General features: G+C 32.2%; 3 protein-coding genes across 5 annotated transcripts; all 3 read right to left on the reverse strand.

Moving 5' to 3' along the window:
- Nucleotides 1-12,488: 12,488 nt before the first annotated feature.
- LOC107918063 (50S ribosomal protein L35, chloroplastic) lies at nucleotides 12,489-15,154 on the reverse strand. Its single transcript, XM_016847568.2, has 3 exons — nucleotides 14,712-15,154; nucleotides 14,416-14,532; nucleotides 12,489-12,720 (listed from the first exon to the last, which is right to left on the reverse strand). Exons 1-3 carry the CDS (start codon nucleotides 14,997-14,999, stop codon nucleotides 12,643-12,645), a joined length of 483 nt encoding a protein of 160 aa, XP_016703057.1. The 5' UTR covers nucleotides 15,000-15,154; the 3' UTR covers nucleotides 12,489-12,642.
- Nucleotides 15,155-17,068: 1,914 nt separating this feature from the next.
- Nucleotides 17,069-26,552, reverse strand: LOC107918071 (heptahelical transmembrane protein 2). The gene is made up of 4 exons (XM_016847578.2): nucleotides 26,059-26,552; nucleotides 25,890-25,982; nucleotides 25,720-25,795; nucleotides 17,069-17,949 (listed from the first exon to the last, which is right to left on the reverse strand). The coding sequence occupies exons 1-4, from the start codon at nucleotides 26,310-26,312 to the stop codon at nucleotides 17,284-17,286; spliced, it is 1,089 nt and encodes a 362-aa protein (XP_016703067.1). The 5' UTR covers nucleotides 26,313-26,552; the 3' UTR covers nucleotides 17,069-17,283.
- A 23,620-nt stretch (nucleotides 26,553-50,172) lies between these two features.
- On the reverse strand, nucleotides 50,173-51,671 carry LOC121204599 (gamma-glutamyl peptidase 5). 3 transcript variants are annotated; one of them, XM_041074735.1, is made up of 3 exons: nucleotides 50,943-51,671; nucleotides 50,527-50,859; nucleotides 50,173-50,391 (listed from the first exon to the last, which is right to left on the reverse strand). In XM_041074735.1, the coding sequence occupies exons 1-3, from the start codon at nucleotides 51,249-51,251 to the stop codon at nucleotides 50,254-50,256; spliced, it is 780 nt and encodes a 259-aa protein (XP_040930669.1). In that variant the 5' UTR covers nucleotides 51,252-51,671; the 3' UTR covers nucleotides 50,173-50,253. The 3 variants fall into 3 exon arrangements, with proteins under 3 accessions (XP_040930669.1, XP_040930671.1, XP_040930672.1); XM_041074737.1 differs by having other exon boundaries at nucleotides 50,173-50,453; XM_041074738.1 differs by having other exon boundaries at nucleotides 50,173-50,444; nucleotides 50,943-51,661.
- Nucleotides 51,672-72,089: the final 20,418 nt, after the last annotated feature.

The raw sequence follows: 72,089 nt of genomic DNA on the forward strand, positions 1-72,089 counted from the left end.
AAGTAGCCATTTTCGCATACGAGGTAAGTTCATGCGTAAATAATGTAGCATAATTGTTATTTTAAGTTATTGATGTTAATTATATGATATGCTGATTTTTTTATCGTGAAATATTATGCTTTGTGGTTAATGTTGAGTAATATGCAAATTATGTTTACTACTTGATAAATATCAATTGCTACCGAGTATCAGTTCCGTTATTCCGTGGAAGACGGCAAAGATGTGAGATCGAGGAAAAAATCCCGTTTGAACCTTAGGAATAGATTAGGATACAAGTGACATGTCACTAGGATGGTTGAGCATCCGAACTCGTTGAGTTGAGTCCGAGTTCACTTATGGATGCGAATGTCCGAACTCGTTGAGTTGAGTCCGAGTTCGAGAGATGAACTAGGCATCCGAGCTCGTTGAGTTGAGTCCAAGTTCACTTATGGATGCGAATGCCCGAGCTCGTTGAGTTGAGTCCGAGTTCACTTATGGGCGGGTTACATGGTAGCTTGGCTACATATGTGGCACTTATGTGCAAACTTTCCATGTATCCGAATTATATTCCGATGTGTTCAACGGGTAAAGTTCTACTGAAATGGAGGAATACTCAAGATGAAAGGGACGTATTGGTAAGTGTTGTGAAATGGATACTTTGAACAGGTATGTACTTAACCCTCGGGTTGAAAAATCGATATAACAACAATATGGTAAGATGATAAATGAAAATGTGATATGAATGTCTTGGTGATGATTATGCAAATGATGTTTTATGTTTGCTTATATGGTTATGTTAATTGCTATTTGCATGTGAACTTATTAAGCATTTATGCTTACTCCCTCCTTTTCATTCCTTGTAGTTTTGACAAGCCAGCTCGGAAATCGGGAACGGTCGGAGGCTCGCTCACACTATCCGTATACCATCTTGGCATAATGGCTTGTATATTTTGAGTATGGCATGTATAGCATTATAATCATTTGTATATATGGTCTTATGATATGGTTATTGAGTGGTATGGAAATGCTTGGTAATGATTAGCCATTGGAATGGCTAATCATGATCATATTTGGTGTTATGTATGTCAAATTGCTAGCTAATCCATGGAAACCATGAAATAGGTAAAATTTACCATAAAATAGATTCAGACAGCAGTAGTGACGTGAATTTGAAAAATCACTAAAAATAGTAGAAATGGAATTAAATAATGAATAAGTTATGGAATCGAATCTTGATGAGTCTATTTTCATATGGAAGAAGAAAAACAGGTATATGAGCTATATTTTATGAGATGTTTAATTTTTTGTGAAACAGGGCCAGAGCGATTTCTGGATCCCCTGTTCTGACTTTTGAAATTCACCATAAATTTTACAAAGATAATTAGAAGTCATGATTTATATGTACAGATTCCTTATTGAGTCTATTTTTATTAGAGACAAACGGCATAGTCATTGAAGCTCTGTACAGGGAGATATCTGATTCGTAATACACAGAGGTCAGAGTAGTCGAACCCTGAAACAGGGGAGACTTTAACTACTAAACTGTACTAATTGGCCTGACCAAAAATTCCATAAAAAAAATAGTAGATAGATATATGAGTCTAGTTTCAGTAAAAAATTACGGAATTGGATTTCGAGTTTCTGAACTTTAGATATGATTTTTAAAGCAACTGTGATGCAGTTAGCCAGCTTGTCTGGAAATTTTAAAATGAATTGTATGAGCTGTTTAAGTAATGAATTAAGTCCGTTAACACCTCGTGTTCGACTCCGGCAACGGTCTCGGGTATGGGGCGTTACATTATCCGTGCACTAACATTGCATGTTAGCATCTTTTGCAAAAACACTCACTATCATATAACATATATATACCATGTATACATTTGCACTTTTCACAACAGTAACCATATCCACATGTCACATATTTGAGCTTCTCATCACTATGCACAATTTCATAATCATATAAGCACAAAACCGTAAAATGAATATAGATACAAGAAAAATTGCACTCAAAATTTAGAGTAGGGGTTTAGGCTACTACTAAATTCTCGAATAACACATGACTCGTGTTTACAAGTAGCGATCCCAAACACTTACCATTTTATGCTTTCGCCAAAAAGCCGAAAGCTCAACTAACTTTTCCTTAACTCGTAGCAGACTCTAATGAATCTGATGCTTCACACACAACAATCATACAATAAATACAGTCAAATAGCAACCAATGACTCACTTTAACCAACCAAAACACAAACCTAAGCTAAGTTCTCATGTAACCAAAACATTTAACATGACAAATTTTGAATTCAAATATCTCAGCCTATACATAGTCTTTTCACCGAAAACCAATTCCATTCATCTTATATTTCACCTATAGCTAATTTTCAACCTTTAAACTACACAAAACTACGTAATTCATGGTAGCGAATTCTTCAACATGTTTTAAAGCTATTTTCCAAAAATTCATTAAAATGTGAGAAATCATTAATGAAACTTCAAAGTAAGTTTAAAAACCTTCTAATCATGATAAAACGAGTTGAAAAACACTTTGAAACCATGTTTTTACTCAAAATCCGATATCCACCATTATGTCCTAATTTTTGGCTTTTATTTAAAACTTGCGATTCAATGGCTAATAATTCAGTTTTAAGGACTATATATCATGAAGAACTCATAAGGAATCAAAACATTACCTTTGATTGAAGAAAATTGAACTTTTGACACAAACCCGAAAAAACCTAATAACCTGATAATTGTGAAATTAATAGAGTTTTCGGGTGTTTTAAAGAGATTCTATGAATATTTAAGGCTTGGGTGTTGAGAGAAATCAAAAGCTTATAGTTTGGAAATCAAAACCAGGTGGTTTAATGTTGGGAGAACAAGCGACGGCAACAAGAGAGAGGAGAAGAAGAAACTAATGTGAATTTGCTATTGGGGGAAGAAATATGTTCAATTTTAAAAATTAGAAAAATTCCAACATAAATGCTCACAATTTTGACTCTGTTACAAATCAGCCATTTTCCTAAAATTAAAGGTTTCCAAAGCACATTTCCAAAAATTGATTTTATTTTCTAAAAATTATAATTAAGAACATTATCGATATACCATGTCGTGAATTTCTGAACACTCTAAGGCTAAAATTCCTAAAATACCCTTAAAACTCCTAGGCCCTATTTTGGGGTGTTACAAACTAATTTACTTATTATATTTTCGATTAGTATAATTGTTATTTGTTGCTATTTCATTTTATTTACTTCCCAAACATTTTCACTTCCCCCTTATTTACTTTATTTTAGCAAGCTCGTCACTAGTCATGGGCCGACTGTTACCACGACAATAAATATGCTCACGAGAAAAGGAAAAATTAGACAACCAATCCCTGTGGAATCGACCCTATTGCTCTATACTGCTAACTCATATTATTTTATCGTAGAAATTTTTATTTGGTGGTTTCGACGCCTATCAAATTTTGGTTTTGTTTGGTGGTTTTGACACCCATCACAGACGGCCTGACCACACAGCCATGTAACCTCCATTTCCAAAATTTTAAGGTTTTTCCATATTTTTCTGTTTCATTTCAAATTAGTCCCTGATTGTCCCCAAACTATTTTTAAGGCCACGTAAGCTCCTTTTATGGTATGTAAATGTAATTATGCTATGAATGAAAGTATAGATTTGAATGTTGTTATTTAAATTAATAAAAGAATGGTTTAATGATGTTAATTGTTTTGATATGTATTGTAACGCTCTGTAACCCTAATCAGGCAATAGAGATAGGTTAGAGGGTTACAAAAATAAAGTTTTTAACATAGTTTTTCGTTATTTTCGTATTTTCAATTAATAAATGAAAATATCTTATTTTTGTCTATTTTTTTACCTAAATTGGCCAATTGTGCCATTGGGGACCCTAGCAATTGATTAAGTGTTGTAAGGAGCCATCAAAGGCCCAAACATGAGTGAAAACATCTCCTAGAAGGGGGTATCATGACATCGAAGCATGAAAGTCGCAACACCTTTGACATGCCATATTTGAAGAAGAAAAGAGGCATTTTACAGTGATATCGCGATATCTAACCCTGGATATCGCGACATCCATCTGAAGCACCCCATTTTGGAGACTGTCAATGATATCGCAATACCCTACCTTAGGTATCGCAATATCCCTATCGTGTAGGGACAAAAAATTACATCAAGAGCAAAGTTTGTCCAAAACACCAATTAAAAGCTAACATTTAAGGGCACTTTAATCAATATTTTTGGGTCAGAAATAAGCTATTTAAAGTCACTCTTGGCTGAGCAAAAAGGAGGTTGTAGTTTTAGGTTAAAGAGCTCTTTAGTTGTAGGGTTTCTTTCATCTTTTAGTTTCTCTATAGTTTTAGGGTTTTAGTTTATGTTTCTTTATGGTTTTATTTAGTTTCATAGTTGTTAGTTAAGTTAATTTTTGTTGTAGCTTAGTTTTATTTACAAGTTAAAGACTTTAAAATTTATTGTAATCACTCTTTAATCTTTGTTTAATGTTATATAAGTTTTCTTTAGTTTTAGTTATTAAAAGCCTTTACCTTTAATGTTTCTTGCTTCTTGCCTTACTGCTAATTGTTCATCTTTATTTTGCTTTTAGTTTTCTCCAGTAAAAATTTAATCTTTTGTTTTTATTTTCTTGTATTTGATGCTTATGGACATCTTAGTTGTTTCTTTCATATTTGTTATCTTTAATATGGTAATGGGTAACTAAACCCAAGGGGGTTGGCTGATGGAGATGTAGATAAACTGATTTTTGGACAAATGACTAAATCATAACAAATTGGACTAATTTGAATAGATCTTGGTGTTGGAGAATCGAGTTTGGAAAACAGAAGGAAAAATAAATTGAAGGAAAAACCAAAGTTTTAATTTTTTTTCCAAAATAAAAACTTCATTGTGATATCTAAAGTAATAAACACTTAATCAAAACTGTACCTTTTTTATTCGTTTAGGATGAACGCTTCAACCGAGTAGTCTTCTCCGCTATCCTCAAGCTCACGTCTACCTAGTGTGGGCTCGCTTCGAATAAAAAAAATCACAAAAATTACCAATATGATAATTTCGTAATTTTTATAAACTTTTGGGTCAAGTTGTAAATAAGAAAAATATCTCTACACATTTTCTGATATAATTTCTTCAGAGAATTTTCTCTCTATAGCTTTCTATTGAATTCAAGTGTATAAAATAATGACCCAAGGCTCTCTTTAGATAAGGAGAGTTTAGAGAGTTCAACTATAATTTAATCTTAATCGCTTTAATATTAAATTAATATAATACTTATCAAGATAAATATTAGATTAAATTTAATATTAAAATAATCACTTTAATATTAAATTAATAACATACTATTAAAATAAGTATTAAATTTAATTTAATATTAAATTTATTAAAATAATATTATTTTTGGAGTAGTTAATTTGAAATCAAATCCTCTGGTAGAATCCTAGTAGGAGTATAATTCTTCCATTACTGAACCACCAAAGACCCACTGCCACTGACCATTTGCTGGCCACCGGAATGCCGCTAGCACCTTGAGCTGGTTCAGTTGTTGCCAGTTCGATCCAGGCTAGTGATGGCCCGATCAGTCCAATCAACCACCAGTTGGACCGTCGACCTGAATTTACATACCAAGCTTGGTTTGATCAATTTTTGGGTCTTGGTCTCGATTTTGGGCTCCCTAGCCCAATTTATGATTTCGGGTCCAATTTTCAAGTTCAATTACTCATTGGGCCAATTGTCTGACTTGAAATTTAATTTCTAAAAATACCATATTAATTTTAATTAATTTGATTAATTTAATTTTACTTGATCTAAATGAATTTTCTCAAAAATCACATAGATTTTCCAAATTAGTTTTTCAAGAAAATTCTTTAATCAAATTCCCTAGTTGAACAATTCTTACGATCGCCCATTTAATTCCACTTTGAATAAATCGACTCAATTAAATTATTTTCAAAGTTGTAGAATTTTCTTCTGATTCAAATACAATCCGATCGAGCTTTTTTTGAGCTAGCAAAAGGACTAATCAGACATATACAATTAGGCTCTAGTAATTGCAATTATGTCTAGAAGAATCGTTCCGAAAATTTGCAATTACTTAATCATTAAGTCAGTAACTCTTTACGAAAGCAATTCATCCAACTGCTTCGTCCAATGACCTTGTCATGTATGTGTTACCCTCATATGATATCCTTGATTACTTTGAGTTAAATCCATTTACTCAATACAATCCTATTTTATCTCATTGTCACCATTGTGTCTTCTTAATAATTAATATGATCATTGCCAACAAATGACTATGATAAATTGCACGTTTGAGAGTAAGCAACTCGTGACTACGTTTCATATTTATCAATCCATACAATGCCAATGGAAGGATATCATTAACTCTTTAATTGAGTTATTAATTCCACTGTTGCTAGTAAAGCCATGCCATACACAAGTCATGTACCCAACATATCGGCTATCAGCTCAATCATGTTTAGAGCATAATCCTCCACTTATATCAAAGTACATGGATTACATACACATGGGCAGTGACTAATTCATGATTTAGGTAAATCACACCATGAACATCATAGGTGAATTAATTTACAAATGGATTCAAAATTAATTCATCTTGGGTCTAGTCAAATGTATCATTCTTTCAATGAATACATCTATATCTCTACCCGTGGAGTCAACTGTTCCGATAGCCAAGACTAGCCATCTCCTCAATTGGAATTGTAGACGACATAATAATCCTTCTAAGTATTTAAATCAAGTGCTCATTTTGTTTATTTTACGGGATTACAGACTCGTTTAGATTATCTACTAAAGTAAGTTATCTTTCTCGCAATGTAAACATTCTTATAGTTCCACTTATCATTAGTTTGAACTTAGAAAATTAATGAGTTAATATTTGCTTGTTACAATTTCACTATTCATGCAAAATATGAAAGATAGAAATACAAAAGATATAATAATGAAATGTGAAATTAACTTTATTTATTTATTCATCATTCAAATAAATAAATAATAATAATTACATGTTTACTACAATATGGGCACATTTCCCAACACTTAGGTAATGACACCCTTAAAGGAATATCAAGATAAAGTGAGACCGAAAGGTTATCTTGTCGCACACCCATTTGTTAGTCTATGATTAATCGGCAAGACCGGAAGATAGACCAGACCTAATTCGTCTAAGTTGGTAAAATTGAGATTGGAAGATAAAACAAAGCCACTTAGTAATTTAATCGATTTAAGTCCCTTGTTCGAGGATCGGTGAACCACATCGAAATCAACCAACCACCGTTACTTATTTGTTGGATTGTACTTTAGTTTTACATTCCTTGCAATTTAGTCTCTAAGATAGTTAATTTAGAAATTAGTGTTAAAAATCTCTTTTTATACTTTGCCATACTATAGCTCTTGGTAAGTAGATAGTTAGACTCCTTTCTTGCATGTATTTTTTAATATAAATCATTAAATTGCCAACTCCATTGTGTTCGATCCTTGGAATACTCCGGTGTTTCATTGTAACACTACAAATATTACAATTGACATGTACGCTTCAGTAAAACCCAACTTTAAAAATTATTATATAAATTCAGTGTTTTAATTCACACGTGCGCAGCCAATTAATTATCAAGTAATACATAAGTAAAAAGAGTATCGTCTTCACATGGACTATATTGATAATCAACAATTGTGAAATTAATATTTACCAAGTTGGTTATAAAAAAATAAAATATTTGAAACTGATGGATGTTTTAATTAACTTAAATTAACAGCTAATATGCAAATGAGAATGAAATAAAATACAATGAAATGGTGAAATAGTAATTCGCAAGATTTAACAACAATGACATGAATAAGCTAAAACAATTACAAATCTTGATTTAATTCATTCACAATTATGCTTAACAAATTTTTTGAAAAAATTCCATGACAACTCGACTATTTATTAACTCAGAACCTAAACTTTATAAGCTTCTATCGAAGTCTTATGTTTCTTACTTAGAAAAACTTTTAATTCATCATTCCTTAGAATTTATGCAAAGTAATAGGGATATGTATGTTTGAAACAATTTAATCACATAAATCTAAAGTTATGCAAGGTAACAGGATTCTTTCGAATTATTACAAACCTTTAACCTATTTTTGTCAAATATAGATTGAACATGCATCTTCCAATTATTGTGTCCATTAATCACCATCCAATTCTGATTAAGGAACTAATTCTAATGCATTCAAATATATTTTAATGCATGAACAACATAATTTATTTTAATTGGAAGCATAAATAATTGAGGTACAGAACATTATAAACATAATCTAAACTTATTAAATCAAAAGATCACAATCATTCTAGCAAAAATGAATTAAGTCATCATCATTAAATGAACAACAATCAAATAATTTGCAAGCATGTTTTCAAGCTTAGAACAATTTAAAGAGAAAGGAAGGAATTACTATAAGAAGATTTCAGTGATTCTCTGAAAATTGTCCGTAGTGGTTTCCTCCCAACCCAGTCATTGCTCTGATGCAAAATACTCCTCAAGGTGGTCGACCTTGAGATCTTCAACTCAATAATTGCTTACTAGGTGAACTCTCAAAGAGAGAATGGAGAATATGAGAGAATATGGAAAGCTTAGGCATGGAAGAGAAGGGAGAATGAAGATGTTGAGAGAAAAGTAAATGGTGAGTGAATGAGGGGTGGTATTTATACATGAAGGAAGGCTTGAGAGTTTGCTCAAAATAGCATGAACATCCCTTGAAAGTCTCTCATGCATGGACGGCCATAATTTGTGGAAAGAAAGGTTGATTTTACTTGATTTTAGCTTGATTCTTGCTTGATTGAAGGAAAAGGGTTGGACGACAACCATGGGATTCTGTTCAAACTATTTTGTGATTTTACACATATAAAGACCCTTAATTAATTGTTCCAAAGCCAGTTGGGTTGCTCATTGCCGAATTTGGACTCTTTCCACCCTAATGGACGGTTTGGGCTTTAATGTGAAGAACAGACTTGTTCCTTTCATTAACCCACTTCCAAGCTGGGTTAGAATTAATTCCTTGAGTCCAATACTCAGGCTTTGTCGTCCCATGCTGATTAATATTCAACTCATGTCCATGCGTCGTCCATAATGGCTTCAAATATCCAACACATCAGTGTACCAAGTTGCAGCAAATTTAGCACAGAATTATGTATATCCCAAAATGTAGCAACATAAAGTAAAATTATGTAAGATTAGAATTTAATTACTTAAAATTACAATCTTACTTTAATTATGCCCAATTTCTCAATATGTACTAAAAATGCACAATTTGCTATCAAAATGCTCGAAAATTGCATAAATTCTGCTTAGAAAGTCTATATAATTTAGAGTTATTAGCCACCCTCTTCTTTCACACTTAGAGTGAGATTATGTTTTCTATTTAAATAATATTATTTGTCGAGGGCTTATTCAACTAGGAGTCTTGTACTTTCATCTATCGATTGACCTAAAAATACTTCATACATTGTTCATGCATCATTATTTTTCCATTACCAACTAGTTTCTAAGAATAAATTTTGTTTTCTGAAAATTAAGAGTTTTACCAGTTTACAGAGAGGTTATTTTCTTACTGAAAGTAAGTAAATTGTTTATTTTTTGTGTTTTTTATTCATGTTGCTTGACCCCTCGATGAAATGAAGTTCTTGATTGAAGATTCATGGATGAAAAAAAAATGATAAAGCAAGGAAAAAGTAGAAATTGAAAATTGGAGAGCAGCCACAAGAGTCTCAACTTAGGGTAGAAAGCCACGACACCCCCAGCACTTTGGTTTTTTACGGAGCCCATTTCTATCTACACCATCTTTTACCCCTGAAAACCAATGTAAAATACGACATATAGTTTGAGAGACAGAGAGAGAGTCGTTTATAGATAAGTATTAGAGTAAAAACAATACTCTGTTTTTTTTTTTTTTGAACTTTTCATGAATTTTCCTTCTTCATAACCCAAAAACTATTCTCTTCTATATTTTCTTTGTGATTGCTTGAATTTGCTTATGAATTTCAATCAACTTTTAAATTTGCTATTTAAAAGACTTGTGTTTCATTGGAATATGGTTTGTTTTTCTATTTAAAAAACTACTCATTATTTGAATTTTCATATGAATTAATTCTTTCAAGTGACTAAAATATCATAAGTTAATGATTAGTAATTGAAATAAGATATTAATTAGTTTAAATCTTAATAAGATTATTTATTCAATCATAATACAGTTTACTCTAGCGTTCTAGTTCAATTCCTACCAACCAACGTCCTAACTTTTTTTACCATATTAAACTCTATTTGAATTTTGAAAATATATTTTTGTTTTCATTTTTAAAATATAATATTTATTTTCTATTTTTATCAAATTCATAAAATTTATGAACAGTTAGTCTAAACACTTAAAGTATAAAGTTAGTAAGGTTATACAAAATTTATGTAGTTTTGCTAAAAACAAAATAAAAATAAATGAAGTTTTTCGCTAAATCTTAACATTGATTATAAAAAGATATTGTTTTCTATTTTGTAGTGCATGCAACAACCATTAGATTTCTTATTAGTTTGGTAGGTCATGAAAGATTTGGCATGCGTCTTATAATTGTTGTTACAACCTTTATATGAATCACTATATAGGGGAAGTTTATATTAAAATCCTTGAAGGATTTAAAGTGCAAAAAGCATATAGAAATTTTTGAGAAATTGTTTGATACGTTTGCGTAAATATTTATTGAATTGATTGAACATATCTATTATTATAAAAGAATTATGATCAAAGTTTGTTATGATTATTATTGGAACTTTTAGAGAGATCAAAATATATTTCCCCAAAATTCTTCTTCACTCAAGACTTTCAGAAAAACGATGATATAAATGTTTAGCAAATCCGTTCAAGTGATCATGTAAAAAGCTAGTAATCAATATTGAATATGTAGAATATGAGACATCATTTGATATTGTCATGAAGAGGATTAAATATGCGTTGTACTCTTCTTCTCTTAACTGAGTTTTTGTCCCACTGAATTTTACAAGGTTTTTATGAGAACATGATATGCGTACTATAGATATGCCTATTATTTTTCCTTCACTAATAATTTTGGGGTTCTTATCTTAGTAAAGTTTTAACAATGCACATTATTTATTGATGGATATCCAAGGAAAAGCACTACAAATAAATAAGGGTTAATATATACAGAGATACCTGAAATTGTCAATTTATAATTATTTGATACTTAAACTTTTTTTTGACCTAATTGATACCTGAACTTAAAAACTATAAGCCAAATTGATACTTTTTTTAGGTAATTGACTAACACTGTTAAAATACTCTGACGTGACGCCATTGACGACCAATAACATGATGACAATGGAAAAAAATTTAAAAAAATTATTATTTTTTACCACGTGTTAAAATATGGGACTAGCACGTGTCACCATGTTATTAGTCATCAGAGTCACGTTAGCATATTTTAATAATGTTATTCAAATACCTAAAAAAATACTAAGTTGGCTTATAATTTTTAAATTTAGATATCAATTCAAAAAAAATTTTAATACCAAATAAGTATAAATTGTCTCAATCAGGTACCTCAATATATATCAACTCTTCTTATAAAGTGAATGTTTATTAGAATAAAAATTTATTATTAAGAGAAGAATTTTATTTTATTCCTATAAATATAAACTTTAGAAAAGCTTTTTAAAGACACTCTTTTGTTATATTTTTCTTGTTATTTCTATTTTTTTATTCTTTATTTAATAATAACTTTTAGTCTATTCAATAATTAAATTAAAAAAATATTTGGTCGAAGACAATGGCCGGCATCCATTACGAAACCAAACAGTTCATGGTCCAAGACGTAGACCTGTGATCAATCCAAAGCCGAAGTGGTAGTCTGAAATTTAATACAACCCTTCCCAAAGACCAGGAGAACCAAACAAATGCAAACAGAAAAACAAAACGATGAAAACCAGAAAAATGTTTGCATCAGAAAACTACCATCCATCGCGTTACCCCGTTCAAGCAAAGCGATGATGGTCCTGAGCCACCGCCTCCATGACATCTGACGGGCACCCTTCCACCCAGAAACAATCCGATGCTTCCATCGGACCATGACACAACTTTGCTTTTACATATTTTCATTTTTATTTTTTTAATATTCAACCAAACACAATTTTTTAATACTCTTCTTTAAAAAAATATTATTGAAACCAAAAATTGAGTCTTAGTTTTCTTTTTTTCTTATCAAATCAAATTTGATCCCGTTTGAATTCGGATTACTTTTTTTTCTTCTTTTCTTGACTGAGTCGAATGGTTTACTCTCCTATCTATCTTATTATTTGCAAATGATTGAGAAGTTTAAAAACAGTTTAGTCTAGATGTTCTGAGCCTATTTCAACACCCAAAGCATCCAGCATAGGAGTTCAGATCATGTAATGTTACCTGTGATGTCTAAACTGGAATGAAACGAGTGCCAAAATGATCGAAATAAATAAAACTCAACTAGGAATTTTATCAATGGCCACTAAGTGCACCACAGATTAAAGCAATAAACACAACTTTCTCTAACATAATTGTGAGAAACCACAAGAAAGCAACATAAATAACTCATCACATGGCAACTCTTCACTTGGCATTTCTATTTACTTTGAGATACGGCAAGGCGCCAATCACGTTATCATAGTCACTCCGACTAACATCGTGCTGCAGACGGAAATTGACACAAATACACCATAAGCAACGTTTAAACTTATGCATCAAATAAAAGAATTTCATTTGAGATTATATCAGCAACTTGAACAGTCAGTTTGACCAAATATTGGTAATGGATCAATTTCTATTATATTCCAAGCAGCTTGATTAAAAGAAACACCAAATGGAAAATTCATGACCCTAAACTGGGCATCTGAAGTAAGCCTCTAGGTTTAAGAAATTCTCAATATTAGTCAAATAAATTTTCAATATATTTCACTATGACCTGACTTTGTTCATATGTTGAGGTTTGTTTATGCTCAGAGAAGAAAGAAAGAGAGATTTAATTTACAATATCTTACAAGATCTGCAACCTAGATGTTTTTATCTGAGTTACAGAAGGAAATACAAACAGATCATGCCTGAAGCTATGAACTATTAAACTAAGCATTTAGACAGAACAAAGCTCTCGTCATGATAATGATAGATATTAGCTGTACTCAATTTGCATTTTTTATGAATAGTCTAAGTTTGTTTAACATGAACGCTTTCCAGTTTCTTCCTCTCATCCACCACGCGTACCATACAATGGGTAAGATAACGACACTATGATTTCACCAAGAAATACAGTAACTGAAAATAGAAAAATTCGATTTAAGATATTTGGTTCAACATCTCCAACTCTAATCTTTATATGACTTCCTACGAAGAAAAAACAAATCATGGTATCAACTGATAGCAACTGAGCATTTAAGCAAGCCTTTTCACTTCTGGTGGTGCAGCATGTTACTTTCAAATACCCTTTGATAAATTATATACCACTTTTTCACTCTGCCAACTTATCAGAAAAACAAGTTTAATCTGCATTGAATCCTACCATACTCACCAAACTAAGGTAACAAAAAAAAAATCATGATTCCACCCATCAAAACCTCCTAAAGACCAACCTGACTTTGCTATACCCCAACAAGAACATAGGCTCATTATTTCTAATATAGATTTTCTCTAAGAGACATTTGACTCTTTTCTTGATACGAGATGAAAAATGGACCTAGGATGGCAGACAGCATATAGCCTAAATGGGGTAGCAATTAAAACAATTATTCCTTCAGGAATATTTGCTCTCTCTGGATAACTTAGAAACTAAAAGAAAGTAATTTGAAGCCTGTCTGATTGAAAATCTTGAAATGCCAAGGCAGAGCTCATCTACATATCCAAACCACACTGGTAAACTGTATTAGAGCCAAGAGACAGAATAGCAGGACTAAATTCCTATTCAAGTTGGGGAAACCAGAAGAAGGGGAAGATCCACCAAAACTTGGGAGATTTTTTTTTTTTAGAAAAAAGTGAGCCTCATTCTAAGACTTTCAAAAGTAAAAACAATAATTATTCAGTTTCCTTAACGAATTTTCTCATTGCAATGTCTTATTGGCTTTCTTACATCCCACCAACCACTCCTTGCAGTTTAAGTTTTATTTGTTTGACACAAGATAACAGTCATGATAAGGAGCTTGGAATTAAGAAATTAAAAGTATAAGCTACAAATCCATATCCCACAGTTGCTTATCCCTTCTATGCAAGAACCAAAACGCAGCATTAATTTGGAGGAATTAGCAGTCAGGCTATCTAAAAGATAAAAGGATTTTAATAATTATTAATAATAATAACAAAGTAGAATCTGAGGCGAAAAGGGGAAAAAAGACTGACCATTTTGGAGAGGCGCAATTTACGCTTGGTGTTCTTCTTAGCCAACAAATGCTGCTTCCCAGCTCTCCTTCTTACTATTTTCCCTCGTCCTGTCACCCGGAATCGCTTTGCTGAAGCCTAATAAACCATATATATGACAACATGGTATCCATTAGAAAAGCAAAGCAAATAACTAAATCTATTCATAAAATTTTTTAAATTTGCTGAATTCTAAAAATGTGGATTCTTTTGGCACAAGTTTTCCTGGATATGGCAACCAAATTCACTGGAAGCAAAGAGAAGAAAGAGAGAAGTACCTTGTGGGTTTTCATTTTGTAGCCTTTAGCCGCAAAGACAGTGGGGGATTGGAGTGTTTGGGGGGCAGGGGCGAAAGCGGGAAGGGCCTGGGAAGCAAAGGAAGGAAAAGCAGAGATGGTTTGAGAGGAACTGAGTTTCAAGGCTTTGCCCACCTTGTTGAATTGGAGGAGTTGGAGCGAGCCACGAGGAAGTCGAGTGGATGAGAAGGGATGGGGATGGGGATGAGGATGAGGATGGGGAATGGGTAAAGTAAGAGAAAGAGTGGTTAAATTGAGAGAAGAAGCCATTGAGGAAGAATGAAATGAATGTGTTGAAGCTAAGGATGTTATTATTGTATGTGGGAAAGTAGTAGATTAGGATAGAACCGCAGAAAACTGCCGTCTCAGACGTTGCGTCCTCATGGATTGCCATGCTGCTGCGGAATATTCGCCATTTGTTTGTGGCCTTAGTTCTTTTGAATTTATTTCCTAATATGTAATAAGAAAATTTGGTTAACAGCTTGGGTACATTTTGATTAACAGCTAATTAAGCATGTTTAGAAAAAAGAAATCATGATAATACAAATAAAATGAATTAATGATATCAACCACCAATCTCAAATAAATCTATTTTCTTACTTCATCACTTCAAACAATCAATACAAACTTTTATATTCCCTCTATACTTTCAATTAAAGTTCTAAATTTGGAAATGGAAACAAAGAAAAGATGTTTTTTTTTTGTTAATATATAATTTATGCTCTAAATTTGCTCAAAAATATTTAATTGGTATCTAAATTTTTTTGAGTTTAGTTGATACTTGAACTTGCATTTTATCACCCATATTAATATCTCTACACTAACACTATTAGTTTATACTAATGTAGTACTGATGTTCAATCCAATGGTGAATGGTGACAGCCTCAGTATACCATGTACTGAAAAAAATAAAAAAAATAAAACTTTAAAAATATATTAATTAATGAAAAGTATATTTTTTTATATCAATGATGAACGTGGATAAATTGTTGTCCTGACACATTTGAATTTGGACAATCATATATTTAAATTCATTTTAGATGTATTTTTAGTAAGTTTATACGTTTTTTATTTATAAAATAACAAGTTATTTATATTATTATAAAATTAAATATATATAATTTTAAAAAAATAAAAATATAAAACAAAGTTTTTACTTCTACAAGGTTGTCTAAATTCAAATGCATTTGATGTTTTCTTATTTATTGTGATGTATTCATTTATGGCGACTTATTTATCCTTCATTTGTAAACTTTTTTTAGTACATTTTATTTGTAAACTTTATAATTATCTTTTTATCTAATATTTATATTATATATAAATGGATAATGTATAAAAATTGTCACTTAACTATTAAGTTTGCTCTATATTTAATTTTTTAATGTTTTTAAATTTTATCAATTTGATTTTAAATTTAAAAAAATCATCAAATTTAGCCTTTAATATTATAAAATTTATCATTTTAGTCATAATTATTAAAAAATATTTTAAAATTTTAAAACTTTGAAAAGTAAATATAAAAATATTTTTAAAATTTTTTGTACTCAAAATGACTTTCAATAATATCTTTCACATTGTTCTTTGGCTCATTCAATTAATGTAGTTGGAATTATTAAATGTCATGGCCTCGATATCAATCTCTCTATAGTGCTTGAACTATAAATGATTAAGGCATGAAAACACTAAAGCCTGAAACTAGTACTATTTTTTCTCAAAAATAATGTTGTCAGAGTTGATATCTTCAATCCCACCATTTTTCTCAATTTATAAATTTGTTAATTTTAAACTTCTGTCTAAGTTTAATTAGGCATTTTAATTAACTGTTCTTGAATTTATAATATTTTAGGGTGAAAAACCTTAAGTTCACTTTGATTTTTTTCATTAACATTTTTTTTAGCCATGTTTCACCTATTTTTTAATATGTCAGACGGCACTCGAAGAGACGACTCTACTGCTTGTGTATGGAATAATAAATTCAAGCCAAAGAGACAACCCTTATATTAATTATTAATGTCTATTTGATTTTAAATTCAATTTTTTTTTTTAGTTTGAGATCGGATCTATCTTGAGCTCAGGATTGGATCAATTTTAAACTTACCTCATTACAGGTTTGAGGTCAAATTTGTATCAGATTTAATTATTTGGGATTGAATTAACTTAGACTCATATATTTTTGGACACAAACTTTTTCAAGTTCAAATTTTCTCAAAATCGAATCATTACCATCTTTGCTTGTTGTACTGTTTTTGGACTAAGTTTTCTCAAAATATAATTTTTGATAAATATAAGTCAGCACAAGGTAAATTTAATTTTAAGGAGTAACATAAGACAACATCATTTCTGTTTTTAGAATTTCCATCTATAAAAGTGTATAACTTAGCCTAAAAGCTATGGATGGAAAATCAATGGGCAATCAAATATAATTTTGGAGGTCACCAATGCCAGTTTGTTAAGGAAAATGTTGTTGGAAGTGATAGAATTTAATAAGCCAAAAACTGGGAGAACTAGGAAATCCCCCTGATCATCAAAACATTGTTTACCTAACAGTATAATGCTAATACGCACAGGTTGCAGATTCCCGACGAAAATCCATAATCACAAGGGTAGCAACACAATGAGCAAGTGCCGCGAGAACAACAGACACATGAAAGATCTGGTGGCTGTGCCCTGCAATATCAAATGCACCAGGCTTCCACCGCTCCGGTATTCTGCTGGTATAAACCGCAGCGCCTGCAGCGTATAGGAACGCCATCACGAGCTCATAACCGAGAGATACAAATATATGCGGATGGCCCCAGTGCAAAGAAACTGCATGTGCAGCTGGGATCACCCCTGAGAAGCCCATTGCAAGGAACAAGGAAGCTCGAAAAGATCGGAAACGGGATGCTGAGAGAGTTGGTGATAACAGAGTGATGATGGCAAGCACTCCGAGCACCGATATGGAAGTAAGATAGAAAAAGCATGAATACGGATGGCAGAAGAAAGCGTAGTACACGGGAGCAAAGAAGGAGCAGACTATCATGAGAGAGATGCCTGCATAGTCTAGGCGCCAGAAGAAGAGGCTAAAGCGTCTGGAGTGGCAAGCAAAGAGGTGTGAGACCGAGCTGCAAACCAAGCACCCCATTGCACCAGACAAGAAAACAAACCAGGGCCACTTTGGAATTGCGTTATACCCGTCTTTCTTCAAGTCCAACTGAGGAATGTGCCTCAACTCTGAACCCTGCAAACCAAACATCAAATTCAAAGTCATACTGCATTTCAGTTCCTTCCCATGATTTACTGCTCCTACTAAAATGGAAGTGGGAAATGCACATTGAAGAAAACATTGAAATTTACAGTATTTGATGCAAAATTTCTCTGTTGACAGAGATCACATCATCTGAATTGTTAATTTACATCCAAAGGCGGACAGTTTAAAGGCCCTGTAGGGCCTTGCCCCCTCAAAATTTTGGGAAATCATGATTTTTCTTCTTGAAATTTTTAGAAAATTTTCCGTAAACTTTTGAAAATTCTCATTTTATTTTAAAAATCTTAATTAAGCTCACTTAAAATATTTAAAAGTTCTCATTAATCTCAAAAAAAAATTAAAAATTCTAATTGAACCCCCCAATTTTTTCAAAAAGAAAACTCATTTTTTTTAAATTTTACTGAACCCCTCAAAAATTAGTCCCAATATCTGCCACTGATTACATATCAAAGGACAGCAGATATATATACCGAGGCCTAGGTTATTCGGGATATCAAGCATGTTAATATGCAGTCACAAATGACTGAATCACTTCACCAGTCACCATTACTTTTGATTTTTCAAAAGTTAGTTTGAGTATGAAATTATAAATCTATCGTTGGTTTATAAATTATAAATATGATTTATATATTAAATTTTATAAATAATTTGTATTAATTAATTACTTAAAAATATTTAAGATTTTATATTTTATATATCATAATATTAATAATGAGTTAGTTAAAAAAAAGAGTTACTATAAATTTTTTATTATATTTATTTTATAATTTAAATATTGTTTAATACAAAAAAAATAGCATGACGTCATGATGATAATGATAACAAAGACACGAGAAAGTAAACATTACATTTGAGTCACTTATTTAATTACTTATAAATTTTTATTAATTTACAATAATTTTAGTTTTGTATGGTTTTAATATCTAAAATATGATTTATATATTCATTTTACAAACAATTTACAAGAGTCAATTTATAATTTATATATTATAAATATTACTAAATTTAAATATCATCTAAATTAATTTATATTTACTTTATATAATCATATCTAAAATGAATATTTTAACTTTTAAATATTTTTATTACAACCCCATACACATGATCTTAAACCATATATTTTAACATCTTTGAAAAACAATGATAAAATAATATTTAATCCTCCAGCCAAAATGTTTCAAGCTTTGTGAGTCCTTGGCTTTCCAGCGTATTGATTAGAAGAAGATTATTTGGGATGTCAAATTACACATTTGACTATGATAGGATTTTCTTAATCCAGTTTAACTTTATTCAAATTATTATTTATTAAATAATTTTTTTATTTAATTTTAATTATAAATATATTAATTTAAGATAATATTGGTTACAAATAAATTTTAACAAATATACTTTATTTAATTCTTTTAGTCCACTAATTATCATTTTGTTTTAAAATTTTAGGTTTGAAATATATATATATATATATGATCGAGGCATCATATGAAATATATAATTTAGACATTAGACAACTTAAAAGTGTTATTGATTTAGGTTCTGACGTATGTAATGAGATTTAATTGTAGGAATAATAATTTTTTTAGCCTTCCAACTTTATAAAAAAATTACTTTAGTTCTTATTTTTTTTTAACCTTTGAATTTGTTTTTTTTTATTAAACCATTCCAAAATAGATGGAAAAATTAAAGTTTGTAACTTTGCTCATGTGAATTTCCATGTGGACGACATATCATTTAATTAATTTTAAAATTTAAAAATATTAAAAAATATTTTATTATAATTTTAATTATTTTTTATTTTTTTAAATATTTCTTATAATCTTTTTGAATTTTTAAAATTTTTAAAAAATTAATGTCGACGTGTCATCTACGTGTATATCACCTTAGCAAAGTTAACTTTTCCATCAATTTTGGATGACTTAATAAGAAAAATACAAGTTTAAGAGTTAAAAAATGTAAAAAATTAAATGGAAAGCTAAAATAATTTTTTTTATAAAGTTAAAGAATCAAATAAATCATTATGCCTTAACTGTATACTATTCAAAATATTTTCCAATAGTATTATCTATCTAGAAATTTTAATTGGAATAAATCTAAATTATCACTTCAGAACGGCATCATCAACTTTATAAACCTATTTACTAAAAATTTATTAGTATACCTTTTTGCATTCATTTTAAAATTAAAAAGTTTACACAGCAATTTAATTTTGAACATCTTTTAATGAAATTAACACTAAAGGGCCTTTAAAGTCATTTAACATTTTTAAATAATCAATTAAGTGGTTATACTTTTTTTTATTCAATTGAGTCCTTGAACGTTAAAATTTTAATCAATTAAACTCTTTAACCGTTAAAGAATAATTGAAGCCGTTTTGAAGGGTTATTTTCGCTATAAGGCATGCCAGAATTATGCCACATGATGAAATATGATATTTTATATTTAAAATTATTAAAAAAATCATAAAACAATAAAAATCATAAAAGTTATATAAAATATTTAAAAAGTACAAAATATAGAAAAGTAAAAAAAATTATAAAAAGATATAGAAAATTATAAAAAAAATATATAAATAACTAAAAATTATATTAAATACTAAAAATTTAAAAAATTTAAAATTATTAAAATAAAATTTAAAAATTATATAATTATAAAAAGAAATGAATTAAAAAAGAAATAAAAATTGTAAAAATTATGGAAAAATTTAAAAGTATATAAAATTATTAAAATATTACAAATTAATAAAATTTACAATATATTATGAAAAGCATAACAATTATAAAAAAAATTAAAAATATATGAAACAAAATTGTAAGAACCACTTTTTTTATTTATTTGAAAACTAACTAACATTTTATCCCCGAAGGTAGTTGTTATGCTTGTTTATCGTGGATCTCTCCAAAGTTTGCACTCCCTTTATTTTTCGCCGATGATAATAGAATGTTTTGAGATGCAAACTAAAGTAGGGAATAGGTTGAGAAGGCAAGTCACAACGAAAGAAGCATATAAATTTTTTATAATTTTTATATAATTTTTGTATTTCATATTTTTTTCTATATCCTTACAATATTTTCAATAATTATCTACATTTATAAATATTTTTTATATTTTTATTTTTCATAATTTATTTAATATTTTGTCATTTTAATAAATTTTTAATATTTTTTGCAATTTTAATAATTTTATAATTTATATAATTTTTGTCATTTATATTCATTTTTATATTTTTTTCCACTTTATATATATTTATAATTGTTAGTTTTTAATATAAAATGTTAAATTGTGTCATGTGACACAATCCTAGCGTACAACATGGTAAAAATAACCCATAAAAATGGTTGTCTTTACTCTTTAATGGTCAAAGGGGCTTATTAAATAAAATTTTATCGCTCAATGATTCAATTAAATAGAAAAAAAATGTAAATGTTCAATTGATTTTTTGAAAAAAATCAACTCTTTAGGTTAAAATTTAAAAGTAAAATTGATACTTTAGATTTTTAAAGTAATACTTTAAATTTTTTTTCAATAGGGATATTTAATAATTTAAACACTATTATAAGTGAGGCTTTGTATTCAAGTTTAAGTTCCACTAGATGCATCGATGTTTGTGTAAGTTTTAATCTAAAATTTTTTATTATCAATTTATTCGCTTATGCATGTATTAGTTTAATTTTAGTTGTAATTATAGATATATGTGAATTACAATTATAATTCCGTTTGCTTATAGTGTTACTTAAGTCTAATTATAATTATACTGGTTACTTGTCATTGCGGATTGTATTTTAATCTCAAATAAGTGATTTAAATGTTATTTTCCTTTTAAAAAATGAAATTTTATTTTAATTTTTTATGAAAATTAAATATATCTAAGAGCCAATGAGTAACGGCACTGAAATTCTCGAAGAAGCAAAGTTTAGGAGTATTTCGAGAAGTCATCAACTACAGATTCTTCAATCGCTAACACCCATGCGTTTCATTTCCCCGACCAATGGAATCAATCCGTTTACTTTTTGCAGCAATATAATATTTACAATTTGTTAAAATTAGTTAAAAGTTATATTTTTAAATATATATTATTTAATATTACTCCTAAGATGTAATTTTTTTTGAATTATAAAAAAATCTTACAAATATTAATTTGGATTAAAAGTTAATTTAGTCCTAAAATTTACGTGGTTATCACTTTAATTCTAAATTCCTTTTTATCAAATACCTAAAGTTGCGAAACGTTAAGGAGTTAACAAAGTGTCATGTGAAAAAATTATTACATAAAACAATTTAAAAAAATAAAAATGGAAAATCTTAAAATAGAAAAAAATCTCACAAATTTTTAAAATATTAAAAAAGTTTAAAAATTATAAAAAGATATCCTGAAAACTATAATAGGATATTTTTTAAAATGCATAAAATTCAAAAAATAGAGAAAAAATTCAAAAAGACGTAATTTTTTTCAAAAAAAAAGAAGAAAAAAAATCAGCAAAAAGTTTCAAAAGAATTAACAATCAGTGGAGAAGGTTGGTTGTTAGATTTTTTTTTTTTAGCAAAATGAGGTTCACAAAACGTAAAAAACAAAATCACTGATGATGTCAAGAGAATCTCTAGTCTAGTCAATTTTCAAGGTTAGCACCTCTATACTATTATTAAAATATTATTGAATTTGGAGTAACCAAGTAGTATTTTTAATTTAGTACAAGATCATGAGTCAAAAATTTACCCGTAATGACTTATTTGAATTTTTAATTTTATAAAAAATTATTCTAGTTTTTCATATTATTCTTTTTTCTCATTTAACTTTTTTAACTAGTATCATCTCAAAATAAATAAAAAATTGATGCTTGTTGACATGCACTTAAAAATAATTAAAAATATTTTTTTATATTTTTATACTTATTTAACAATTTTAAATATTTTAAAATTTATTGAATTTTTAAAATTTTTAACATTTTAAAAAAATTAACTTTTTTAAAAAATTAACTAATTGCTAACATGACAATCCATGTGAATGTCACATCAACAAAGTTAACAAACGTTAATTTTTTATTCATTTTAAAATAATTTGACAAATAACGCAAATTTAAGAGTTAAAAAACATAAAAAAATAAACGTTGGGTTAAAATGATTTTTTTAAGTTAGAAAGTCAAATAAATTATTATGCCTAAAAGGCATGTAACAATAAAAATTAAATGTGACTTTAGTTGAAATGACAAAGTTGAGAGAAGGAAGATTTTGAGTTTTTAAGTTGAAATATCATAATATGCACATATTTTGCTACAGTGTAAAAAAATACACTCAAAATTATATTTATTGCTTTATAAAAATATTGAACTTTTAATAATTTTATAAGTGAGTTGGACCTAGTTGAAAGTGGTACCAAATAACTGAAAATTTTGAATAAAATGCATAATAATTTATTTGATCCCTAAACTTTATAAAAAAGTTATTTTAACCCTCCATTTAATTTTTTTGCCTCTTTTAGCCTTGAAACTTACAAAAGTTAATATTTATTAACTTTGCTGACATGGCATCAACCTATATGTGGAAGCATCAACAATTAATAAAATTTTAAAATATATTTAAAAAATAATATTTATATTTTTTAATACTTTTTATAATTTTTTAAAATTTTTAAAATTAATTAATTGCTTAATGGTATCCACGTGTATGTTAACTTTTCAATTTATTTTTGGGTGATTTAACAAACAATGTAAGAGCTAAAAAAGGTGAAAAATTAAATGAGCGGCTAAAATGATTTTTTTTTTGTAAAATTAAAGGGCCAAATAAATTATTATACATAAAAATGTATAGATAATTATTAAAGAAAATACATAAAAATAAATTTAAGTCAAAATAATAAAAAATAAAGATATTTTATTATTTTAATTTCAAAAATAATTACTCACCAAAAGCTATTAATTTTCTCAATACTCCCATTTGAAAAATAACAAAGCATAAAAATCCGTTTGATACTTTAATTTATTATTTTCAGAAAATATGTTATCACCTAATAAATTTAATATATAAATCTAAAAACTATATTGAACTTTTTATCTGATATGTAAAGTTATTAGAGAGACTTTAATTTTTATAATTTTATATGTGAATTTCGTTTCGTTTTGATTTAATTTTTATAAATTATTAACATAATTATTTATATAACACTATTTTAAGTTTACATGTTGTATTTACAAATAATTGTATTTATCAAATATGAAAATAAATTAATATATTTTTAGATCACTATAATTAATGTATTTATTTTTTAAATGTTCACAATTAAATTAAAATTAATGTCTCATGTATGTATTTGAACTGCAACCAAAACTTCATGTATATAATTGCATAAAATTAAAATTAGTGTATTAAATTACACATTGAATCAAAGTTTTGAGATTGATATTTAAATTAATTATTGTAAAGTAAGTATTGCAATATAATATAAATCTATATTTATTTATATTTATTATATATATTGAATAATTATTTGTAGTGGTAGCTATTTGTTAAATTTTTAAAGGATTAAATACTCACATTATTTTTTATTATTCTAAATCTGATTTTTTTAATAATATTTTTAGTTATATTTATAAAATAATAATTAGAATAAAAAAAGGAAATAGTAGAAAAACAGAAGTAACTAAACTAATAGTTTTCTAGAGTTTTTGTTAGAAGAGTGAAACTAAAATGAGCGGTTAATAAGAGATACTTCTTTTTAAGAAATTAAATTACTAATATAACCTTATCAATTTAGGGATAAATTTTAATTTAATGTGTAATTTTATATTTAAAATTTAGTTTTGTATTATTTTATTTATTAAATTTTGATTTGATCTAATTCTCACAAGTTATTAATATAATTATTGATATACCATTATTTTATGTTTATATATTTCATACACAAATAATTACATTTTATTCAATATAAAATAAATTGATGTATTTTTTTTCAAACGTTAATGATTGAAAAAATTTAAAATTTAAAACTTTATATATACATTTGAATTATAATGAAAGTTTCATATATATATATAATTACATAAAATTAAAATTCATATATCAAAATACATATTAAATCAAAATTTATTTATAATTTTAAAAATTATTCTTATAAATATATATTATAAATGAATAACTATTCTGCCCACTTTAAATACAACAAACTCAAGACAAATAAATATTCATTTTTATTAATTTATTAATCTTAAAGACTCCTGACATAAATTTAGATTTGATTGTGTAGTTTTACTAGTGGATAAAAAAATAAATCATTGTTTTTATAATTAAATTGGAATTCTATATACTTTTATAATTATATAAAATTGGTATCATTCATTCTAAACTTAATTAAGTGTAAATAGATGATAAATTTTGGTTGTTATAATGTGAGTGATTGAACTTAGCATGTGATGTCAACTTTATAAAATTAACAGAAAGTTAAATTTTTGGTTATAAAAATAATATTATTTAACAAAGAACTGTGTGTTTTTCACCGACCGATAGAAAGAATGACATGGTGTGACCCAGTAATCTTTTAATTCAGGATATTATCTCTGACCGTAATCCACTAACGCATCTAAACAAAACTAGCTGTCACGTCATGCCATTTCCCTTCCAAAACTCCCAATTTTTCTTTTAGCATTAACGAATTTATTTTTGTTAATTTAATTATAGATGAACAACATTTTTCAAAATATGAAAAAAAAAACAGAGAAAGTTTGAAATGCTAGATAAAGAAAATGAAAAAGAACTGACCTGGAAGATGCTATGCTTGTTATCAGAGGCGTTTACATCATTCATCATCATCATCAACGGTCCTGATACTTGAGCTCTGGAAACATCCAACGCAAAAGATTAGGCTTCTTTCTCTTGCATTAAAATCCATAAAACCCAGAAAAATTTGAAAATGACAATCAGGTCCTTACTTGGAAAAACTGGTGATCAAACTTCCATCTCCAAAATCCTCCATGGAACTGAACACCGTTAATCCAACGAATATTAAAAACCCTGCCAAATGCCTACAAAAATAATACATAATCATCAAAAAAAAAATGAAGCCAATGAAATCTTTGAAATTCGGATCGAGTCCCTTACGTCCAGATATTTATCGTTTCGTTGTGCAATGAGAAAACGCTTAATAAAATGTCCTTCAATGGCCATTCGCATCGGTAATAATTCAAGATGAACTCGTTATCTTTCAAATAATCCGGTAACTCTTCGTACCTCAACAATTTCCTCTTAAATCTTTGCTTCTTCATCTTATCTCCTTCACCTGACTCAAATCGATCTAGTTGCTTATAATCATTCTTCACCGTCGCAACTTTTCGATGACGACGATGACTTTTCATGCTACTTGGAAGCTACACCCTAACGCCTCGCCGGAGAAACGCCTCCGGGTTTTTTACCGGCGAAGAAATCTGAACCTTTTTTTTTTCTTTTTTCTTTCTCTTTTTCTCTCTGGGAGATTGATATTTTAGGCCTTTCTGCTACAATTCTGTTAACCTGTACATATAGCGAAAACCAGAGAAAATTCAATATCTTATTTTTATTAAAAATTTGTGTGTGCTTACGTGGCACTAATCTATTTGAGAACCAATTATTTTTAAAGCACTTTTTGATGAATAAGCATAGGTTGTAGGTGTAGTCTGACTGTATCTGATTATCGCCTCCCCAAGTTTTTATTTAATTACTGTATAGAAAAGCAATTTCGTTGAAACTGTTTTTTGTTTCATTTATTTTAATTTGCAAAAAGAAATAGAGGTTCAGAATATCAAATTCAAAAATAGCTATACATTACTTGGGTAGGAAATTTGACTAATCCTTGCCCATGTTGACACGTGTAAGTTAAATCTTCTTTCACGCGACCGATTCCTTTTTTCTTTGGTTTGTTGATCTAAGTGGTTGTATATTTTTGTTTTGGTGTGATGGTTCTTTTACTAGAATATATCATATTATTTTTATTATATCTTCATAACTTGTTAACTTTGCAACTTTGCATCTCCGAAAAGAATTCGAGTAAGAATCGTGTAATGATTAAGTAATCTCAACATCTAAAAGACCATCGATGTTAGAGCGTTTAATGATGAAGGTAATTTTAATTGTAATTACTATACAAAATTTCAATATCTAATGTATACAAATAAAGCTTAATAGTTGTGGATGTTGAGTTGCTTTGTATTAATATTTTTGTTGTTTGTTAACCTAACCCTAATAAATGTTGTAGTAGGAGCTTGACACCCTCGAATATTAAGAGTATTTAAAATTTCACCATTTATCATAAACTTAACTCTAATAAATCTTATCAATTTTTTTTATAAAGACCTATTGTTCCCAATCTAAAATTTTGATGTTTTTTAATGACTTGAATGATAACTTTCTAACCTTCAAATTAATTTTTATTAATCTTTCAAAGCAGCACCAAAATAGCCGTCGTTGGTAGTAGTTGATGCCCCTAAAGCCTTTCTTTTTGTGGTTGCCGTTTTGAGCCCTAATGTCGATTTCAACCTTGATTTACTTAATTTTTTCAAGTTTAAAATAGATTCCTTTCAGCCCTAATACAGATCTCTTTGAACTACCACCTTTTATTATTTTTACCACTTATTTCCAGAAAGGTTTAGATCTATTAAACCACTTCCTAATCAGCCTTTAATCATGTATGATTTAGGCAAATTCGATCTTCCTTCATTTGGCGACTTAGATCTAACAGATTGATAGTTTCGACTTTATTATTAGGGAATGTGTTAGTTGATTGAATTAAGGTTTTAAATGAATGATTAGTTACTGATTTTTTAGTATTTTATTGTGTTAGGCACTGACTTAAATGCTCAAAACCAACGGTGAGACATTCACCCTTTGCGCCTCCGTTTCTCACTAAATCAGTGTAAGTGAACTAACTGATTTGGATTTCTTAATTGAGATATGGCAATTTTTTGGTCAATCCCATGGACGGTGTTTTAAAGCTGATTTAACATCATCTTAACTCAATAAATGTTGTCTTTTAACTTAAGTTCAATTTAAGTTTAAAGGAGGAATCGCAGATTTCGCAAGTAGTGTAGCGGTTGTGCGAAATTAAAGTGTGAGTTCTAACTTGTAAACTTGAGTGTTTAAATCATATTTTTAGTAGTTAAATTGATATTTAAGTTTACTAGTCGGGCTTATTTAAATGGCTAAGTAAGTGATTTTAAGGTGGCCGAATCAAGTATGTTTCGAGCCCTAATTAAATGGTACGATTGTAAAATTTTCATGATTAATTACTTATTTATATGTGAAATGTTGTTTGAAATGATGTAGATGATTTATATATAAAATGAATGCTGGTGGTATGCATAAAATGTATTAATATGTAAATAACAATTGTATGCTTGAGTGATGTGCCATGAAATGTATTGAATGAAAGTCCGTTATACATGCATTGGAAAGATTGCTTATGAAATGGTTATGAAACTAAGGCTTGTTAGAATGTCATCATATTGATGGTGAAATCGAATGCTAGATAAGTGTTACTACTGAATGAAATTGAATGATATAATGAGGGAGTGTAAAGCATCCTATTGAAATGTAAATGTAATGGAAACATGTTCTTTGTTGTATTTTGTATGACATATCGCATGTGCATGGGGTGTTATATTGTGGATGACGGAGGAGTTCTGTGGAGTAATAGCAGATTATTAAGTCCAAATATATGTTGTCAGTGCACTGCACTGGGAGTAATGAGGAGAATGACGATTATATGGCATTTTGAATGGTAGTTTAACTGCATTACGTATAATGGTGGTTTAACCACATCGAACTTAGCTTGCAATGTTTGGATTTTGGAAAATGGGTTCTAGAGAACTCGTGGTGTGTAGTAGATGGTTGGGTAAGATTCTTTTTGTAATGCATTATGTTCATGACACACTCGAAAGATAGTGTTTTATGCTATGTGACATGTTGTATTAATTTATTGATTGATATTTTTATGGATAATTGAATGTTCTTATTGTTTAGACTCACATTGAGTTAGTTAGCTCACCCCATAGTTTCAAACATCTCAAGTAATGCTCAAGACTAGGACCGAACACGACACATGGAATATGACGGACTTTATACTATATAATTATTCTACATAAGTTTTATTTAAATTCATTTGGTTTTTCTTTTGGATTGTAAAGTTATTTGGACTGTGGTTCGAGTTTTATTCTATTTCGGGGTTTTCATGCATGCATACTCATCACATTAAGGGCACATTTGGTTCAGCGGAATGGAATAGGGCTATAGTGGAATAGAGTTGTAATAAGTAATTCAATTGTTTGGTTGAATGTAATAGAATAGAATTGTAATAGTATTATTGTGTTTGGTTAAATGGAATAGATATGTAATAGCATAAGGAAAAACTAAAATGACCATAATACCCTTAGCGGAATTGTTTTTTAGATATGGTTATTGTTATTAAATTTTAATAAGATTATTATTAAATATAATTTAATAACATTCTTAATATAATTATTTTTATATTAAATTATATTAAAAGATTTTTTATTTTTATATGTAATTATATTAAAATATTTAAAATATTTTATTTACTACATTTTAAAATAGTACACTATTATTTGAATCCATTGCATATCAAGTTATCTCAATTTTATGATTTACAAAAGTTTCATTTGTTATTTACATAATTTTTATATAAAACTTTTTACTTGTGTTATAATCTAAAATTAGTTAATTGTATTAAACACGAAATTTTGATTAAAAAAAAGGAAAAAGTCACAAAGCATCGAAAAGAAAAACATCTTTTTATTTTTCTTTTTTCCACTAAAAGAAACAAAAATGTTTGTTCATCTACATTATAGAATTGGAAAAGATGATGTTAATAAGAAAGCTTTGCATTACTGATTGCTCTAAAGGAAATGATTAAACAATTATACCAAATGATATAACCCTAAAAGGCCCAAGATTTGGCTTCTCTTTATTCCTTCTAACAAATGAAAAATTTCTTAAAATAATAGATCACAAACAAGTAAAAAACAGGTCCATTAGAACATAAAAACCCTATTCTCAGTTTCATGGCTCTCACTTCTTAAAGATCAAACCCCATCTTTATCTTTGTTACTCCAATCCATTCATTACTCCAACCCCAAACACTCAAATGCACATGCCACTATGAAAACTGTTAAAGAATAAAAAAAGAACAATTGCTCATTAGAAGCTTCAGTGATGAATTTAAACCTCTGGAAACAGTTTTGGATCCCAATTGTGGAGTATTAGACGCCTGTGATCCACTGTTGGCTCTAGCAGTAGAGTCTTGAGGATTTGCAAAAGAAGCCTGTTTGAAATGTATGTAACAGACTCAGTCAAAAGTTCTAAAAGCAAAAGGGATTCACATAACTTTTAACAGAGGGCAATTAATTCAACATTGAAAAGATGCATAAAAGATTAAAAATTACAACCATGAGCAATTTGCAACTAGTTATATAAATATGTTGGACAGGGATGTAAGAAAATATGTATTGGATAAATAAGAAAAAGAAAATTCTAATACTAAAATTAAGCTTCTCAATGATTAGTTAAGTCTAATGGACTGATATCCACAAGCCAAAAACAAAACACATAAACCAACTTAACTCAACTAATTAGTAAATGATGTTTAAACTTTAACGCTTTAGCAAAAAGAGAAGCAAAATAACATTCAAAACAATCTTCTAAATTAACAGCAAAAAACCCTTTTCGACCCTCTCACACCATATATATCCCTAAATTAACAACAAAAATCCTTGGTGCTGCAATACCTGATTGGCAAGGTCCAACTCAACAGATACATACTTAAATTATACCATTGGTGGTAAGAGAATGGAACAAGCTTTTTTCATATCTAAACATACATGCATACATACATACATACATACCTACATACATACATACATACATACATACATACATACATACATACATACACATACATACATACATGCATGCATACATGCATGCATACATGCATACATACATGCATGCATACATGCATATACATGCATACATGCATATACATGCATACATGCATACATGCATACATGCATACATGCATACATACATGCATATACATGCATACATACATACATGCATACATACATACATACATACATACATACATGCATATACATGTATACATATATACATACATACATACATGCATACATGCATACATACATACATGCATACATACATACATACATATACATCCATACATGCATACATGCATACATGCATACATGCATACATGCATACATACATACATATACATGCATACATGCATATACATGCATACATGCATACATGCATACATGCATACATGCATACATACATACATACATACATATATACATACATACATGCATACACATACATACATGCATACACATACATACATGCATGCATGCATACATACATACATGCATGCATGCATGCATACATCCATACATGCATACATACATACATACATGCATGCATACATCCATGCATGCATACATCCATGCATGCATATACATGCATACATGCATACATACATCCATGCATGCATACATGTATACATACATACATGTATACATACATACATACATACATACATACATACATACATACATACATACATGCATACATGCATACATACCTGTCCTCCATGACCTGATAAAAGTGAAGACAACAATCTTCAAGGCAACAAGATAAATACCAACTGGATGCAATAATTTAAATATGATACATACATGCAACTGGAAGTATTGAGCATAATAATTATCTAAATTAAAATATTAGACAGTAAATCAAGAAGAAATTTAGGACATATGTCATATTGATTTATACAAGTTTTAGAATAAAACTAAGAATAAAAACAAAATCAATGACATAGAAACAAACGTTGAATTTGCTTAATGTAAATATATTATATCAAGGAAAGTGAAATATGAACACAAAATAATACTGTAACACTTCTTACCGGTATTCAACACCGGAACAGGGTACAAGGTATTGCCGGACTTATCACACGAACAAACATACAATTTTGGGTTATACATTTGCGTCCAAATTAAAACTTTTTGCATTTAATTATAAGTCCCTAATAGAGCCTATGAGGCCTAAAACATACTTTGGAAGTGGTTTGAGACTAAACCAAGAACTTTATAAAATTTTACAAAACTTAGAAATTTTTTCACTAAATAGGGGTCACATACCTGCGTGGATATGGGACATGCCCGTGTGGTTAGGCTGTATGGTCGTACACGCCTGTGTCCCAAACCCATGTAACTCTCTGTTTGTCACCCAAGAACAAATTGAAGGCACACGGGTAAGTCACACGCCCGTGTACTAGGCAGTGTGGTCGATTTAGAATTTATGATTTTTCATTAATAGGTGCAGACTTCACACGCCCGGAACACACGCCCGTGACACGCCCGTATCTCTGTCGTGTACTCCATATTGAGCATTTTGTTTTGCAAAAATTAGGGTGCAGGGGACACACGGCCGGAACACATGCCCATGGGGCAAATCGTGTGTCACACACGGCTACCCGTGTGGACAAAAATAAGGCTATTTACCAAGCCATTTTGCCACCCTTTAATGCACATACCTACACAACATAACATAGCTCAAATCCAAACATATACATTACTAACATCCACAACCAAGACATTCAACACATCATTCATGAAAGACATCATTTTATAAATATACTTATAACCAATATTATCCCATTTCCAATGGCCTTATACAAAATAAATTGCTAACCAATATAAGCCAACACATTTGGCCAAAACAATTATGACACATAACAAAATAACCAAGTCCCCTATACATGCCATAACTCAAGATGTTGAATTCATGGGTACCAAAATAATTGTTGATAGTGTGAGTAGATCTCCGACGATCTCCGAACTTCGAGCTAGCTTGGTGACACTATAAGACAGGGGAAAGGAAGGGGAGTAAGCTATATAGCTTAGTAAGTTCCTATGCAAATAATAAGCATCATAACCACACATTTAACATACAATTAACATGATGAATATTAGCATGAACATTAGCATGAACATTATCAAAATCTCATAATCATAACTTACTCAATCATAATCCTACCAAGAGTTTATCACATATCGAGCTCATTACTTGTGAGTTTTACGTACATACCTGTACCAACTCGCAACATAACCATATCCTTTCACAATTTTGAGATTCCCGTTGAACACTCGGAATATTAATGGATACTCGAAAATCTTACACAAAAGTGCCATATATGTAGCCGAAGCTACCTCATATCTCCATAATACATGTGGGCTCGTTTTCGAGCTATTCACGGGCTTGCTTACACAAGGTGTCAATCAAGACGTAGCTACATAGTGCTGCTCACACAAGTTGTCAGGTATCCGCAACACATGCCAGCCACTGGTAGGATGTAATCGCATATACATATGGGTTTCTAGTGACATGTCACTCGTATCCTATTCTATTCCTAAGGTTCAACCGGGATTTCTCACTTATCAAAACTTTGTCGAATACATCCAAAGAGTCATTCAAAATTCATACAATATTAAAGCACTTAAAACATAAATATACCAATGCATTATTTACATTCGAACTTACCTCGGTATAAAAATAGTAGAATTGGACCTAATCGTCAAACACTTTATTTTTCCCTCAATCTAGGTCCAAACCTCATTTTTCTTGATCTATAATAACAAATTTAACTTATTTAATACTCACATTATTCAATTTAGCCCAAAAATCATATTATGGAAAAATTAAATTTTTACCCCTAAGGTTTCACATTTTTACAATTTAGTCCCTAGGCTTGTAAATTGAAATGTATTAAATTTCTTCAAAACCCAAGCCTAGCCGAACCATTTTCATGCTTATACTAGCCCACATTTTCCACTTAATCACACTTTTACTACTTATTTTATAACTTTTACAAGTAGGTCCTTTTTGACATTTTTACTGAAAATCACTTAGTAAAAGTTGTTTATCTAACACCAAACATGCATTTTATACCATTAGACATCAAAATACACAAATATCTATCATGGATAGAATTTTGACAATACTTCAAAATAGTCCTTGGAAAAGCTAGATTAAGTTACAAGAATCTCAAAAACATGGAAATCATTAAAAACGGGGCTAGAACAAACTTACAATCAAGATGGAGGCTTGAAAAACCCTAGCTATATCTCCTTTGCAAGTTTCAAAAATGAGGAAGAAGATGGACAAAAATTTTGGCTTTATTTTGATTATTAATTCATTTATTAACCAAATGACCAAAATACCCCTAACGTAAAACATAAAAATTTTCTTACTTCATGTCCATTTTTGTCCACTAACTTAACAAATGGTCTAATTACCACCTAAGGACCTTCAATTTAAAATTTCATAGCAATTAGACACCTCTAGCTTCTAGAACACACATTTTGCACCTATCCAAATTTAGTCATTTTTACTAAATTAAGTACCCAATCGTTAAATTTTTCAAACGAAATTTTCACGAAACACTTCCATAAATCGTAGAGCATAAAAAATAATAAAAATAAATCTTTCTACATCAGATTCGTGATCCCGAAACCATTGTTTTAACTAGACCCAAAATCGAGCTGTTACAAATTCAGCATAAAACCTTCCATAATGAAAATTCAAGGGGAAAAATAATTAGTGGACCAAGGAACTCAAAAGGAAAAAGTAAAAGGAACTAAAAATATACCCAAGATATTATTTTGGAAATTAGAAAGTCTTACCAATGGAAGGAGCAATTAGCACATTTGGAATAATAGCAACCCATAAAACTTCTGAAGTGATCGTGGAGCTGTGAAACTTCAAAATTACTATTGAGTTTAATTATGAGCTATGTAAAAATGAGTATTTTGGTTTTCTATGAATTCATATAAGATTTGCACGTTAAAGATTTCAGGAGGCACTAATTCCAGTGGTCAGTTATGAACTAAATAGCACAACTGCAAATGATACCTAAACATTCTAATGCTAATTTATAGAACTTGGTTTTCTCTTAAACATAGAGATAAGCAATATTTTGCTTCTCATGAAGACACTAGTGTAAGAAAATGAATCAAATTTCACCTCTTTGGCCTTTCTTATAGAAGCTCAAGCAATGCACGCGCTCAAAATTCCACTAGAGAGCTATAAAATGAGCAGAAACTTGTCATTTTTCATTCTATGCTAATATAAACATCGCAAATGACACTGTTATGACAAATATCATCAAGTTCTTTCTATCTCGAAATATTCTGCATATCTTAAAGCAAAACCATGTTTTTCAATAGAATGCTGGTCGCTGAATGACTCAAAAAAAAGCAACAAAAGACTCAATTTACATTCCTTTTAAGTTTTTTTCCTTGAAATCGATATTTATTTAGAGACCAATTAAATTTAATTACTCTAAATTTTACAAATATAATCCATCATTTCATAAAGAAATTATTGATCATTCATACCATTAAACAACAAAGTTATCACATTTCTACCCAAAATTACACATTCCAGATACTATGGTTAAAATAAAATCAAATTTCAACCCAAATCATTTTTATCCCTTCAGTTCTCTTCTTTTCTTTGCTTAATTAATGATGGGTGACTTAATTAATGAACATTTTCCAAAATAACAAGTGTAAACTATGGTTTTTTGTAAAAGAGAGTAAATAAGGATTTTTAAAGAACAGTAGGGTCATTCAGTCACACAGGTGGCTAGTGTGATCTTTACAATTTGGCCATTGTAACACCCCTCACTCGTATTCAATGCCAAAATAGGGTTACAGAACATTACCGAACTTATCATACATTAAACATACATTTCATATACAATTTAAACAATTCATATACATTTCAATCACAAACAATCATATTGTTCCTAATACGAGCTTATGAGGCCCTAAACATACATTGGGAGTGGTTCCGGACTAAACCGATAACTTTGGAAACTTTAAGAACACTTAGAAAATTTTATCAAAAACAGGGGACACATGCTCATGTGTCTCACACGACCAACAGACATGCCCATGTCACAGGTCGTGTGAACATTCGAGATGGGATCACATGGCCGTGTCCCAGCCCGTGTTTGACCTCGTGTAACGCCCCCACGCCTGAAACCGTCGCCGGAGTCGAGCTTGAGGGGTTACCGAACATAATTTATCAAATTAAGAACTTCAAATCATTTGTTTCTACATTCACAACTTTCTAACTACCCGCGTCACAGTTACAAGAAAAATCATATCTCGAATTACGAAACTCGAAATCAAGATCCGTAAATTTTACCTAAATCTAGACTCATATATATATTTACTAATCTTTTTTCTAGAATTTTTGGTTGGGCCAATTAGTACAGTTTATTAGTTAAAGTTTCCCCTGTTTTAAAGTTCGACTGCTCTGACATCTGTGTATTACGAATCAGATATCTCTCTATACAAAATTTCAATGACTACGAGATTTATTTTTCTTAAAACTAGACTCAATAAGGAATCTGTACATATAAAGAACAACTTCTAATTATTGTTTTAAAATTTATTATGAATTCTTAAATTCAAAACAGGGGATCCAAAAATCACTCTGGCCCTGTTTCACAAAAGTTTAAATATCTCATAAAATATAATTTATATGCCTGTTTTGTTCAATCCAAATGAAAATAGACTCATTAAGCTTCAATTTCATAACTTACTCATTATTTAGTTCCATTTATACTATTTTTAGTGATTTTTCAAATTCATGTCATTGCTGCAGCAATATTCTGTTTTAAGGCAAGTTTCATCTTTCCATGAATTTTTATGAGCTAGATAACCTATTAAACTTCCATAATATCAAACATGATCTAAATTAGCCATCACCATGACTTATCAATATCAAACATTTTCTCAACCAAACATGGCCATATCATAAAATTATTTACACAAAATAAGTATATTGCTATACATGCCATACTTAAGTTTTACAAGCCATTTACCCAGATGAAAGTCCTTTGGATAGTGTGATCGAACCTCCGACCCGTCCCGATTCCCGAGCTGGCTTGTTCAAAACTACAGTAAATAAAGAGGAGGGAGTAAGCATAAATGCTTAGTAAGTTCATATGTAAATAACAAGTAACATAACAATACAAACATACCAAACAACTTTAGCATGGTATCACCAAAACATATATCACATTTCTAAACATCATTCATCATCTTACCACCTTATCGTTGTTGTATCTAATTTCAACCCGAGGGTTAAGAACATACCTGTCCAAAGTGTCCATTTCACAACACTTACCAAAACGTCACTTGCATCTTAAGTGTTCTTCCATTTCACTAGAAATTTCACCCGTTGAACACATCGGAATACAACTCGGATACACGGATAATTTGCACATAAGTGCCTCATATGTAATCAAGAAATCATGTAACCCGCCCCTAAGTGAACTCGGACTCAACTCAACGAGCTCGAGCGTTCGCATCCATAAGTGAACTAGGACTCAACTCAACGAGTTAGGATGCCTAGTTACATTTCACGAACTCGGACTCAACTCAACGAGTTTGGACATTTGCATCCATAAGTGAACTCGGACTCAACTCAACGAGTTCGGATGCTCAACCATCCTAGTGACATGTCACTTGTATCCTAATCTATTCCTAAGGTTCAAACAGGCTTTTTTTCCTTGATCTCACATCTTTGCCGTCTTCCACGGAATATCGAAACCGATACTCCGTGATAGTTCATACTCATCCAGTAATTCACATAATTACATATTATTCAACAATAACCACAAAGCATAATATTTCATGATAATAATCAGCATCATATCATATAAAACAACATTAAATTGCTTAAAATGACAATTATGTTACTACATTTACACATGAACTTACCTTGGTACCAAAATATAAAGATTTTGCAATTTAGTCCACAATCTTTTCTTTTCCTCGATCGCGACTTGAATCTCGTTTCTCTTGATTATGGAGCTTGGAAGCTTGAAACAAACCCTAGCTATGGAGAACCCTTGAAATTTCGGCCTAATGAAGAAGATGGACAAAAATTGGCTTTTAATTTTGTTTTTAATTCATTTTAATAACTAAATGACCAAAATACCCTTACTACTAAACTTTCCAAAAATTCCTTCCATGTCTTAATTTTGTCCATGAACTTAAACTTGGTCAAATTGCTATTTAAGACCTCCTCATTAATATTCCAAAACAATTTCATACTAAAAACTTCTAGAATGCAAGTTTTGCAGCTTATTCGATTTAGTCCCTACTTTCAATTTAAGCACTTTATGCATAGAATTTCATCACGAAATTTTCACACAATCATGCAATCATATCATAATCATCAAAATAATTATAAAATAATTATTTCTATATTAGATTTGTGGTCATGAAACCACTATTCCGATTAAGCCCTAATTCAGGATATTACAACTCTCCCCCCCTTTTAAGGATTTTCGTCCTCGAAAATCTTACCAGTAAACAGGTGTGGATATTGGTTTCTCATAGTTTCTTCAGGTTCCCATGTAGTCTCTTCTTCCCCATGCTTTTGCCACAACACTTTCACAAGTGCAACACTTTTATTTCTTAGTTGTTTGACTTCTCGAGCTAAAATCTTAATCGGTTCTTCTTCATAAGTCATATCCGGTCGTAGTTTAACTTTTGTCGGTGAAATTATATGTGAAGGATCCGAACGATACGGCGTAACATAGATACGTGAAACACATCATGAATCTTCTCTAATTCGGGTGGTAACGCTAGCCGATATGCTACCGGTCCAACTTTTTCAATTATTTCATACGGTCCAATAAAACGCGGACTTAACTTGCCCTTTCGTCCAAATCTAAGGACTTTCTTCCATGGAGACACTTTCAAAAATACCTTATCACCAACTTGAAACTCCATTTCTTTTCGTTTCAAATCCGCATAAGATTTCTGTCTATTTGAAGCAGCTTTTAAACAATCTCGAATCACTTTCACCTTTTCTTCGGTTTCTTTTATTAAATCAACTCCATAAATTTGACTTTCCTTGAGTTCAGTCCAATACAATGGCGTCCGACATTTACGACCATATAATGCTTCATAAGGTGCCATCTTCAAACTTGTCTGATAACTATTATTATAAGCAAATTCTACCAATGGTAAGTACCTTTCCCAACTATCTTGAAATTCCAATACGCAACATCTGAGCATGTCTTCAAGAATATGAATTACTCTCTCTGATTGTCCATCAGTTTGTGGATGAAAGGTAGTGCTGAAATTTAACTTTGTACCTAATGCCTCTTGCAACTTTTGCCAAAACCGTGAGGTAAACCTCGGATCTCTATCCAAAATGATTGACAAAGGTATCCCATGAAGTCTAACAATCTCTCGGATATACAATTCAGCCAACTTATTAAGAGAATAATTTGTACGTACCGGAATAAAATGAGCCGATTTAGTCAGTCTGTCAACTATTGCCCAGATGGCATTTTTCTTCCCTGGAGTTAACGACAACCCTGATATAAAATCCATAGTAATCCGATCCCATTTCCATTCAGGAACCATAATAGGCTGAAGTAATCCCGAAGGTACCTGGTGTTCAGCTTTCACTTGTTGACAAACTAAGCACTTTGATACAAACTCGGAAATATCTCTTTTCATTCCACTCCACCAGTACATTTTCTTTAAGTCATTATACATCTTCGTACTGCCCGGATGAACCGCCAAACAACTATTATGTGCTTCATGCAAAATCTTTTGAATCAACTCATCATTTTTCAGTACACAAATCTGATTTTTAAACATCAAGCAACCATCGGAACCGATTCTGAAATCTGATCCCGTATTAGCTTCACACTGTTTTCTTTTGGCTAGCAAATCTTGATCATTTTTTGAGCTTCAAAAATCTCTTGTAAAAACATCGGTCTTGCTCTTAACTCTGCTAGAATCGAACCGTCATCTGACATTTTCAATTGAGTGTTCATAACTCTCAAAGCAAACAACAACTTTCTGCTTAAAGCATCGGCAACCACATTCGCTTTTCCCGGATAATAATCAATAACAAGCTCGTAATCTTTCAATAACTCTAACCATCTTCGCTGTCTCAAATTCAAGTCTTTTTGTGACATCAAGTATTTAAGACTTTTATGATCAGTATATACTCGGCACTTTTCACCATACAAATAATGTCGCCAAATCTTCAAAGCAAACACCACTGCAGCCAATTCCAAATCGTGAGTAGGATAATTCCTCTCATGAGGTTTTAACTGCCTCGAAGCATAAGCCACCACTTTTCCTTCTTGCATGAGGACACACCCCAAACCATTTAGAGAAGCATCACTATACACCACAAATTCTTTACCTGATTCGGGTTGTATCAACACTGGTGCTTCAGTTAATAACTTTTTCAATTCTTGGAAACTCTGTTGACATTCTTTTGTCCATTCAAATTTAACATCCTTTCGGAGTAGTCTAGTCATAGGAGCAGCAATTATAGAAAATTCATTTACGAACTGCCGATAATACCCAGCTAGCCCCAAGAAACTCCTAACTTCAGTTACATTTTTTGGTGGTTTCCAATCAACAATGACTGAAATTTTACTAGGATCAACCCGTATACCATCACCTGAAACAATATGACCCAAAAATCCAACTTCCCGGAGCCAAAATTCACTTTTACTAAACTTAGCATACAGCTGCTTGTCTCTCAAAGTTTGCAAAACTATCCTTAAATGCTCAGCATGCTCTGTCACATCTTTTGAATAAATTAAAATATCATCTATAAACACCACAACAAATCTGTCCAGGTATGGCCGAAATATGCGATTCATTAAGTCCATAAACACAGCAGGAGCATTTGTCAACCCGAATGGCATAACTAAAAATTCATAATGACCGTACCTTGTTCTAAAAGCAGTTTTAGGCACATCTGACTCTTTCACTTGCAGCTGATAATACCCAGATCTCAAGTCAATCTTTGAAAACCATGTCGCTCCTTTTAGCTGATCAAACAAATCATCAATTCTCGGCAATGGATACTTTTTTTGATTGTCACCTTGTTTAACTGCCGATAATCAACACATAATCTCATAGAACCATCCTTCTTTTTCACAAATAACACGGGAGCACCCCAAGGTGAAAAACTCGGTCTCACAAAGCCTTTATCAGTCAACTCTTGCAACTGCGACTTTAATTCTTTCAACTCTGTTGGTGCCATTCTATATGGAGCAATCGAGATCGGAGCTGTTCCCGGTATCAAATCTATACCAAATTCTACTTCCCTGACTGGAGGCAAACCTGGTAATTCTTCTGGAAATACGTCCGCAAATTCACACACAACCGGCACTGATTCAACTTTCTTTTCAACTTCTTTTGTATTAATTACATACGCCAAATAAGCTTCATAACCCTTTCTCAAATATCTTTGAGCCGACATCGAAGAAATCATACTAAATATTTCCTCTGATTTGTCTGGTTCAACCCGCAAGATTTCACCACTTTCACATTTTAATTCTATAACCTTTTCTTTGCAATTTACTATAGCATCATGCAATGTCAACCAATCCATACCCAAAATAACATCAAATTCATCAAACGGCAACAACATCAAGTCGGCCGGAAAATAATGACCCCGAATCATTAAAGGGCATTTCTTGCTTACTTTATCAACTATCACGCATTTGCCTAGTGGATTCGACACTCTAATCATAAATTCTGTGTTCTCAACAGGTATATTCATACTAGAAACCAGTTTCATGCATACATATGAATGAGTAGAACTGGGATCAATCAAAGCAATAACATTAGTATCATAAAGAGAAAATGTACCGGTAATCACATCTGGTGAGGAAGCATCTTCACGCGCTTTAATAGCATAAGTTGTAGCTGGAGCTCTTCCTTCAGATCTAACTGTTGCATCTCTGGCTACATTCTTACTGCTTGTTTCACTTCCAGCTTTTCTCGGATACCTTCCCCTCGAGTCTGCACCACTAGATTTTACATTCTGAAAATTTTCTTTCTCAGCTCTCTCTGGGCAGTCTCTAATAAAATGATCCAGAGAACCATATCGAAAACATTCATTTGCTCTGCATAGACCAAAATGATTTCTACCACACCACTGGCACTCGGGTTTAACAAATCTCGTATTTCCCACACTAGCCGCAGAAGTAGTCTGAGATTTAGGACCCACATTCTGCTTCTTAAAATTTCCATATGATTGCCCAGCTGAAACTTGGGAACGAGGATTCATATTTCTTGACTTTCCGGGTTACTGTGAAGGTACATTACTCATTGGTCTTTTCTTCCAATTTTGTTTTTCAGATTCTACCTTTTTCTTTTCCTTCAGTAGTTCTTCAGCCTTACAAGCTCGATCAACCAGTACTACCATTTCTTTCAGTTCAAGGATCCCGACAAATACCTTAATGTCTTCGTTGAGCCCGTCTTCAAATCGTCGGCACATCTTGGCTTCTGTAGGAACATATTCCCTGGCATACTTACTCAATCGAACAAACTCTCTTTCATATTCTGAGACTGTCATATTACCTTACTTCAGCTCAAGAAACTCTTTACATTTCTGATCAATAAATCTTTCACTAATATATTTCTTCCGAAACTCTTCTTGAAAGAATTCCCAGGTTACCCTCTCTTTCGGTACCACCGAAATCAAAGTCTTCCACCAATTATAGGCTGAATCTCTCAACAAAGATGTAGCACATTTCAAACATTCTTCAGGTGTACAAGATAATTCATCAAATACCTGGATATAATTTTCAAGCCAGAACTCTGCTTTCTCTACATCATCATCAATATTTGCTCTAAATTCTTCAGCCCATTGTTTACGAATTCTATCAACGGGGGTTCTATGAAATTTTATCATATCCACTTCCTGAGGCATCGGAGGCATAGGTTGAGGAATTGGGGGAAGTGGGGGAGGTCGTACATTTGGGTTCGTACGAACGAACTCAGTGTACCATGCACTCATCATTTGGAGAAAGGCTTCCCGATCCCTTTCTCCTCCTCCCTGACCAACAGTAGGAGGTCGGTTTTCAGTCGGCGCTGCCCCTTCAGCCGGAGCTGGCGCATTACTCTTCATCTGCCACAGCTGGATCAGGATCCATTTACTATATAAAAATTCATTTAAAAAGGTCAGAAGTCGTCACACTATCACAATTCATACATATGGCATGTATAGCAAAATCCGTACATACAACACGTAGTCCGAGAACCGAATAAACCTGCTCTGATACCACTAAATGTAACGCCCCCACGCCCAAAACCGTCACCGGATTCGAGCTTGAGGGGTTACCGAACATAATTTATCAAATTAAGAACTTCAAATCATTTGTTTCTACATTCACAGCTTTCTAACTACCTGCGTCACAGTTACAAGAAAAATCATATCTCGAGTTACGAAACTCGAAATCAAGATCCGTAAATTTTACCTAAATCTAGACTCATATATATATTTACTAATATTTTTTCTAGAATTTTTGGTTGGGCCAATTAGTACAGTTTATTAGTTAAAGTCTCCCCTATTTCAGGGTTCGACTGCTCTGACATCTGTGTATTACGAATCAGATATCTCCCTATACAGAATTTCAATGACTACAAGGTTTATTTTTCTTAAAACTAGACTCAATAAGGAATCTGTAAATATAAAGAAAAACTTCTAATTATTGTTTTAAAATTTATTATGAATTTTTAAAGTCAGAACAGGGGATCCAGAAATCACTCTGGCCCTGTTTCACAAAAGTTTAAATATCTCATAAACTATAATTTATATGCCTATTTTGTTCAATCCAAATGAAAATAGACTCATTAAGCTTCAATTTCATAACTTATTCATTATTTAGTTCCATTTATACTATTTTTAGTGATTTTTCAAATTCATGTCATTGCTGCAGTAATATTCTACTTTAAGGCAAGTTTCATCTTTCCATGAATTTTTATGAACTAGATAACCTATTAAACTTCCATAATATCAAACACGATCTAAATTAGCCATCACCGTGACTTATCAATATCAAACATTTTCTCAACCAAACATGGTCATATCATAAAATTATTTACACAAAATAAGTATATTGCTATACATGCCATACTTAAGTTTTACAAGCCATTTACCCAGATGAAAGTCCTTTGGATAGTGTGATCGAACCTTCGACCCGTCCTGATTCCCGAGCTGGCTTGTTCAAAACTACAGTAAATAAAGAGGAGGGAGTAAGCATAAATGCTTAGTAAGTTCATATGTAAATAACAAGTAACATAACAATACAAATATACCAAACAACTTTAGCATGGTATCACCAAAACATATATCACATTTCTAAACATCATTCATCATCTTACCACCTTATCGTTGTTGTATCTAATTTCAACCCGAGGGCTAAGAACATACCTGTCCAAAGTGTCCATTTCACAACACTTACCAAAACGTCACTTGCATCTTAAGTGTTCTTCCATTTCACTAGAAATTTCACCCGTTGAACACATCAGAATACAACTCGGATACACGGATAATTTGCACATAAGTGCCTCATATGTAATCAAGAAATCATGTAACCCGCCCCTAAGTGAACTCGGACTCAACTCAACGAGCTCGGGTGTTCGCATCCATAAGTGAACTCGGACTCAACTCAACGAGTTCGGATGCCTAGTTACATTTCACGAACTCGGACTCAACTCAACGAGTTCAGACATTTGCATCCATAAGTGAACTCGGACTCAACTCAACGAGTTCGGATGCTCAACCATCCTAGTGACATGTCACTTGTATCCTAATCTATTCCTAAGGTTCAAACGGGCTTTTTTTCCTTGATCTCACATCTTTGCCGTCTTCCACAGAATATCGGAACCGATACTCGGTGATAGTTCATACTCATCCAGTAATTCACATAATTACATATTATTCAACAATAACCACAAAGCATAATATTTCATGATAATAATCAGCATCATATCATATAAACAACATTAAATTGCTTAAAATGACAATTATGTTACTAGATTTACACATGAACTTACCTTGGTACCAAAATATAAAGATTTTGAAATTTAGTCCACAATCTTTTCTTTTCCTCGATCGCGACTTGAATCTCGTTTCTCTTGATTATGGAGCTTGGAAGCTTGAAACAAACCCTAGCTATGGAGAACCCTTGAAATTTCGGCCTAATGAAGAAGATGGACAAAAATTGGCTTTTAATTTTGTTTTTAATTCATTTTAATAACTAAATGACCAAAATACCCTTACTACTAAACTTTCCAAAAATTCCTTCCATGTCCTAATTTTGTCCATGAACTTAAAATTGGTCAAATTGCTATTTAAGACCTCCTCATTAATATTCCAAAACAATTTCATACTAAAAACTTCTAGAATGCAAGTTTTGCAGCTTATTCGATTTAGTCCCTACTTTCAATTTAAGCACTTTATGCATAGAATTTCATCACGAAATTTTTACACAATCATGCAATCATATCATAATCATCAAAATAATTATAAAATAATTATTTCTATCTCGGATTTGTGGTCACGAAACCACTATTCCGATTAAGCCCTAATTCAGGATATTACACCTCGTGTAACTCTCTGACTTGGGTCACACGGCTAACACGCACGCCCGTATTGCTAACTCGTGTGCCCTAAAAATGACCATACATGCCCGTGTGCCAGGTCGTGTACTAGGTCGTGCCAAACTTGTAAGGTATACTGACTTATGCCACACGGCCAAGTCACACGCCTGTGTGTGAAGCCGTGTGGAGCATACTAACTTGATTTTAATTTCAACACCAGGGGAAACACGGCCGTGTAACCTAACCGTGTGTCACACATGACCGTGTAACCTAACCGTGTGTCACACACGGTTGAGACACACGCCCGTGTCTCTGCTCGTGTGGACAAAAATAGGTTTTATCAAGCCATTTTACCACCCAACTTGCATAAACCTACAATAAACCAAAATTGGCACAAAACATAGCATCAATAGGCATTTCAATTCAACCAATTCAAACATAAATCATGCACATTCAATACCTCTATTTTCTATACTAATCACAAAACATGTCCTACCATTTATACCAAATTCACATTTACAATTCAATTAATTATACACTTCCAAATATGCATCATTTAGCCTAATTTTCCAAGCAAACCAATATCTACAAATCAACCATTTGATACACATAATGCCTATTACCATTAAGCATCACACAACTATCATATACCTATCCATAAACTCAGAATCCAAGCCATATATATATACATGATTCAAACATATCAAAACAACCCAAAATGAGCCATCACTCATTGCTATATATACAAACCAAAACATATACATTTACAAGCCAATTCAAATGGCTAAATTCACTTCCAACACATAACAAAAATGACCAAAGATTCCTATACATGCCATATACTTAAAACTTAAGCTCAAAAGTACCAAATTGATAGTTGGATAGTGTGACAATATCTTCGACGATTCTCGAGTCTGAGCTAGCTTTCAAGTCACTATAAAACATGAAAAATTAAACAAAGTAAGTTATATAGCTTAATAAACTCGTATGAAATAAACTAAATCTTAACATAAATATACAAATCATCAATTTGAACATATCAACATGTAATTCATGTAACTAACAAACCTTTCACATTTTCAATCATAATCTTATATATGAACTTCTCAACTTCTTCGATTTAAGCTTATACGGTTCATGTACATACCTGTACCATCTCGTATCAATCTCATACATAATCACGTCTTTCATTTACTCGTTGAACCATTCGGAATACTATCGGATACTTGGAAATCTCGCACATTAAGTGCCAATATCATGGCCTGAAGCCAACTCAATCTCATATCACATATACTACTCACACTAGAGCTATCAATGGGCCTGCTCACACAAGATTTCAGTTGAGACATAGCTACACGATGCTGCTTACACAAGTTGTCAAGTATCCACAACACATGCCGATATACTCAGCCACCGTAGGATGTACAAGACCAGCACCCGGATCACATAATCACATTAATCTCCTAATGACATGTCACTAGTATCCAAATTTATTCCTCAGGTTCAACCGGGATTTCAAATGCCGAATCGTCATAGAATCATTGTCGAATGTGTTCATAGTCTCGTATTTACAGTTTATGCAATATCAAAGAATTTAAAACATAATTATAACAATATTTATAACATACGAACTTACCTCGGATTGTAAAAACGACGAAATGAGTGATCACTCGAGTCTTTTGTTTTTCCCCCATTTTAAATCTTGATTTCATTTTTCTTGATCTATATAATATCAAAATCAGCTTATTTAATCATCTCTCTATTCAATTTAGTCCAAAATTTGCTTTAAGGCATTTTTTACACAATTGCCCCTAATGTTTCACATCTTTTACAATTTAGTCCTTATTTCATAAAATCACAATTCATGCAATTCAATACTAACCCATGCTAGGCAAATTACTATTATTCCCCTAGTAGCCCATATTTTTCATTTATTTCACATTTTAACCACTAAATTTATACATTTCACAATTTAGCCCCTAATTTGCATTTTCATTAAAAATCACTTAACAAAACTTGTATATCTATCAACAAGCATTCATAATCTACCAAGAAAATTCATAATACATATTTATTCATCAATGGAAACATTCAAAATTTTTAACAGTTTTGCAAATTAGTCCCTAGGCTAGCTAGACCTAGTTGCAACGATCTCAAAAACGTAGAAATCATTAAAAATGGGACAAAAATAGACTTACAATTAGATCATGAAGTGGCCGAACCCTAGAAAGCTCCCAAGGATATTTTTATTTTTTATTTTCGGTAGAAGAAGATGAAATGGAGTAAAATTTTGGCTTATTTTTACTTAATTTGTGTTTAATTAATGAATTACAAACTTTACCTTTATAATTAAACATACAAATCACTTAATATATACCAAAAAATGTCCACCCACCATTATAATGGTCTAATTACAGCATAAGGACCTCCACTTTAATATTCCATAGCTATTTAATACCTTTAACTATAAGAACATTACTTTTGCACTTTATGCGATTTAGTCCTTTTTTATCAAATTAACCAATCAAACGATAAAATTTCTTAATGAAATTTTCCCAAAAACATATTATCATACTGTAAACCTTAAAATAATAATAAAATAAATATTTTAGCTTCGAATTTGTGGTTCCAAAACTATTATTCTGATTTGACCAAAAACGGGCTATTACGGCCACAATGTCTAGGAATTAGATTTGCTATTAATATGTGTCTGAACCATCGCCTCCAGCCCACTCACAACTCTAATATTGAATGCGTCATATTTGATGGGGTCGACCGAAGCACAAAATCGATATTTAAGGGATGATACTCTCATAAGGTTGGATCTGGCTATTTTATGCCTAATTCTTATTCAAAGTTCTGGTAATTATATGTTCCGGTTAAAAGCCAACAACTCTATGTTCTCTAATAAAAAAACGACCCCACTCTAGCTGTCACGCACTTCTCCGTCTTAATAAACAATAGCATTAATTCGTCCACTCATTTTCAATGAAATAACCTGTTTGACATATTTGAAACAACAAAATCATGCAGAGAAATGGTGTTGTAATTAAATATGAACAACAAAAAATGATCCTTTATGCAAATTGCGTGGTAGCTCCAAATTATGCCTTATGTGCGAACTTCTCTTCTTCTGATCTTATTTCAATTTTCTTTGCTCTTAAATTCCTTATGGAACTCAATGTTGAAATACATTACTTTTATAGACCTAGAGGTAAGTCTCGATTGATTAAGAAAATTTTCTCAGGCTAGTGGGAGTTGAAATTCTTAGAGGGAAAACGCTCCAAGTAGGGTGCTTTTTCAGTGCACGTCAGAGAAAAAGCACTAAAAGCGCCTCCACCAATGTTTTTCTTTGACATGCACTGAAAAACGTTCTACTTGGAGCGCTTTCTCTCTAAGAATTTTAACCCGAACTTTTAGCAACTCAACCATCATATATCTTGATATTCTCAGGATGTATTTTCTGAACCTATATCGATGTTCAAAGATAATGCACTAGAATATTTAATCAAACCGAGTAGTTCAAGTTTCGATTATGATGAGAATTGAATTTTGCAATTCAAATAATTAAAATATACAATTGGTGTAAATACGATGCCTCTAAAAATCGAATTAAATAATTATTAACTTTACATCTCAAAAAATTATAAAAAAGAATTATATATAAAAATTATAAATTATAAAAAATATATATAAAAAACAAGCCCTAGACCTTAAAATCCAAAAAACCCAAACCCTACTTAAAAACCCTAAACACTAACCCTAATTTAAATAAATAAAATATTAACCCTAAATAAAATATTACACATGGAAAATGTTTTTAGCTGTAAGCGTTTTCGTATAATCGAACTATTGCCGTCATTTTTAGAGAAAATGGCCTAAACATGTATTTTTTTTATATTTTTGGCATATTTTGGAAATTTTGTCCAATACATGTCTATAACTAGTAATGCATAAAATATTATTGAAAATTTAATATCTTAACAAAATAGTATTTTCATTGAATTAGATTATGAATTGGGTTTTAACTTTTAAAAATTTTATTTGGGTATTGGATCTTTTTATTTTGGACTTAAGATTAGTTTATTTTGACTTTGAGTAATAAAGTGTATATTGTTTGGGCTTGAGCTTAGTACTATATATTTGAGTTTTAGAATAAATATTTTAAAATATAAGAATTAACTTTATAAATTTAATAAAAAAATTACAATTATTCAATTTTTAATATAATATAATAATAAACAATAAAAGATATTTTAGTTAATTCATATGCATATCGTATAATAATAAATTTTATATACAATTAGTAATTTAATTATTTTATATAAAAGAATTCTATTAAAAATATATAATTTATGTTTATTATAAGGGAAATCTGAATTATTTTTTCATCCCACGAAAATAAAATGAATTATTACCGTTGAAACTTAAAAATTCAAAATTTACTTAAATATATCAAGCCCGTCCATTCCGAATCTAAATTCGAAAAAACCTAATCTTGAAAAAGTTGGTGTTTTCAAGCCAGAAAAAAATGTTATATGAATCCAGCCGTTTGGCACCTCTAACAATAACATGGCTCCCTCCTACGCCACTCGAATAGTTTATCCGATGGTAATATTTCAAATTGACTTTGTTTAGGTAATCTTAATATGAGGTGTTGCTACTGAATTGTGCAAGAAACTGATTCACCAAAAACAAATCTGTCGGCGCCTAATATGTTTCATGTCAATTAAAGAAGAATACAAAAGTTTTAACACGTTTGAAATTAGGTAGGCTTAGAGTAGCTCCAAGAAACTTGATGGTTCCAAAATGCCATCAAATATCCAAGATAATCCATTTTCATGAAAAGCTGGAATTCTGTCTTCTCTTCAGAAAATCCCTGCATATCTTTTCCCAGCTCTTCCTGTCAGGTTCAGCAGTTTCCAATCCAAATTTAGCTTTCTCGGCAATATCTCTCTGCATATTCTAACCGAACTGATTTTAATATACAGAGAAAAAAAGTGCATTCAAAGGGGGAAGGTGATTATTGATTATTTACCTGAATGGAGTTGTTATCGAGAAGGCGATCGATGATGTTGTATAGGATGTCCCTGGTATACTCTGGATGGCCCTGAATGCCAAGTATGTGTTGTCCAATCACGAACATCTCCACACCCGTCTTTTCCGAAAATGCAACCACTTGAGCTCCCATTGGGACCTCGAATACTTCGTCCTGGTGGCACTCTATGATTGACAGGGAAGAGGGCATTTCATCCAACTCTTCCAGGGAGCTGGGGACCCACAAATCTTTCACGACTTTTACTGTCCTCAGCCCTATATCCCATCCACTGCAAGCCTTGCCAACTTTCCCCCCCAATGACCTGCACAAAACCTGAACATGGGATGGGAATTGATTAATAAAACATTTTTGGAACTGTGGTGATGGTTGAAATTACAAAGATTTTGGGTGGGTACCTGATGGCCAAAGCAGATCCCAAGGACTTTCTTCTCCATGGCATCAAGTGTCTGCAAGAGGAAGCAAAGCTTGAGAATCCAGTAATCATTCCCGTAAGCATCATAGGGACTCCCACTGATCACAAATCCATCATACTTGTACAGCTCACTCATGTCAGGGAACTCATCATCCACAACCCTGAATAAGTCCCACCTTTCTCCTTCTTCTCCAAAAGCAGCAATAAACACATTGAAATAACCCCCATACACTTTCTCCACAAACTCGGAGTCCCTGGCTGCCAGCAAAACAGCATATCTTCCTACCTTCATTATTACTTCTCCCAAACTTGTACAGTATCTAAATGAGGATGATATGTGCAATCACAAGTTGAAGCTTGAGGGGTTTATATAGAGGGGCTTGGAAATTGCGATGTGGGGTAGGTTCGTGGGTTATTTAACCCTTAAAGAAAAATGACTAAACAGTGCATGGGTTTAGAATGTACACGGATTTTGACAGATTCGTTTGGACTTTGGAGACTCCAATGCATTGGTCGCTTGGCAGAAGATTCTCTGTGGGGGCGCGTATCGTATTCTCATCACACTTGAGAATTGAAAGATGCATACAGCAGGCTGCTGCTACATACACTGTTACTAAATCCCCTAATTTAATAAATATGATTTGTGCTGCATTTATGTCTCTCATAAATCAGCTTTTCATTTATTGCAGGATCGTTTTATAAATTTAAACACAAATAATGATACTACGTATTTTTTTTAAATAATAATGTATTTTTTACTAATATCATAATATAATTAACCGAAAAATAAGTACTTTTATATACTGCATCAATGATAGATTCAACTATAATTCGTTTTTAAATTCCATAAATAAAAAGAATATTCTATACTCTTTTTTTTCTTAAATATATTCTAAAAGTGGATGTGGAATCTCTATTATTATTTTTTAATTAAAAAAACTTCAGTATTTTTTTTATTTTTAAATTTAAATATTGATAACTAAATAACTCCGACTCATACAAAACTCGACACAAACCTTAAACGAATGTGGAGATACATGATTATCAAACAAAAAACGTCTAACTTTTTTTTTGGTGTGAAAACACTTGAAGATTAAGCTTTTAAATATAATACTTGTCAAAAGAAGGTTTGGCCCACTTGTTGAGTTTGTGTCAATCTATACTTAATATAAAAAAACTTCAAGATGTCATAAATTATATTTCCTTATTAATATTTCAAATATAGACTAGTGGGATCTATGCAAATTAATGTTAGTAAATTAAGTATATTAAATCCGAATGCATGAATCCAAGGGAATCCCAAAATGTATGTTCCCTTAATTTGAGCTAGATGCAACGGAAATTCTGATTTGTAAAATTCCTTTGTTTCAGTAACAAGATTGCTATTAAAAGAGGGACACTAACATATTCTTTATAAAATATTTATTTTGGTATCTCCAATAAATATTGTTAAATTTTGACACTTCAATCATCAAATCAAATCAAGAGACCTGGCCATTTTTATTTCAAAGTAGAAAATGCTACACCCCAAATTCACTATTTTACTAAATAAATAAATAAGTTAATTTCTAATTTTATTTATAAAAATGAGTGACTTTAAATTTTATTTATCGGAATGGGTCAAAATAACCTAAAACGCACTTACATGAAAGTGTTTTAAGAAGAAATTTCAGAAAAGCATGCCAGCGTAGCGCGCTTTACCTCATGGTTGGACTAAATTTAAAAAAAGAGAGTCATTTTTTAAAAATATTATAAAAATAGATCAAATTTTAAAAAATTTATTAGAATAAGCCTTTATAAATATTCAAATTGGCAACACCAATTTTTTTTAAGTGTCACTAATTAATATGGAAATAAAACTTGCAAAATAGATATTTATAGAGACCTAAAGTCTTGTTTCTCTTGTTTTCTTAAGCAATATGAGATGCGAAATATGTGTTTATATAGAGCCATGAATAGGTTTGCAACTTGTTTCTAGACAATATGAGATTCCTTCCTCTTTTAACTAACAACATAAGATTAAATGCTACAGTATATTTTATATTTTTTCTATAGAATAATTTCTATTTTTTATATTTTGTTAACATTTTCTCATATTGTAAAATCTTTTGAGATCTTTATCTTGTTGCATTTTAAAATTGTTAGCATATACAAAAAGACTATTAAAAAAAAGAGCAAATTGCACATTTGAAACTTGTAGATGCAGTAATCTTCTATTCAATTTTAAATGTTGAAGTTAATATCCATGCAATTCTAATTTTTAAAATAATTTTCCATTATTTCAATTTAGATGTTATACTTTTAATTTTTATTTTATTTTATGTTATGAATGTTTGATTAATAAATAAATGTGAGTATTTGGTACTCAAATAGTATTTTTTTTTGTAATTTTAAAAAATTGATATCTCTTTCTCTAAATATTTATTTTTTTAATATTTTACTATACTCATTAATTTTTTAATCTTAATTTTAATTTAATTTTCATCACCTAATGAATGCTGATAAATTTATTTCAGATGTAGTTTGTCTAGATAGATAATCTATTTAAACATAGTATATAATTATGTTAAATAAAATTTTTTATAGAAATATATAATATACATAAAATATAATAATTATTTTTCATATTTTTATATCTAGAGTAAATTACATTAGTAGTCACTTAACTATGAGTTTTTGGCTATCAAATTATAAAAACTTACAAAATGATCACTTAACTATTAGTAATTTTTTAAATATTTTACCATACACATTTTATATTTTATAATTTTTTTTTACTTATAGAGTTTAAAATTTTACTTTATAATGTAACAAATGTTAACTTTTTGTAAAAAAAATTTAAACTTAGCCTTTAATTTTATGTTGTTAGTTAAGGAGGAAGGAATACCACATTGTCTAGGAACAAGTTACAAACCTATTCATGAGTCTATATATACACATATCTCACATTCTACATTGCTTAAAAAAAAGGGAAATGAGACTTTGGGTCTATATAAAGATCTGTTTTGTAAGTTTTATTTCCACATTATTTGGTGGCACAAAAAAAAAATGGTGTTGCCACTTTGGGTCTTTATAAAGGGTTATTCTCATAAATTTTTAAAAAATTGGTATATTTTTATAATATTTTTAAAAAATTGATCTTTTTTGAAAATTTAGTCTTAGCACGGGCAAAAGTGCGCCCATGTCAGCGTGTCCCTGTTAGTGCATTTTTTTGAAATTTCCCCTTAAAATACTTCCACGTAGGCGCCTTTTGGATTTTTTAACTCATTCCAGTAAATAAAATTTTAAATGACCCATTTTTGTAAAGAAAGTTAGCGGCTTCATATCTTAAAACCTTTTTTAATAGATAGCTTGTTTAGCATTAGATTCAATAATAATATTCCCCCAAATTACTTTCCCTAGCAACCTTAAGACCTTCTTTAATAGTCGCAATCTTTCCCCACTCCTCCAACCACTATTCCATCCTTATCTCAAATAATAGTCACAACAACAACCTTTTTTATTCTCAGGCCTTAGTGCACCATCACAATTCAGTTTAAACCAACCATAGTTACGAGATATCTATCTCATATCTTTACAACTATTATGCATCCTAACTTTTCTTTCAATGCCAGACTTAGATTCAATTAAAAAATCTCATTAACTACCCTTTTTGCTTTACAAATAACTTCTAGAACATCCAAATATTATTTTTCTAACAATACAATCACTACTACCTTTCCATATAAACCAAATTACCATTTATTTTTATATCTTATTATCAATCATCTCTTTAATGTAACCTTCCTAGCCCGGCCTAAACGTTACGACTGAATTCTGAAGGTTACATAACCCGCCGAAATGACCTAGTAAAATTATCAAAGTTTTTAAGACAGTCTTTCTAAAAAAATTATACCTTAGCAGAAAAAACTTAGCGTGTTTCTAAAAGAGAGTTTTTTTTAACAATCTAAAAGATACAGTTTATTTCGAAAAAAATGGTTGATTTTAATGTTTACTTTATAAAAGTTGTTTTCCAATTTTAAATATTTTTCAAAAATCTCATTTATATAGTATCACATCGGAAAAGTGATATTCGATATAGTTTAAATGAAAACCAGAATTTCATGCATAATTAAATCAAAGTCCACGTTTCAATAACCTAATCAACTTAAATACAATGGATGCCAAAATTAACCCAAATTTTAAGTCTCAAATGAAACAATGTTGTTCCCAAATAATAGAAATTATAAATAATATGTATAAAATAATTTTATATAAATATTTTGAGACGAGCCCTCTAAATGTCGAGTCTGCATCCTACCCTCGTTGGTTGTCTGTAAAGATGGAAACTAAAGGGGGTGACTTAAGAAGCTCAGTGTGAGTCCACTCACAAGATAATCAGTGCAAAACAATAAACAAAGCATACAAAATAACAATACTTAGAACAATCACAATCGTATAACAGTATCGGATTTGACAGTTCAGTTGCACATGCTTATGAATGTCAATGTAATTCATGTATAATAGAAAAGTTCCTACCTATACTCCGCTACACTCCATAGTAAGAGTTGCCCAGAACTCATCTATCCCTACACTTCATGTTGTAGATAAATCACTAGTAATTATAGATAAACTGCCTATAAAATTTAGTGGGAAACCCACCGGTATTTTCAAATTAAAAGTTTGTAGATAAGCTGCCAGTAAGTTATGGATGAACTGACAGTGTTTGCAGATTATTAAACTGCTAGTATTTCCTCCTTTCCATATTGTTCCAATCCCCATGCAATGCAACATGGCATGCTAATTACAGTACAACATAGGAACAATAGACATGTTTATCATGCAATTAGTTTAATAGTAACAGTAGGCATGCTGAACATGCAATTAGTTATATAGTAGCAGTAGCAATAGTAACAATTCATCGAATATATAGTGACAATAGGCATTTATCATTCATATATTATGCATATAATAGTAACAATTTAGTTCATCAGTTCACAAATTTCAGAATATAGATAATATCAAGACTTGATTGAGTGTACAAAAACTCTAAAAATAATTTAGGGACTATACAGGGACTAAACTGAACAATTTGTAAAAGTCAGTGCAGAACTGTAAAATAGGGGTCACATGGCCTTGTGACAGGATGAAGCCATGTGGAAGAGATACACGGCCGTATGGAAAATGATAAAGTACCCTACAGTAAGGACACGACTGTGTGGCAGGTCATGTACTAGGTTGAGGCGGTATGATTCATGAAGTACCCTAAGATTTACATATGCACATGGCTATATGGTCCACACACTCGTGTAGAAGAATGTGTGGCCCCTAAAACTACACATGATCGCCAGCGATTCATTTGGAAACACACACACACCTTTCACCACGAGTTTGATTAATGCCTCCTACAACCAACTTTGATCCGATTCATTTAGATTTAGTCATTCAACGACAAATACACACAATTAATTATTGGTATCAAGATTTGGGCAAGATTTACAAAAGATTGATTAATCGAACCTAAAGATTAATGTTGGATAATCATACACTAAATTACTAAATCAAATCATTGAAACAAAGCTTGTAACACCCCGTACCCGAGACCGTTTTCGGAGTCGAACGCGAGGTGCTAACAGACTTAATTACTTTGTTTTCACAGTCCATTTAAAAAAAAAATTCCAGACAGGCTGGCTAACCGCGTCACTGTCGCCTTAAAAATCATATCTCGAGTTCCAAAACTCGAAAACTGATTCCGTAAATTTTCACTGAAATTAGACTCATATATCCATCTGTGGATTTATTTATAGAATTTTTGGTCAGGCCAATTGGTACAGTTTATTAGTTAAAGTCTCCCCTGATTCTGGGTTCGACTACTCTGACCTTCACCTATTACGACTTGGATATCTCCCTGTACAGAGCTTCAATACTCATGCCGTTTGTTTCTAATGAAACTAGACTCAAAGGGGAATCTATACATATAAGGCATGACTTCTAATTGTCTCTGGATAATTTATGGTAAATTTTCAAAGTCGAAACAGGAGATCCAGAAACCGTTCTGGCCCTGTTTCACGAGAACTTTAATATCTCTTAATATACTGTTCATATGATCGTTTCGTTACTTTCATATGAAAATATATTCATCAAGGTTCGATAATTTATTCACTATTTAATTCCATTCCTACAAATTTTAGTGATTTTTCAAATCCACACTACGGCTGCTGTCAGCATCTATTTTCAAGGTAAACTTTACCTATTTCGTGGTTACCATGGACCAACTAGAGTTTTGTCATACATAGGTCCACATATGATCATATTTAGCCATTCCAATGGCTGATCATTTGCCCAACACTTCCATTCCAGTCCATAGTCACATCATGAAACCATATATATATACATAAACACAAATGGTCTAATGCCATACTCCACTTCTACGAGCCATTTTCGCATGGCTGTACACACATACATCACAAAAAGTACTTGAAAAAAACAACAAAGGGTAGTCCTATACATGCCATATCCAGAGTTCAACTAAAATAGTACCAAAAGGGCTTTAATAGTGTGGATGACTTCGACTTCGATGATCCCGAATCCGATAGCTAACGAACAAAATCTATAAAACAGAGAGCCAAAGCAACGGGGTAAGCATTTTAAAGCTTAGTAAGTTTCAAGTAATGAAATCGGCTTTGACTAAAGTATTACATTCACATAGCTAAATGAATCACTTTATTAATACACATTCCCATAATCATATCAACCTATCTAAAAGCCGAAAGTTCGTTAGTCGATTGAACGAATACTATTTAAAACGAATCGACTTTTCCGATGCACATGCAAACATACCTTATCGTTTGGGTTTTTCGAGCGTATTAATTGAATTTATTACAGCACAAAACGCTCACCTTCAAACCCAAGTTTCTTCGGAATTTAGCCGGATATAACCACAAGCACAATTGCCTTCGGGTCTTAACCCGGGTATAGCAACTCGCACAAATGCCTTCGGGTCTTAGCCCGGATATATCAACTCGCACAAATGCCTTCGGGTCTTAGGCCGGATAAAATCACTAGCATAAATGCCTTCGGGACTTAGCCCGGATAAAATCACTAGCATAAATGCCTTCGGGACTTAGCCCGGATATCATTCAAATGCTCATGCACACATATATCAATAATCATGACACATCCATATTTCATTTTCGTTACTAAGGCTCAAACACAAAACATTTATTAAACCTTTCCAATTTTGGCTCAATAGCCACACACAAAGAGCATGATTTCAATTGCCTTTATAACATAGTCTCTATGCACATTCGGCTATCCGTCATAGTATGACTAATCATTTCGATATAATTCAAGTAAGGTCATTACTCGAAGACTTACCTCGGATGTTGTCGAACGGTTTCGACGGCTATTCGATCACTTTTTCCTTCCCCTTATCCAACTTTGGTCCTCTAAGCTCTTGAGCTTAATTCAAACAGATAGAGCTTATTTAATAATTTATCAATTTAACTATTCGATTAAATACATTTATATTATACAATTAGGTGCGAATAATTTTATTGACTAGTTATTCAAGCATTATACATGTGCTCTACTCATGCACCACCGAATAATAGGACTAGCTTAATACCTTGCATTTTCGAATTCATATACATCATTTAGTTCCTCATAACATACATTTTGTCCCTAACCAACACAAGAGCCCAAAGCATCACTTACAATGCCGAATTCCAATTAAGTCTATCATCATAGCATTATCATATTTATGCACTTGGTAAGTTGCGTTTGAACACATTCGGCACTAGGTGTCCAAACCAATGTTCCTCGAACACTAAACCCAATTTATAACCAACTCAAAACTCCTTAACAACAAGCATTTAATAACAATGTACTTAACCAATTCCTTAAACATGCATTCGGCAATTACACCAAGACCATCTTAACTCGTTTCTCATCTTGCTAACAAAAACATAGTAAAGCAAATCTTCATACACAATGGTTATCAATTCATCCATTCACTAGGGACATGACCTAATGTTCAATAACAACCCCTCCTTTACCAAGTACACATTCGGCCTTGGTACATAATAAGGTAGCCGATTTCTTTCCCTTTAGCACCCATTGCTCACACATGATTATTTGTATAGTTCAAACACTCATCTATCTTTGCTCATCTAAATTTAACATGGAACAACAAAATTCACCATTGTCAAATACCATAGCCGAAAGCCCTAGTCCATAACACAAATCAAAATTTCTACATGGGTTACAAAAGTAGTTTGATATCTTACTCAAGATTAACCAAAATTTCATGAACTAATATAAACTTCTTACCTTGCTATTAGCCTAGGATGACCGAATGCCTCCCTCCCTACTTCCTCTTCACAATCGGCCAAGAAGAACAAAATGAGAAAGACTTTTTGTTCTTTTTTTTTTCGGTCATGCATGAGAATGATGAACACATTTTTTTTCTTTGTTTTCTTCCTTCAATTTCTTATTAGTTTATTGCCCATGCTTCTTATTTTATTTTTCCATTAACACAACATGTTTCATGACATGTTTTGCCCATCATCCCTTGTCATGGCCGGCCACTAGTACTTAAATGGGGGGAAATTGACATGCAAGTCCACCCCTTTGATTACATGCACTATTAGGCCACTTGCATTTGCCTAGCACATTTCTAAATTTTCTCACATAAGTCCTATCAACTAAATTCACATGCAATTAACTAAATCGAAGCTTAAAACTTTTTCACATTTATATTCACATATTTTAGGCAATAATTATCACATTCAAATAATTTGGTGACTCGGTCTAGCGGTCCCGAGACCGCTTTCCGACTAGGGTCACTTTAGGGCTGTCACAACTCTCCCCCACTTAAGAAATTTTCGTCCCTGAAAATCTTACCGGTAAATAGGTTTGGGTATCGTTCTTTCATCGAGCTCTCGGTTTCCCAAGTAGCTTCCTCGATCCCGTGTTTGAGCCATAACACCTTTACTAACGGAACCCTTTTGTTTCGCAACTCTTTCACTTCACGAGCTAGGATACGCATCGGTTCTTCTTCATAACTCATATCGGCTTGAATTTCAACCTCTGATGGGCTAATTATGTGCGATGGATCAGATCTATAGCGTCGAAGCATCGAAACATGAAAGATGTCGTGAATCTTTTCAAGTTCAGGGGGCAAAATCAATCGATACGCAACTGGACCGACTCGTTCGGATATTTCGTATGGCCCGATGAACCTCGGACTCAATTTGCCCTTATGCCCAAATCTGAGTATCTTTTTCCAAGGTGAAACTTTAAGAAACACCTTATCTCCCACCTGATACTCAATGTCTTTTCGTTTCAGATCCGCGTACGACTTCTGGCGATCTGAGGCTATCTTTAGACTTTCACGGATTACTTTTACTTTCTGTTCAGCATCTTTAATCAAATCCACTCCGAAAATTTTACTTTCACCGAGCTCGGTCCAAAACAATGGTGTACGACATTTACGCCCGTACAAAGCCTCGTAAGGTGCCATCTTAATACTTGATTGAAAACTATTGTTGTAAGCGAATTCAATCAATGGTAAATACCGTTCCCATGAACCACTAAACTCAAGGATGCAACATCTCAACATATCCTCAAGTATCTGAATTACCCGCTCGGATTGACCATCGGTTTGTGGATGAAAAGCGGTGCTAAAATGCAGCTTGGTACCCAAAGCTTCTTGCAATTTCTTCCAAAATCGCGAGGTGAATCTTGGATCTCTATCCGACACAACAAAAATCGGTACCCCGTGTAATCTCACAATCTAAGAAACGTACAATTCAGCTAGTTTATCCAATGAAAAATCCGTACGCACGGGGATAAAGTGAGCCGACTTAGTCAGTCTATCAACAACAACCCAAATCGCATCCTTCTTACTTGCTGACAATGGCAGTCCGGACACAAAGTCCATTGTGACTCGATCCCATTTCCACTCGGGTATCATGATCGGCTGAAGTAATCCTGAAGGCACTTGATGTTCCGCTTTCACTTGTTGACATATTAAACATCTCGAAACAAAGTCGGAGATGTCTCGTTTCATACCATGCCACCAAAACCGACGTTTCAAATCGTTGTACATTTTCGTACTCCCCGGGTGAATTGACATTCGGCTACAATGGGCTTCGTTCAGAATCATCGAAATGAGTTCCGAATTCCTTGGAACATACAAACGACTTCTGAACCTCAAACAATCATCATCATCAATTTGAAACTCCGATTCCTTGTTCGGAACACACTCGGCCCGTTTTGCAACCAATTCATCATCGACTTTCTGAGCTTCACGAATTTGATGAATCAATAATGGTTTGGCTTTTAATTCAGCTACTAACACATTGTCGGGTAGAACAGACAAGTGTACATTCATCGCTCGCAAAGCAAACAGTGATTTCCGGCTTAAGGCGTCCGCAACCACATTAGCCTTTCCCGGGTGATAATTAATGACAAGCTCATAATCTTTCAACAACTCAAGCCAACGCCTTTGTCGCAGATTCAAGTCTCGCTGGGTTATCAAATATTTGAGACTTTTGTGATCCGAAAATACATGGCACTTCTCACCAAACAAATAATGTCGCCATATTTTCAAAGCAAATACGATGGCGGCTAGTTCCAGATCATGGGTCGGATAATTTCTCTCGTGTGGCTTCAATTGTCTCGACGCATAGGCCACAACTCGACCTTCTTGCATCAATACGCAACCCAACCCAAGTAGGGATGCGTCACTATAAATGACAAACTCTTTGCCTGATTCGGGTTGCACTAAAATTGGAGCTTCAGTCAAATAAGTTTTCAGTTGATCGAAACTTTTCTGACATTTCACCGTCCATTCGAACTTAACATCCTTTTGAAGTAGCTTCGTCATTGGTGTGACTATCATCGATAAACCTTTTACAAATCGTCGGTAATAACCAGCGAGCCCCAGGAAGCTCCGAACTTCGGTAATATTTCTTGGAGGCTTCCAGTTAAGTATGGCTGAAATTTTGCTCAGATCAACTCGAATGCCCGATACAGATACTACATGACCCAAAAAGCTAACTTCTCGTAACCAAAACTCACATTTACTGAACTTGGCATATAACTGCTTATCCCGTAAAATTTGTAACACTTATCTCAGGTGCTCAGCATGTTCGGTCTCATCTCTTGAATAGACCAAGATGTAATCAATGAACACAACTACGAATCGATCCAAATATGGTCTGAAGATCTGATTCATCAAATCCATAAATACCGCAGGGGCATTAGTGAGCCCAAACGGCATCACTAAGAACTCGTAGTGACCATATCTCGTTCTGAAGGCAGTTTTGGGTATGTCCGAATCTCGAATTCGCAACTGATAATAGCCCGATCTCAAATCTATTTTTGAGAACACTGAGGCTCCCTTCAGTTGATCGAACAAATCATCGATACGCGGTAACGGATATTTTTTCTTTATTGTCACTTTATTAAGCTGACGATAGTCGATGCACAACCTCATGGTTCCGTCCTTCTTTTTCACAAACAACACTGGTGCACCCCAAGGTGAAAAACTCGGGCGAGCGAAACCTCTATCCACCAACTCTTGCAACTGAGCTTTCAACTCCTTTAATTTCGTTAGTGCCATACGATACGGAGCTATCGAAATCGGTGTGGTCCCAGGTACCAGTTCGATGCCAAACTCTATTTCCCGAACAGGTGGTAAACCCGGTAATTCTTCAAGAAAAACATCCGGGTATTCACAAATTACTGGTACTGACTCAAGTTTCTTTTCTAATTCCTTGTTATCAAGAACATACGCAAGGTATCCTTCATACCCCTTTCTTACATATTTCTGAGCCAACATTGAGGATATTACAGCTGGCAACCCATCCAAGTCCGTAGACTCAACTCGGATTACTTCGTTATTTGCGCACCTCAAATCAATAGTCTTGCTTTTGCAATTCACAACCGCATCATGCACGGTCAACCAATCCAAACTGAGAATAACATCAAATTCATCAAACGGCAAAAGCATCAAGTCCGCCGGAAAACAGGAACCTCGAATTACTAGGGGACATTTCTTACACACTTTGTCAACAAGCACGTAACGACCCAAGGGATTTGACACTCGAATTACGAACTCAGTAGACTCAATAGGTAAAGTCTTACTGGATGCTAAGGTTTCACGTATATAAGAATGAGTAGAACCGGGGTCAATCAAAGCAATTACATTAGTATCAAAGAGAGTAAAAGTACCGGTAATAACATCAGGCGAAGAAGCATCCTCGCGGGCACGTATAGCATAAGCTCTAGCAGGCGCACGAGCCTCAGATCTGGTTGTAGCATCTCTAGATCCTCTCTGACCACCACTAGCATTGCCCGTGTTTCTAGACGGTCTACCCCGAGCAGTAGTAGCACCTAGTTTCCCACTCTGACTTACATTTTGTTCAGGCAACCTCGGGTAATCCTTGATAAAGTGGTCAGTTGATCCACACTTATAGCAGGAGCGGTCATGGAACCTACAGCTCCCCGAATGCCATTTACCACAATGCTGACACTCCGTTCTGTCTCGACGTTCATTCCCAACACTGGCGACCGAAGTGCCTCGTGTACCCACAGGGGGTCGATCACGATCTCGTCTAAAAAGGCCCGAAGTGCCTCTAGACCGGCCCACATCATCTCGAAATTTCTTCGATGCCTGTTGAAGAGACTTTCCCGAGGATCTTTTACGAAACTCTCCAGTTCCCACATCAACTTTTTGTTTTTCTTTTCTAAGCTCTTCGGCTTTAGAAGCTCGCTCGACAAGTACTACGAACTCTCGTATTTCAAGAATGCCAACGAGCATTTTTATATATTCATTCAGCCCATCCTCGAAACGTTTACACATGATAGCCTCAGACGAAACACATTCCCGAGCATATCTACTAAGTCTAACAAATTTTCGCTCGTAATCAGTAACTGACATAGAACCTTGCTTAAGCTCAAGAAATTCCTTCCGTTTTTGATCAACAAATCTCTGACTGATATACTTTTTCCGAAACTCAGTTTGGAAAAACTCCCAAGTTACTTGCTCTCGGGGCACAACAGAAGTCAGAGTACTCCACCAATAGTAGGCAGAATCGCGTAGCAAGGAGATAGTACACTTTAGGCATTCATCGGGTGTACAAGATAGCCCATCGAGTACCCGGATAGTGTTGTCCAACCAAAATTCAGCTTGCTCGGCATCGTCGCTATCCGTAGCTTTAAATTCAGTAGCCCCATGTTTTCGGATTCTGTCAACTGGGGGCTTATTTGACCTTATTTGGTCAGTTACCGGAGGTATTGTAGGTGCGGGGGTTGTATTAGTCGGGAATGGAGGTTGTGGAATAGCCGTATTAGTTCGAATGTATTGGTTGAACCAATCATTCATCACGCTATAAAAAGCTTGCCTAGCCTCATCATTCGGATTGCTAGCAATAGGTTGAGAGTCCACCGGCGCTGTCCCTTGTGCGGGAGCAGGCGCCACACTCTCCACATCATCAGCTATCGCTCGGTTGGGATCGGGATCCATTACTATAAATAAACACAAATTCAAATGTCAGAAATCACCACACTATCAATTAATCACATAATGGCATGTATAGCTGGACCCAAACGTATTACGGTAGTCCTAGAATCGACTAAACCGTAGCTCTGATACCAATAAAATTGTAACACCCCGTACCCGAGACCGTTGCCGGAGTCGAACGCGAGGTGCTAACAGACTTAATTACTTTGTTTTCACAGTCCATTTAAAAAAAAATTCCAGACAGGCTGGCTAACCGCGTCACTGTCGCCTTAAAAATCATATCTCGAGTTCCAAAACTCGAAAACTGATTCCGTAAATTTTCCCTGAAATTAGACTCATATATACATCTGTGGATTTATTTCTAGAATTTTTGGTCGGGCCAATTGGTACAGTTTATTAGTTAAAGTCTCCCCTGATTCTGGGTTCGACTACTCTGACCTTCACATATTACGACTTGGATATCTCCCTGTACAGAGCTTCAATACTCATGCCGTTTGTTTCTAATGAAACTAGACTCAAAGGGGAATCTATAAATATAAGGCATGACTTCTAATTGTCTCTTGATAATTTATGGTAAATTTTCAAAGTCGAAATAGGAGATCCAGAAACCGTTCTGGCCCTGTTTCACGAGAACTTTAATATCTCTTAATATACTGTTCATATGATCGTTTCGTTACTTTCATATGAAAATATATTCATCAAGGTTAGATTACATAATTTATTCACTATTTAATTCCATTCCTACAAATTTTAGTGATTTTTCAAATCCACACCACTACTGCTGTCAGCATCTGTTTTCAAGGTAAACTTTACCTATTTCGTGGTTACCATGGACCAACTAGAGTTTTGTCATACATAGGTCCACATATGATCATATTTAGCCATTCCAATGGCTGATCATTTGCCCAACACTTCCATTCCAGTCCATAGTCACATCATGAAACCATATATATATACATAAACACAAATGGTCTAATGCCATACTCCACTTCTACGAGCCATTTTCGCATGGCTGTACACACATACATCACAAAAAGTACTTGAAAAAAACAACAAAGGGTAGTCCTATACATGCCATATCCAGAGTTCAACTAAAAGAGTACCAAAAGGGCTTTGATAGTGTGGATGACTTCGACTTCGATGATCCCGAATCCGATAGCTAACGAACAAAATCTATAAAACAGAGAGCCAAAGCAACGGGGTAAGCATTTTAAAGCTTAGTAAGTTTCAAGTAATGAAATCGGCTTTGACTAAAGTATTACATTCACATAGCTAAATGAATCACTTTATTAATACACATTCCCATAATCATACTTACTTCGCACTTCATCAACATATACACACAAGGTATCAACCTATCTAAAAGCCGAAAGTTCGTTAGTCGATTGAACGAATACTATTTAAAACGAATCGACTTTTTCGATGCACATGCAAACATACCTTATCGTTTGGGTTTTTCGAGCGTATTAATTGAATTTATTACAGCACAAAACGCTCACCTTCAAACCCAAGTTTCTTCAGAATTTAGCCGGATATAACCACAAGCACAATTGCCTTCGGGTCTTAACCCGGGTATAGCAACTCGCACAAATGCCTTCGGGTCTTAGCCCGGATATATCTACTCGCACAAATGCCTTCGGGTCTTAGGCCGGATAAAATCACTAGCATAAATGCCTTCGGGACTTAGCCCGGATAAAATCACTAGCATAAATGCCTTCGGGACTTAGCCCGGATATCATTCAAATGCTCATGCACACATATATCAATAATCATGACACATCTATATTTCATTTTCGTTACTAAGGCTCAAACACAAAACATTTATTAAACCTTTCCAATTTCGGCTCAATAGCCACACACAAAGAGCATGATTTCAATTGCCTTTATAACATAGTCTCTATGCACATTCGGCTATCCGTCATAGTATGACTAATCATTTCGATATAATTCAAGTAAGGTCATTACTCGAAGACTTACCTCGGATGTTGTCGAATGGTTTCGACGGCTATTCGATCACTTTTTCCTTCCCTTTATCCAACTTTGGTCCTCTAAGCTCTTGAGCTTAATTCAAACAGATAGAGCTTATTTAATAATTTATCAATTTAACTATTCGATTAAATACATTTATATTATACAATTAGGTGCGAATAATTTTATTGACTAGTTATTCAAGCATTATACATGTGCTCTACTCATGCACCACCGAATAATAGGACTAGCTTAATACCTTGCATTTTCGAATTCATATACATCATTTAGTTCCTCATAACATACATTTTGTCCCTAACCAACACAAGAGCCCAAAGCATCACTTACAATGCCGAATTCCAATTAAGTCTACCATCATAGCATTATCATATTTATGCACTTGGTAAGTTGCGTTTGAACACATTCGGCACTAGGTGTCCAAACCAATGTTCCTCGAACACTAAACCCAATTTATAACCAACTCAAAACTCCTTAACAACAAGCATTTAATAACAATGTACTTAACCAATTCCTTAAACATGCATTCGGCAATTACACCAAGACCATCTTAACTCGTTTCTCATCTTGCTAACAAAAACATAGTAAAGCAAATCTTCATACACAATGGTTATCAATTCATCCATTCACTAGGGACATGACCTAATGTTCAATAACAACCCCTCCTTTACCAAGTACACATTCGGCCTTGGTACATAATAAGGTAGCCGATTTCTTTCCCTTTAGCACCCATTGCTCACATATGATTATTTGTATAGTTCAAACACTCATCTATCTTTGCTCATCTAAATTTAACATGGAACAACAAAATTCACCATTGTCAAATACCATAGCCGAAAGCCCTAGTCCATAACACAAATCAAAATTTCTACATGGGTTACAAAAGTAGTTTGATATCTTACTCAAGATTAACCAAATTTTATGAACTAATATAAACTTCTTACCTTGCTATTAGCCTAGGATGACCGAATGCCTCCCTCCCTACTTCCTTTTCACAATCGGCCAAGAAGAACAAAATGAGAAAGACTTTTTGTTCTTTTTTTTTCGGTCATGCATGAGAATGATGAACACATTTTTTTTCTTTGTTTTCTTCCTTCAATTTCTTATTAGTTTATTGCCCATGCTTCTTATTTTATTTTTCCATTAACACAACATGTTTCATGACATGTTTTGCCCATCATCCCTTGTCATGGCCGGCTACTAGTACTTAAATGGGGGGAAATTGACATGCAAGTCCACCCCTTTGATTACATGCACTATTAGGCCACTTGCATTTGCCTAGCACATTTCTAAATTTTCTCACATAAGTCCTATCAACTAAATTCACATGCAATTAACTAAATCGAAGCTTAAAACTTTCACACATTTATATTCACATATTTTAGGCAATAATTATCACATTCAAATAATTTGGTGACTCGGTCTAGCGGTCCCGAGACCGCTTTCTGACTAGGGTCACTTTAGGCCTGTCACAAAGCTACTTATCAACTCTTGGAAAATGTAACAGGTATTTTTGATGACGATTCTAAATATCGATAGAAATTAAACAAATGATAAATGATTTGATAGGAGAAAGAAAAAAATAATTAACATCACAAAGAAGGAATTAGGGTGCAAGAATGAGAGAAGAAAATAAGAGAAAAATATGGTGGAATTTTAATTCTATTAGAATTTTGAGAAATGACAAGATGTGAAATCTAATTACGAAAGAATTGGTTAAGTACCTAAGGTTTGTAAACCCTAGGGGCAGTACAAGTAATTTTTCCTTAGGTTTGCTGAAAATAGGAGAAAAATAAGAGGGCAGGGGCTCTAACTTGGGACTCTAGGGTGGATTCACTAATACTTAACCATTAGACTAACAATTCACTTTTGATAACAAATACATATAAAATAACATTAAAAATTTGGTCATATGACATTTTCCATTTATACAACATCGAACAATCAGTTTCTTTTAAATTTAACCGTTTATCAATCATCATTATCCATTTGCAACAATAATTTAGCCAAACGAGCTTTACCACCCAAAACACGCCTGTTTGCTCAAACGAGCTTTACCATCCAAGAACACGCCTGGGCACAGAGTGCCAAGAAGTTAGGCTAAACATCCCTCCAAAAACACGCACGGGAACTAAGTGCTAAGTGCCAAGCTTGTAGGCTACACATCCTCCCCTAGAAACACGCCTGACTCACTGTAGATATAACTCGGTAATCCATAACAAATGTTGGATTTCGGCATAATCAGTGAATATATATAACATACGTCAACATCTCATTTCATATAGAGCTCGTACAACGTGTAAATAACCCTATTGGCATGCCAATTGTATCTTATCCTATGTTCATCCGGGCTTAGTACACATATCAGTATAACACTTTTCAATTTAGTTTTTTTCTCACCTTTGTATCAGTTTGTAAATATTTTGAATACATCCAATATCACAAATTACACAATTCAAATATGAATATTAATAAATACACATAACTATACCGTATGAACTTACCAGGGGCAAATAACAAAAGCAAGAGTGTCAAACACTAATTTGTAGTTTTCTCTTTCCCTCGATTATCTATTGATTCTTGATCTATACAGTAATTTATTTCCAATTATCAAATCCAAACACTTTAAATCATCTCATTTCATGTATATGACATCTTTTATTCATTTTTCAAAATTTTCCTAAAGTTTTTCTTTTTATTAAATTTAGTCCCTAAAACCAAAACAAACATATTTTTCACATTTAAACCCCAAAATTTTAATCCGACTTTAATCTCATCTTAATACAGCCTTCAAGTATCTATATTTATAAGAATTTATGCTAATTACAACATATTTTCATTTTAGTCCTTAAACTCAAAACTAACAAAATTCACTTTACAAAATAGTCCTATTTCCTATCAAAGCTTCAAACTCAACCATTTAACATTTGAAACATAAAAAACTATCAATGTCAAATTTTAGAACTTTTGAAAATTTTATGATTTAAAACTTGGGTTAGTTAGATTAAGGTACAATTAGTTAGATTAAGCTACAATGATATCAAAAACATAAAATTTATGGGAAAACGGGCCTTGAGAGGCTTACCATGCAAGGGCCGAAGGTTAAGAGCTTAACAAAAATGACTTCCCTATTCTTTTTGGTGAGTTTTCGATGGTGAAACAAAAAAACTAAAGAAGATAACCTTGTTTCCTAATGTTTTACCATATATTATTAATTAATATTATAATAAACATATTTTTTTCAATTAACAAATATACAAACTGTCTGTCATTATTATAAAGGGTTTATTTGCCTTTTAAAACCTTAAAAAATATTAAACATTTAAGCTTGTAAAAATCAATAGCGATTAACTTTTATGATTTTTATGATTTAGTACTAATACCTTAATTAACCATCCAATCATTAAAATTTTTGGATCAAAATTCAATTCACCTATATAAAAAATCCATAAATATTTAATAAAAATATTTACGGCCTTGGTTTGCAGAAACGAGGTCTTGGTACTCCATTTTCAAAAACCACTAACCTTAGGGTCAAACAACTTGAACTTTAACTAGTCGTCCAAATAGAAAAATTTATTAAATCAAAATTCATTATAACACTGTTTTTGACTCAAAAATATTAAATAGTAGTTACGGACTCACTCGTCGAAATTGTGGTCCCAAAATCAATGTTTTTGACACCATTGAAAAATGGGTTGTTACAATATATTTTTATACCATGACAACATTCAAACCATACCAGTCTTGTAACACCCCTAGCCCTTATCTGTCGCCGGAATAGGGTTACGGAGCATTACCAGAGTTTACAATTCAAACGGATAGAAATTTCAAACATTTCATATCATAATGATAAACATATTAAAACCATGTCAAAACATACCTATTGTCCCTCATACGAGCCCTCAAGGCCCCAAAAATGCGTTAGAAACAAGTCGGGACTAAATAAAAAACTCAGAGAATTTTTCAAAAAATAGTGAAAATTTTAAACACCGCAGGGGTCATACGGCCATGTGGCTCACACGACCAAGAGACACACCCGTGTCTCAGACTGTGTGGGAATTCGAAATAGGGACACATGACCATGTCCTAGCTTGTGTTCGTACCTGTGTAACTCACTGACTTGGGCCACACGGCCAAGCTGTAACAACCTATTTTTAGTCAAATCAGAATAGTGATTTCAGGACCACAAATTTAAAGTAAAAATATTTATTTTATAATTTTAATAAGGTCTATAGTATGATAGATTAATTACGTGAAATTTCCGTAAAGAAATTTTACCGTTTAAATGCTTAATTCAGTAAAAAGGACTAAATCGCATAAAGCATAAAACTTGAGTTCTAATAGTTAAAAGTATTAAATAGCTATGAAATTAAATTGTGGGAGTCCTTATTTAAAATTAGACCATGGTTAAGGTTAGTGGACATTTATGTCCATGGCTTATGTGATATATTAAGGTTTTATTAAAGGTTAATATAGTAATTATAAAATAATTTAAGTTAAAAATGATAAAAACAAATTTTCTTCATCTTCATAAAACACCGCCACCGAATTTAGGGCTTGAAAAACACCATTTGAGAGCTTGGACATTCGGCTATGGTGACTTGAACATTTAAGTCTATTTTTAGCTCCGTTTTTAATGATTTTTATGTTTTTGAGATCGTTGCTTCGTATTCTAGCTAGCCTGTACCTTAAATTTCAAAACTGTTAAAGATTTATCATGTTGTCATTGTTGAATGCTTGAGTAATTTGATTAATTATGATGGAGTTGGAAGGTTTAATGTTAGATTAATAGTTTTTGTAAAGTGATTTTTTACAAAAATGTCAAAAAGGGATTAAATTGAGAAAATATGAAATATGGTGGATAAAAGTGTGAATAAATTGAAAATATGGGCTAATATGGGAATGGGTAATATTCGGCTAGCATGAATTTGTACTAAATTGCATGAATTTGAAATTTTATATGATAAAGACTAAATTGTGAAAATGTGAAACATTTGGGGCAAATGTGTAAATTTTCCAAATTATAAATTATAGGCTAAATTGAATAGACTGAATGCTGAATGTGCTAAATTTGATAATGTAACAACCTAACTGTCACCACAATAGGTTAAGAGGTATTACCAGACTTGTAATTCAATTTAGAACAATTATTTATCCAGAAACATCATAATTTTATCAATAACATTCGTTCACCTCCATTATGTACTTAAATTATACATATTAAACTTTAATCATACATTTAGGACTAAATTGTAACATATTAAAAATTTCAGAAACTTAGAAAATTTTCAACTTTTTAACTATTACACGCCTGTGTGAATAGGCTGTGTGCTTCACACGGCATTAGACACGCTCGTGTGTTTAGGCCATGGGAAAATAGGGCATACATACTGACTTGTCCATACAGCCACATGACACGCCCGTGTGCCAGGTAGTGTGAAAATTAGGGAGGCTACTGACTTTGCCACACGGCCAGTCACACGCCCTTGTGTCTAGCCCATGCTCGAAACTAACTTGGCTACACGGCCTAGCACATGCCCGTGTTTGTGTGATCGTGTAGCCTGCTCAGGCTCATTTTGAAATGGCCTTCGAACAACACGGCTGAGACACAAGCTCGTGTCCCTACCTGTG

Source organism: Gossypium hirsutum, chromosome A08, assembly GCF_007990345.1.
Source record: "Gossypium hirsutum isolate 1008001.06 chromosome A08, Gossypium_hirsutum_v2.1, whole genome shotgun sequence".
NCBI classification, from domain to species: domain Eukaryota; kingdom Viridiplantae; phylum Streptophyta; class Magnoliopsida; order Malvales; family Malvaceae; genus Gossypium; species Gossypium hirsutum.

Excerpts from the sequence above, each read along its gene's own strand:
- LOC107918063 (XM_016847568.2), bottom strand. The coding sequence starts at position 14,999 with ATGGCTTCTTCTCTCAATTTAACCACTCTTTCTCTTACTTTACCCATT. Across the intron at positions 14,533-14,711 it reads ACAAAATGAAAACCCACAAG|GCTTCAGCAAAGCGATTCCG; the intron begins GTACTTCTCTCT and ends ATGGTTTATTAG. Across the intron at positions 12,721-14,415 it reads AATTGCGCCTCTCCAAAATG|CACGATGTTAGTCGGAGTGA; the intron begins GTCAGTCTTTTT and ends TTCCGTCTGCAG.
- LOC107918071 (XM_016847578.2), bottom strand. The coding sequence starts at position 26,312 with ATGAAAAGTCATCGTCGTCATCGAAAAGTTGCGACGGTGAAGAATGAT. Across the intron at positions 25,983-26,058 it reads GAAACGATAAATATCTGGAC|GCATTTGGCAGGGTTTTTAA; the intron begins GTAAGGGACTCG and ends TTATTTTTGTAG. Across the intron at positions 17,950-25,719 it reads ACAAGCATAGCATCTTCCAG|GGTTCAGAGTTGAGGCACAT; the intron begins GTCAGTTCTTTT and ends TTTGGTTTGCAG.
- LOC121204599 (XM_041074735.1), bottom strand. The coding sequence starts at position 51,251 with ATGAAGGTAGGAAGATATGCTGTTTTGCTGGCAGCCAGGGACTCCGAG. Across the intron at positions 50,860-50,942 it reads GGATCTGCTTTGGCCATCAG|GTTTTGTGCAGGTCATTGGG; the intron begins GTACCCACCCAA and ends TCCCATGTTCAG. Across the intron at positions 50,392-50,526 it reads TCGATAACAACTCCATTCAG|GAAGAGCTGGGAAAAGATAT; the intron begins GTAAATAATCAA and ends TGAACCTGACAG.